The sequence below is a fragment of the Balaenoptera ricei genome, chromosome 8 (assembly GCF_028023285.1).
Source record: "Balaenoptera ricei isolate mBalRic1 chromosome 8, mBalRic1.hap2, whole genome shotgun sequence".
Taxonomy (NCBI): domain Eukaryota; kingdom Metazoa; phylum Chordata; class Mammalia; order Artiodactyla; family Balaenopteridae; genus Balaenoptera; species Balaenoptera ricei.
In genome coordinates this window covers 59,147,308-59,217,179 of record NC_082646.1, presented here as the reverse complement: position 1 = coordinate 59,217,179, position 69,872 = coordinate 59,147,308, and the positions used below count along the sequence as shown (strand labels likewise).

Here is a 69,872-nt window from a genome sequence, read left to right as displayed (position 1 = left end):
GGTACTGGCACACAAACAGAAATATAGATCAATGGAACAGGATAGAAAGCCCAGAGATAAACCCATGCACATATGGTCACCTTATCTTTGATAAAGGAGGCAAGAATATACAATGGAGAAAAGACAGCCTCTTCAATAAGTGGTGCTGGGAAAACTGGACAGCTACATGTAAAAGAATGAAATTAGAACACTCCCTAACACAAAAATAAACTCAAAATGGATTAAAGACCTAAATGTAAGGCCAGACACTATAAAACTTTTAAAGGAAAACATGGGTAGAACATTCTATGACATAAATCACAGCAAGATCCTTTTTGACCCACCTCCTAGAGAAATGGAAATAAAAACAAAATAAACAACTGGGACCTAATGAAACTGAAAAGTTTTTGCACAGCAAAGGAAACCATAAACAAGATGAAAAGACAACCCTCAGGATGGGAGAAAATATTTGCAAACGAAGCAACTGACAAAGGATTAATCTCCAAATATACAAGCAGCTCATGCAGCTCAATATCAAAAAAACAAACAACTCAATCCAAGAATGGGCAGAAGACCTAAATAGACATTTCTCCAAAGAAGACATACAGATTGCCAACAAACACATGAAAGATTGCTCAACATCACTAATCATTAGAGAAATGCAAATCAAAACTACAGTGAGGTATCACCTCACACCAGTCAGAATGGGCATCATCAAAAAATCTGCAAACAATAAATGCTGGAGAGGGTGTGGAGAAATGGGAAACCTCTTGCAGTGTTGGTGGGAATGTAAATTGATACAGCCACTATGGAGAACAGTATGGAGGTTCCTTAAAAAACTAAAAATAGAACTACCATATGACCCAGCAATCCCACTACTGGGCATATACCCTGAGAAAACCATAATTCAAACAGAGTCATGTACCACAATGTTCATTGCAGCACTATTTGCAATAGCCAGAACATGGAAGCAACGTAGGTGTCCATCGACAGATGAATGGATAAAGAAGATGTAGCACATATATACAATGGAATATTACTCAGCCATAAAAAGAAACGAAACTGAGTTATTTGTAGTGAGGTGGATGGACCTAGAGGTTGTCATACAGAGTGAAGTAAGTCAGAAAGATTAAAACAGATACCATATGCTAACACATATATACGGAATCTAAAAAAAAAAAAGGTTCTGAAGAACCTAGGGGCAGAACAGGAATAAAGACGCAGACATAGAGAATGGACTTGAGGACACGGGGAGGGGGAAGGGTAAGCTGGGACAAAGTGAGAGAGTAACACTGACATATATACACTACCGAATGTAAAATAGATAGCTAGTGGGAAGCAGCCACATAGCACAAGGAGATCAGCTTGGTGCTTTGTGACCACCTAGAGGGGTGGGATAGGGAGGGTGGGAGGGAGACACAAGAGGGAGGGGCTATGGGGATATATGTATATGTATAGCTGATTCACTTTATTATACAGCAGACACCAACACACCATTGTAAAGCAATTATACTCTAATAAAGATGTTAATATGTATATATATATGATTGACACAAAAGAAAGTTGGAAAGCAGGAACTAAGGAACAAAACCCAGATGAGACAAATAGAAGACAAGTAGCAACATGGCAAACTAAAATAAAACCACTTCAGTAATTACAGTAAATGCAAATGGAGCAAATATTCCAATCAAAAAGCAGAGATTGTCAGACTGGATTAAATAAAGCAAGAATAAAGTCTATGCTGCCTAAAGAGACATACTTTAAATATAAAGACACATACTAAAAATAAATGAATAAGATACACCATGCAAATGGTAAGCATGAGACAGCTGGAGTGGCTATATTAATACTAGATAAAGTAGACTTGAAAATGAGTATATCACCAGGCATTAAAAATAAAATCCAGAATGACGACAAAGAGCTCAATACTTTGAGAAATACAAGAATGCTAAGTCTATTTTAAATGGGAGCAGTTTGTTGTATGTAATTATACCTCAGTAAGGTGGGGTTTTTTTAAGCACAGTGGATGCAGAGGGGTGGAGGGATAGAAGGGTAACGGGCTAGAATAGAGGCAGAATGGGGCTGTAATGCACAGAGGAAAGGCAGGTTTATCGGGAGAAATACTGATTTCAGGCTTAGATGTGTTCAGTTTGAGACGCCTGTCAGACTCACGGGGTAGATATTGCTACCTGCTGGATGTGCAGATGAGAGGTCACTGGCGTTAGTCAGAAAGAGGCTGTAGAGCAGGAGGCGCGGGCTCAGAACTAAATTCTGGGCTTCATTTAGAAGCGGGAGAAGGAAGAGGTCAGGAGCCCTCGCGGGAGACTAAGAAGAAATGGCCAGAGAGCAGGGAGGGAACCCGGGATTTCAGAGAAAAGGGTGTTTTAAGGAAAAGGGCATGGCCAGCAGCAGAAAGTGCTGCTGAAAAGCCAGGTGTGAGCCTGGTGCGGTGGGGAAGCGGCGGGCAGGCGCCGGGTGTCTGTCCCAGGGCTGATGGACCGATCCTGGGAGGAGTGCAGGCCAGGGCTGTGGCCTCGCACTCTGCCCTTGGCCAGGCCTGCTGGCCAGGCAAGCAGTTAGCAAACCTTTGCTGAGCCCCACCTCAGTGACCTCCCTCTGCTGCTTGGTCCTTGGGGCACAGAGAAGACCCGACCCAATCCCTGCCCCCCACCCAGGAGTTCCCAGTCTGGGACACATAGACAGATAATTGCACTGCCTGGTATGGGAGCTCATAGATTTTGGAGGTGAGATGGGGAGCAGGGAAAACCTCTCAAAGAGGAGCAGTGTTTGACCAGGGCCAAGAAGGAGGAGTAGGAGTAAGGGTCTTCCAGATAGTGAAAGGGAGGTTGAGTTTGTTCTGCTTGAGCCAAAGGGTGGACGCAAGATCTACGGGTGGGTGGAGGTCCCAAGGAGGCAGACGTTCACCCCACACAGGTTTCTCACAGCTGCGTCCGGCCAGGGTGCAAGGGGCTTCCTGGGGAGGGGTGAGGACCTGTGCAGGTGTGGATAGGTGCGCCAGCAGAGGCTGAGCACCCATGAGGAGGAAGACGGCAGAGGGTCTGACCTACCCCCACCCCCCAAGAGATGGGTCACTGGAAACGCAGGCTTGCCAGATTCGATTCCCATACACGCTGCAGCCCTGACAGTTTTATCAGACATGTGCAGTCCAGCTGCAGAGGCCTGGCCGGGATGGGGCCCCAGCATCTGCCTCTTCAGAACCCCTGCTCTCCTGGCCCTGGCCCAGCCACCAAGGCACTCCCTGCTGAAACGAAATGTACCTCCAATGTGGAGAGGCCTGAGAAGAGGAGGTCTTCAGGCTGTAAGGTGTACGAGGTTGGGGAAACATGCAGACAGAAGTCCCAGGAGTACAGGTGGGGTCTGGGGGTGCCCGGGTCTGCAGGGGAGGCCCTGGTTCTGGTCACACAACTTACAGCCAGAGACAGCGTCTTAGAGAAGTTACAAGCGAGGCCTGTTGAGGAAAAGATTTTCTCTGGGACAGTCAGCCTTCATCGGGACGAGGTGCATCAGTATACCCACGTGGGGTTTTGTCAGTTGGGATGCACAAAGTGCGCAACTTAATATATACAGATACGTTTGCTGTTTGTAGAACCGCTACAGGTTTGCCAAAAACACAGGACTCCTGACAAATCTATTTTGTGTGATTGTCATAAGAGAAGAGAAAAAAATGAATGGTGCATTTATAGTTCAACCTGCTGCTTTATCGCTTATATCCCTGACAGGAGAAAACTTGCATCTTGAGAATACATTGATGAGAACCAAATCTTCCACTTACCATTTTACACAATGTGACGACTGGCAGAATTTTCCACAGATTATCGCCTGGCTCTGTCCATTTCAAATATTGCTTCTCCACCCCTGCCCACATGCTGCCAGTGCCAGGCTCTGTAGGACAAGTTGATGGCACAACATGACACACGGCCCTGCACTGCGGTGTCGTGATGCGGGGTACGCCTGTGCAGGGGGCAGTGGGAGTATCCTGCAAGCCATTCCACCCCAGGATGGTCGACACTAATGGAACTCGGCATGAAGGGATTGCCGTGGACACATGTACACCCCTGGATCCAAGTGAAACTCAAACTCAACTCAGCTTCCCCCCTCTCAGATTCCAAAAGTATCTACAGCCACTCCAGAGGAAGCAGTGTAGTGGAAGTCAAAGTGGGGAGACACACAGAGGTCTGAACCAACTGGAGTTAAAACATTATATTCTTGCAATTTTCACAAAAACATATAATCCTGTGAACACATTGCTAGACCCACCCTCTCACCCCTACCTGAGCCTTGAAAGGAGCTAGGGCCAACGCGGGATGGAAGTTCCAGCTGCATTAGCTCCTCAGGAAATCAGGATCCGGTTTCTTCAGGTTCCTTCTCCAGCTCAGTTGAACCCTGTCCCTCTCTGCTCCACACCCTTCCGTGGTTCCCCATTGCCCTCGGGGAAAAGCTGGACATTCAGGGTCACGGGGGCTTCATTAGCTTCCCTTGTACCTGAGGAGCTGTAGGGGGTGGGCTTTTGGGGAAGAGCAAAGATAGGGAGCTAGTGGGTGAACTCTGAGGACAGCAGGGATGACAGGCTTGGGGGGCAGTAACCCCCAGGGGCACCTGTGGGGAGGAGTCTTTGTAGATCCCAAGGAAACCCCTGGCACTCACCTGATGAGGGTGCGTGGTTCAGGGCAGTACCCACATCCTGATGCCTGCATCTCCCCCTGCTGAGGCCAGACCAGAGCCCCCATTTTCCTGTGAAATTTCTCTCTGGACTGTAGGGCAGGGGCTGGGGCTGGGGAGTATGGGTGAGGTGGTGGGAGGGCCATGGAAAGGACCCCGGACCTAAAATCCACAGACCTGAGTTCAAGTGCCTGCTCTACGCTTTATTGTCTGCATGACCTTGGCCAAGTGACAACATCTCTGAATTTCCGTGCCCTCATCTAGAAATCAGGGAATACTTGTTTCATCTCCAGGCTCTTGCGAGAGACATATGAAACAAGTATCATGAGGGTACACGCACACAGTAGGGCCTCACTGCTCCCAGCCCGGCAGAAGACACGGAGCTCCTTTCCCCGTCTGGGTCCTGAATGACTGCTGAACCTCCCCTGTAGGTTAAGCAATCATGTTGGCTTTATTTACTACCTTCACAAACTCCTCTGAAGAGGAGCTGTCACTTCGCCCCATCCCAAAGCCCCACACAATCCTCGATTTCCAGTGCTGGCTGCCTCCTCACCCTTCTGTGTGGGAGAGTGTGTTGGGCAGGGGCCAAGGAGCCAGATGAGCTCTGCGCTGGGCCAGGCCTCAACCTCCCGCCTGAACCTCGAAGGGTGAGCCGGCCGGATGAGCCCAAAGCGGCCCCTCCCGTGGGCCTCTGGTTCCCGTGATCATTCTTCTCATGTTCTCCGGACCAGCCTCCTCCAAACCCCTCTCAGCACCGCCTCTGGGTCTTCTCTGGAAACGCCCTGTCTGCCCGTCACACCTGCAGGCACCCGCCTGGCCACCTGCCTGGGCCTTGCTTACTCAAGGTTGGAGGCTGAGGAGTGGTCTGAGGGGGTGTGAGTGCTCACAGGGCCCCCAGAGAGCTGGGACTGACCCAGCTGGTGACACCTGGACCTGCTTTGCCCCTGGGGCCCCCTCCGTCCAGGTGGCCATGTGACTCAGGGTAGGTCCAGGTGGCCATGTGACTCAGGGTAGGTCTCTTCGCTTGCTCAGCATGTTTTCTGAGAGGCTGAATGGGGCTGTTGAGACGTTCACAGGAAAGGGCCTATCCCTGCTCAGGGAAGGAGCCCCTCAGTCCTCGCTGACAGGGTGCTTGTCAGCGTCCCCTGCAGAGGCTGCCCAGGCTCTTCAGAACCAGGCGCCCCGTGGTGGGCCCTCCCAGTGTGGGACGATCAGTCCCGGGACCCACAGTGCGGTTGTCCACCGCCTTTGCCTGGCAATGTCCTCCATCCCCACGCTGTGTGATCCTGGAAGTCACCTAGGCTCTTTCCTCCCATTTCATTTGTATTCTGAGCAGCATTTTACCTTTTACATTCATCACGCCTTTCCTTGGAGTCTTGCAGTACTGCACATCCTCTGAGCTATGAACCATCGTTCCATTTCACAGATGAAGAAACCAAGGCTCAGAGAAGGGGGGTGGGTGGGCCGAGCTTACTGAGTGGTAAGGGACGTAGTCTACCCAACTCAAAACCAAAGCCATCCTCTCTCCACCCCTCCTGGGGCCTGGCAGGGAACAACATTTGAGTTGGTGACTGCGGTTGCTGAGAGTGGAAGTGAATTAACAGAGCCATTCTTCAATGAGGCATTGTGGGCCCCAGAACAGATGAGTGTTGCAGGGAGGTGGGGACTGCAGCCTGGAATAGTCAGGCTACGGGCGTTGAAGGTCGCTCTCGATTCGTGGGAAAGGCCTCCCTCTCTGGCCTGGCGCGTGATCGGGGCTCCAGCACTGCAGCGGGCGGCAGGCAGGCACGGCACAGAGGTTGGCAGGGGCCAAGCACGAGGGTCTTCAAATGCTGGGGGAGGAGCTGGTTGCAGAGCCTGAGTAAGCAAGGGTTTCAAGCTGGGGCCCGGCCTCCAGGCAGGCATTCCGAGGGCACTGACTGTGCGGAGGCCCTGTGCTCAGCACAAGGGCTGTGCCCGTGTCTCCTACAGCGGGCACACGGCAGGCTCCAGCCAGGTGGGAGCCGGACAGCTGAGTTCTGGTCCTGGTTGAGCCTTTAGTCCCCTGTGTTGACCCTCCCTGCACCTGAGTGTCACATCTACTGAGGAGGGGGACATTCCCTGCCCTGTCAGCAGCTTTGGCCTCCGGGAGCTGGGGCAGACTGCCCAGAGCCCCAGCTGGGCTCTTCCTAGCTTCCTCCCCTGCCGCAGTGGGTATCAGACCCTCCCTGTCCTTCCTCCTGGGTCAAGGGGATGAATGCCGAGGCCCTCTGTAAACATGAAGTGCGGGACTCATGAGGCATCCTTACTGAGCAGGGAAATAGAAACATTTTTCTCTGGACCTGGTCTCCAGTCATGTTTGGATTATAAGATTTATGGATCTTAGCTGTTTCTTGTTCACTCACTCATCCATCCCTCTATCCATCCAACAGCCACCAACCAGCCCCAGGAGCTGCAGCTAAAACCCGGACACATGACCCAGAGCCAGCCTCGTGCCCTCCGCCCAGTCCAAGCCCTGTAAACACTTCGTTAGTCTTAGAGACGACCTGGGGTTCCCGCACTCCACTTTCCAAATGTGGAAACTGAGGTCCAGAGAGAGGCAGGAAAGAACCTGAGGCTGATCTCACCAGTTCCAGCCCTCAGCCTCAACCTCTCCCAACCCTCTCCGCAGGCTGATCTCTGACCCTGGCCTGGGCCGGCCTGGGGTTTCTCAGGCTTGGAGTGAGTCCAGTGGGACAGGGGCCGGGCCACCTCCCAGGCTGGAAGCAGCACAGCCCCTACCCACCCGCTGGAGCTCAGGCCCAGGCAGGGGTGTGGAGAGCGGGGTGGGGGTGGGGGGTGGAGGGAGGGGGCCGCTGAGGCCCAGCCCCCCCTGCTCTCCAGCACATGATATTATCTCTGGCCTTGGCTCAGCACTCAGAGCAGGATGCAGCTTTCAACACCTCTCTCCCCTCGGGCGGGCTCGGGGCTTTTTGAGTTTCTCACGGCGTGGATGGAGGGGCGCGGCCTGGGCAGAGGAGGGCCCCAACCAAGGCCACCCCCCACCCCCAGGCGGCCAGTCCTCAGACAGTCACAGCCCCTAATGTGGGAGGGGGAAGGGCCACGGTGCCTGAGAAGAAAGGGCTCCCCGGAGTGGTTCCCCTGACCATCTCCCCCATCCCCTCCCCCTTCTGTTGTCCATAATCCAGGGCGCCTGTTCAAGGAATTCTACCCCCCCGTGTGTTAGTGATTTATTTAGACTCGGCTCATCCCGCCCGCCCGGCATCCTGCCCGCATGGCGGCGGGTGACAGACCCCTCCCCACTCGCTGCCCCCTTACCCCATCCCTGGGGCCGTTTTCATCTCCAGCCCGGCAGGCTTGGCCCTGCTCCAGGCTGCGCCAGATGGTGGGGGCTCTGCTGGACGTGGCTTTCAGGGAACCCCAGAATCTCACTTCTGGTACCCAGCCAACCCCCTCATATTCTGTGGACCCTCCTCCTCAGTCCTGGTGGGGGCCCTTCCTTCCCAACAGGTGATCTTTAAGAGCAAGAGGAAGCCTTCTGGGTCCTTAATCCAATCTTCCCATTGAATAGATGGACTAGAGGCCAAGAGAAGCAAAGGCCGGGAGGCAGTGGGGAGGTCCCAGCTCCGTGTCTGACAAAAAGACCTTTAAGAATACTGAGAACCATCCCCCCCAACCCCTGTGCCCAGCCCACATCTAAACTCGCCCACCAAGAAAGGGTTAATGTCCCCACTTTACACATGAAGAAGTGAGGCTGAGCCTGGGAAAGTGGCCCACAGATCATCAAGGTGGGCCAGAGCACAAGCTTGAGCCTGTCTCTCTCCATCTCTCTCTCTGTCTCATTCAGGCTGGGCCTCCAGCTCCCAGGCCATTCACTGCTCTGTGTGACCAGGACTGTCCCAGCTGCAGGGGTTTGGGGCCCAGTGGGAGGCGGGTGGGAGCCTGTGTGTCATGTGCTCGCGTGCAGCTCTTAGGTAGGGGACTGGGGGCATGCCTGCCTGAGCCCCCTGGAAACACCAGTGCACCGTGCTCATGACCGCTGTGGGGTGGTGTCCAACCCTTGCCCCTTGGCCCCTCAGCACCTCCCCTAGTCCTGGTGAGCGTGAGGAGGGAGCCGGCCCATTCTCCCACACAGCCTGCAGCAAGAGAGCACTGGGGTAGGGGCACTTCATGCTGTGGCCTGAGAGATTCACTTACCACCGGCTCTGGATCCTGAGACCCATGATCCCAAAGGGGAAGCAGGAAGAAGCTTCTGTGTTTCCGGTTCTTCTCAGCGAGTACCCTTCCCCTCCTCAAGGTAGGCAGAGGAGATGAACCATTGTACAGATGAGAAAACTGAGGCCCAGGACTGGCTTGCTACATTACCCTAAGCAAGTCGCTGACTCTCTGTGGGTCAATTTCTCCATCTCAACCTGAGGGGAGGGGAGCGGTTAGATAAGATACCCTCTGGGACCCTCTCTTCCCCGGCAGCCACACCCCACCTGGCCTCCTTCTTCCACTGCCCAGCGTGAGGCCAGGTGCCTGGTGACAGAACCCCGCCTGCATCTGCATGCCCACTCGGGGTGCAGATGACATGGATGCACAGCTGAGCTCCTGCCATGTGCCAGGCACAGGCACAAGCCCTGTGCGCACCTCCTCTGACTCAAGCCTCAAAGCCACTTTTTTTTTGGCTGCGTTGGGTCTTTGTTGCTTCACGCGGGCTTTCTCTAGTTGCGGCGAGTGGGGGCTACTCTTTGTTGCGGTGCGCGGGCTTCTCATTGCGGTGGCTTCTCTTGTTGTGGAGCACGGGCGCCCTTTAGGTGCGTGGACTTCAGTAGTTGCAGCATGCGGGCTCAGTTTTTGCGGCACACAGGCCCTGGAGCGCGCGGGCCTCAGTAGTTGCAGTATGTGGGCTCAGTAGTTGTGGGTCGCGGACTCTAGAGCACAGGCTCAGTAGTTGTGGCACACGGGCTTAGCTGCTCTGTGGCACGTGGGATCTTCCCGGACCAGGGATCGAACCCATGTCCCCTGCATTGGCAGGCGATTCTTAACCACTGCGCCACCAGGGAAGTCCAAAGCCACTTTTAAGGTCTGTGTGAATAACCCCATGTGATAGAATGAGGCTCAGAGAGCTTAAATGACTTATCTAAGGCCACACAGCTTCTGGGGACACCAGTGTCACCCTCCCTGCCTGCTTGCTTGCCAGGGCTCCCTGGCCAGGGTGGAAGAAGAGCCTGGACCAAGGCAATAAGCAAGCTGCCTCGGTTCTCCAAGTGCAGAGACTGGGCAGGTGGAGGACCAGAAGGTGGAACTGAATTGGGTGATTGGGGTTTGGGTCTGTGGCTACCTGATGGTTTTGGGGGTTCTCCGATTGGGTCTATGAGCTTCTCCCTTCCTCCCACAGAAAATCCTTCCTGGTTCTGAGCAAACAGAACCCCCTCTGGGAATGGCTTCTTCCATTTGCCCAAAGATAACAAGACGCCTGGGCTCTCCATCCCTGGGCATGAGGTGGGGAGGCAGGTGGCTCAGGGAGAACCACTTGGCCACTGACCGCTCTATGCTCAGCCCTGGCCTCTGGGGAATTCTGGTGCAGCCCTGGGCCCCAGGCAGGCAGCACCCTCCCACCCTGGTCACCACTGTCTGTGGGGGAGCGCTTGGCTGGGAGAAGAAGCCCCAGGGACTGGTCCCTGCTGCGCTGATGCCCTCTCTGCAGCCTGGGAATCTCCTCCCCGATGTGGACCCGTAGAAACAGCTGGAGCAGACATACCTAGAGAGCTCTGGGGCAGGCATATTTGGGTTCAAGTCTTGCCAGGGACAGGTTAAAACAGATTAGGCTCCAGGTGTCAAACGATCTGACTCAAATCCCAGCATTAGAGTTTACAAGCTGTGTGGCTGTGGGCAAATCACTTCACCTCTCTGAGCCTTGGTTTCCTCATCTGTGGAAGAGGAGTAATAACAGGGACAGACTCATTGGGGTGTTTTGAGGATTAAATGAGTTAAGGCAAAGCACTTAGCCTGACTAATGGCACAAGGAAAGCAGACCACCGGTGTTGACTATTATCATTGCTGTGACTAGTCCTTGAGCCCTCTGGGCCATGGATCCTCTTCATGGGGCGGGATTCCTGATTTAGGTCTCATGGGGTTGTTTCGACCAGCCTCTGTACAAGGTCCCTGCAAGGAACACGGTCCATATGTGTCGGCTCTCCCTTCCCCTCCATTTCCTATCTGTGAAATGGAGAGAGTAAGACCCTTACTTATCCACTCTCTAAAGGGCCACAATATGGGATGTGAACGGGATAGGAATAAAAAATGAGATCATAATAGGCCCAGAATCTGGGCATCACTTTTCAGTTAAGGCCCAGAGAGGGAGAGTGACTTGCCCAATGTCACATAGCAGTTAGGGCTAGTTCGGGGTTACAAAGTCAGTTCTTCTGACTCCAGCTCTTCCTCTGAGTGATCCTCAAGGGCTGAGCAGACAGAAGTGCCTAGAAATATTTCTTGGATGAGGGTTGAATAGCCACAGGGTGGGATCATGGAGGTCTTGAAATCTGGATATGATCCAGCAGGCTGGAGGGTGCCCTGGGGGATTTGAGCATTTGGGGGGAGCCACCTATTGACCCTGTGAGCAGAGCCCAACCCTGGGAGATGGTGAAGGTGAGAAGGGCCCAAAGATCTGCCTGTCGAGGGAGTGGCTGTGCTGGCTGGAAGCTGCGGGGCAGCCTGGGAACCATGATGTCCAGGCTCATCCTGGTCCAGATCCCAAACACTGGCCCAAACCCCAGGCTTGGCAGGGTCCTTCCTGCTGCACCCATCAACACCCCCTTCCTGACTTCTCATTAGGGAATGAAGGACTGGCTGGGTGTGGCTGATGTCAGGGTCAGGGGCCCCCTGATATCAGACATCCAGAAGGCCAGGTCTAGGCCAGATGTCACGGCAGCAGGGCCGGGCCTGGGCTGTGGATGAAGTCATGTACCCAGCTCCTCTCCCCTTGGGTGGCCCAGAACGGCCTGCAGCAGGGACTCAGGGGCCAATTATTTGCCCAATGACAACTTCCTCTGGCTGGGCTTGGGAAGGGCAGGGAGGTGGTGGAGACACCAGGGGCCTGTCTGCCATCCATCTGCAGGACTGAGGTGAAGATGAGGCAGAACCAGGGCTGCTGAGGCCCCTTGGCCGAGGAGGTAGAGAGAGCCTGGGCAGTGCGTCTCCCTCCAACCATCCCTCGGGGCTTCTCTGAATATTAATCTGTCAAGCTACGGGGATAACAAGGGAGTAAAAGTCACAGACTGGAAACACAGGCACGCGCCTGTTATTTCAGGTGTGGGAGGGGAGTGGTCGGGGGGAAGGGGAGGGGACGGCTGGCCCCTTGGAAGCTAAGCTGTCCGCCAGCAGCCTTAGCCACCAGCCCTCTGTGGGATGTCTGTCTCCACTCCCCTCCAGCGTGGCTCTTGGGGAGCCAGTCTGAGGCCTTGGGGCAGCCAGAATTGCCAGTAGCCTGCGCAGGCAGTGTAGGCTTCCTGGAGGCATGAAGGGCTCCCTCAGGCAGGAGAGCACTCTGGGCAAAGTGTGCTTGGGTCCAGCAGGTCAGCTCTTGGGTGGCCCTGGCACCCACGTACACTGAGACTCTGTTCCCAGCGCATCCTCCGCAGCCCCCTCCCCGCTCAGAGGGAGTGCTCCCTGCTCCTCACACCTCACATGTCAGCCGAGGTGGAGGTGGGATGTGAAAGTGATAGGAATGAAAAATGAAATCATGAGAGACCCAGAATCTGGCCATCACTTTGCGGGGAGGCAGGGGGGCTTGCCTATATTTTCCAGAACCTTTTCAGACTCTCCCTGCCTGGGCTGGGCGCTGGGATCCAGAGGAGGAGCTGACCTAGCCCTCGCCTAAGAGGTGTCCCCAGTCTGGGGTCAGAGAGAGCCAGGGATGATCCCACGTGGGCCTGTACCTGGTGGGATTCCTCTCGGGTCCCCAGAGCTGGACAAAGGGCTTGTTAAGGGAACGAGTGACCAACTGAGGCAATGCCCGTGGAACCCCCCCTCAATGTTTTTAAGGACCCTTCAATTGCAAACTGATGTCCTGGGGTTTCATCCACCCGAGGTGGGAGGTAGGGGCGGGAGTCCCCTCCTTCCCCACTCGCCCTCCCCAGCTTTGCAGGGAGCAGGGAAGGAGATGAGGAGGGAAGGGCCAGAATGCTGTTTTCCCAGGCCAGGCTGACTGCTCACTGGAGAAGGGCCTGTGGGGGAAGGCGAGGGGGAGCCAAACGTGGTCCAGGAGGTTAGAGGATGCTCAAAAGACAGAGTCACCCAAATCCCTTCCCCAGGGTATCAGGAGAATGAGTGGCCCAGCCTCGGGGGATACCTGCCCAAAACCTGGGTTCTTAGACCCAAAGCGGGGACAGATAACCAGGGCCCTGGGGAAATGGAGCTGCTAGGCAGAGCAAAAGCCCAGGACGGTGAGGTGGTCAGAGCACACCCACCTTCCTCCCCCCCCACCCCCCATCTCCCCTCCACACCTTTCCCTCCCTCTTCATTCTTCTGCTCAGTTGGTTGGTGGATTTATCCATAGAATGTTGTTAGGAGCCCAGAGGTCCATCTAGGATCTATCAGACATTGGTTTGAACCAACTAGAACTTAGACTCAAACTGATAATTCAGAACCTGAGCTCAAATCTCCAGTGTGGAGCCCAGATGGAGGACTTGGAGGGTGGGTTAAGCTGGCGGCCACCAATCCTCACAATGTTTCTGAAACTTTTAAAATTCATGCTTCCTTTTGGTAGACATACAATCTCATGCCATCTTTTAATATTATTTGAAATTCAAATTGAATTCAATCCAGTGACTAAATGTGAATGAGAGCAGTGAGACTTAGCTGTGCCCCCCCCATTTGATAGGGCCCTTCTGCCCTCTCCACCTTCAGCAAATCACTGCCGCGAGGTTGGCAGGGAGGTGGAGACCTCTGGCTTGCCATGCACAAGGCTTCTGGTGGCCCTTCTCCTGGTGGGGGAGGGGACCTGCCAGAGGCAGCCCTCTAGGCCACACCATCCTTGGACAGGTCAGCCTGTTAGATGGCTTGGGATGGCCAGTGCCTCTTCAGATGCAGACTCTCCTCTATGGGGAAAAAACCCAGTCCCATCATCAGCCACATCTTGATATTTTCTGTGGCTTTTTTTTTTTTTTTGGAGCAAGAAGGGTAACTTGGAAGCCCAGAGAACTCCAAGGTTATAATCCTAAAGGTCCTCCCTAAGGGTGGCTATCTTCTCAAGGTCAGGTCTGTAGTCTGAGTCTATTGTCTAAGTACCCAAACATGGCAGGGAGGGGGAATCCCCGGGACCTTTGTTGAAATGCAGACTTCCAGACCCCACCCCACCCGTCTGAGTCAGACACCCTGTATTTTAACCAGGTCTTGACACCAAGTAGTGTGCGTGTGTGTTTGTGTGTGCGCGTGCACACGTGCACTCACTGTGCGAAAGTCTTCCAGCTCAGGCATCACCTCCCCTAAGCATGGCCCCTTGGGCTTTTATGGGCACCTCACACGAGGTTGTTGTACCCGTAGTCACAGCAACAACAGGCAGAACCAGAAGAAGATGCTCAGTGCACAACTTACACAACGTCATTATTTGAAACCCAGTCTTGGCATTTCTTCTATAAACCAGGAGGAACAACAAAGGAAGAGGTGGTACCTCTCAGGACTCCTGGGAGGCTGGGGGGAGTTCTGAGGAGGGGCCAGGCCACTGCCTCCCATCAAGTTCTTGGGAGCTCTGGGAAGGTTTGTTGACTGATTGAAGGAGGAAACGGGGCCACCTCCCCGGCATGCGGGCCCTGTGGGCTCCAGCTGGCAGCTCTGACTGCTCTGACCGCGTGAGGGCCTCCTGAGCTAGCGGGGCTCCTTACCAGCCAGCCTCCCCTGGTCAAGTTCACGGTGAAGAGAGGAGGTGAGATGTCCGGCCCGCCCTGGGAACCCCATGGGAGTCCAATTATTTACTGGATGCATTCTTGGCGGCTTCAGTTTGTGCAAATCAGGCTGAGCTCAAGTCTGGTTTTGATCAGTTCCAACCAAACAGACAGCTCGTTAAACCTGAGCTGAAGAGGCCTCCTCTCTGGAACCCCCCCATGCAGCCCTCCCTGTCCCACCTCAGGGCTGGAAGGCCTTTTGGAGAGCAGGGAGTCCAACCCACCCGTTTTACAGATGGGGAGATGGAGCCCTGGAGAAACTTCTCCAAGGCCGCGCAGTGCTTGCTGTGGATCTGGGAAGGCCAAGCCAGGCCAGGGAGTGCTGTGGTTCTGGAACTCTCTGAGCTGAATAGATTCGCTCCATAGACATTATCCTGGGCCTCAAGGGCCCCCTTCCCTGCTCTCGGCTTTCCAGTATCTCTCCCTGCTCAATCTGGATGCTTCCACTAGGTTTCCCTGGATACACTCTCTCCTTTGTGGTTGAAGATGGGGGACAGAAGAGACCTCTGGGCTTCAGTGCCCTCATCTGTAAAATGGGTTATCATGACGTGGGGACCCAATTCAATGATGGGGGCAAAGTCCTGCCCACTCTGGTGCCCAGTAGGTCCTGTCTGTTGAACAACTGGGATCTGCCTCCCTGCAACTTCATCCTCAGGCACCTCTCAGCCCCACTTTCCAAGGCCTGGGCCACCAGCCGGGGTCAGCAAGGTCAGTGGGCCTGGCCCAGCTGTCGGTCTCACCCTCAAGGCCCTTTGATCTGCCGCCAGCTCCAGTGGCCGGAGCCTGGGCTGGCAGGCCCCAGGCAGTGATGGATGTGCCCGCCTGGCGTCTCGCTGGGAAACACATGTCCAGTCACTCAGGTCCTGGGGCCTCGGCCCAGCATGCGAAGCCCCCCAGCCTCGGCCCCCATGCCGCCATTGCTCGCACCCAGCCCTTTATCTCCCCGACCACCTCCAACCTTCAATCCCACTGTCTACTCCTCCGGCAGAACCCTCCAGGCCAGAGTCAAATTCACAGCTCCTGGTCAGGTTCACAGTGGCTTTCATGTGTGGTCCCTCACTTTATTCCCACCACCACCAGGACGTGAGGCAGGTGCCTTTATGATGGTGCTGATCTAACAGGTGGAGTCACTAAGGCTTGGCACGGCAAAGTCATCAGCTGTCATTGATGAGCAGGGATTGGAGTCCCGGTCTGTCTGCTTATGTGCTCTGGCGCTTGGCGGAGAGGATTCTAGAGGCTCAGAAAGTCCTGAAGTCAGGGGCCCGGAGGGAGCCTGGGGAGGGGTGTGCCTTTAATCCAAACTTCAGAGGAATTCTCAACTCGGGGTCACTAACACTCAGAATCTTAGAACAGGAAAACGCCTTGCTTAGAAGGACTCTTGGTGGTCACTGAGCCTGCCCCACGAGCTCCCAGCAGCCTCCAACCCCTGCTTGAACACCCCCAGGGACGGGCAGCTCCCTCTGCAATTTGTGGCAGCCCCTGCCCTCGTGGGACAGCTGTCACTGAAAATGTCTTTTCTCCACAGAGCCAAGTGCCCTGCGCCTCCCTGTGGCCCTACAGTCTGGAGACAGCGGCCAAGGCCCCCTGGGTCCTCTTCCTTCCAGACAGGGAGCATGAGGCAGGCATGGGTGTGAGGCAGGCATCTGGGGCAGGGGTGGGGAGGAGAGAGGCCCAGGTCAGGCCATGAGGGCTGGGCAGGAAGTCCAGCCCCAGCTGCCACCTATATGTGGCCCCCACTAAGTCCCCGCTCCTCTCCGAGCCCCATTTCCTCATCTGGAAACGGGAGAGGGCAGCTGACGGGTTCACAGGCCCCTGGCTCCTTCCACTCGGCCACCGTGAGGGGCTGTGGGAACCTTGGGTGACCTCTGGCTGCCCTCATCTCCCTGGGGGTCACTGCGCCAGGGGCTCCTTCCAAGCACTGAGGAACAGCTGCGGTGCACCTGGAGGGCAGATGTCAGCTCCTCATCACCTCCGCTGCATCCTGCATGTGTGTGAATATGAGTGTGCATCTGCGGCCGTGTGTGTGGATGCATGTGCATTTGTGTGTGGGTGTGTGTGCGCGCCCATATGCGAGGGTGCACCGGGAGTGAGGGAAGCACAAATGGTGGGCGGGGGACCGGCTGCACCTAGCGCCCATGGCCCTGAGCAGTACATTCAGAGCAGGACCTCAGCAGGACTGAGGCGCTGTGGGCTTGGCCAGCAGAGAGCCGGTCCTCCACAGAGAGGCTGACTCGTGCGGAGGCGTGACTCAGTCTTGGGAGGATGCAGGAGCGAGGGCACTTGCTGAGAGCAAAGGAAGCCTGGTGTCAGTGTTGGGCAGAGGGGAGGGCGGAGGGGTCCAGCCTGGTACTGGCCCTCGGCCCACGCTCTGCCTCCCAGGGTCACCTTGGGGCTGAGCTTGACGTTTCCTAACAGGCTCAGGCTGGGAGGAGGTCAGACCACGGGAGGGGATCTGGGAAGGGGATCTGGGAACGATTTGGTAATTAGGCAAGAAGCCTTGACAAACAGCCTCTGTGGGGTCCATTAGGGGGCCCTGGGGAGGCCTGCGGTGAGGCTGGCCACCTGCCAACCCTCCAGTGGCCCCCCCACTGCCCTCTTGCCCACCCCCTGCCATGCCCCAATAGTCTTTCTGCAGGCCCCTGCCAGTACCCCTCAGGCCCCTGCTGGGCCCTCCCCCATTACCTGCCCCCAGCAGACTAACAGCTCTGACTGAACAAGGGGGCCCATAGCCCTCTTCAGCCTCAGTTACCTTGGATGGACTCCTCCTCGGTTCTGTGAAGCTGGCCCTCCCACGACCAGAGAGGGCAGCACTTTGTCCAAGGCCACACAGTTGAGGCCATGAAGAGCCAGAGCTTGGCTCGGGCAGCTCCCTCCGCGTCACCACTGCGATGTGGGTCAGGGTCCCACAAACTCAGAGCAGGCAGGGCTCCTAGAGACGGCAAGGCTCCCCTTCCCCGCCCGGCCCCATCTCACAGCCAGTCCTTGGGCCTCAGAACCAGGCCTCCAGAGAGGTGCGGGGTGCCGCGGGAGCAGCCTGCTCTGCCCCTTGCGGAGAGGCCAGGGTCCTGGAGAAACTCGGGCTACAGAGAAAACCCTGGGGACCCACAGCCAGGCTAGGAGAGGCCCTGAGGAACAAGCAAGTGTTGGGTATCAGCCTCTTATTGCCCTCAGCTCTGGAAGGGAAGAGGAATCAGGTGGGGGGCAGACATCATCTCCACCCTCCTGGAACTCTAGAATCCTGGAAGGACCCACACTGTGCCAGGGACCTACCTTGGCCTCATCTTCCTGAGGATGGAAAAGAGAAGCGTGGGCGACATGATCCTCCCCTCCCAGCATCCAGAGAGCACCCTCAGTTCATGGTGCCCCCAGCTGGTGACGGCTGGCAGGAACTTGAGCAAGGGGTGATCATCAGGGTTTACCTTGTGAGCTAGAGCTATTGAATTATTAATGATTGCTAATGGTAGGCCAAGTCCTTCGCTGAACCTTCAGTAGCTTATACTCATATAAACCCTGTATGTCCGAACAAGATTAGTAACAAGTGTCCCATCCATCAGCTGAGGCTCGACAGGTTTAGAGACTTGCCCCGTTTAGTAGGTGGCAGAGCCAGAGTCAATGTATACACTGAGTCATATATATATTGATATATATATTGACGCTGCTTCCCACATGTGGCCTGACCCACGCCGAGGGACCGCCCAAATGTAAATGAGGTATGGAGTGGGACAGGTGGCTTCTGAGCAGGTATGGTGGTTTCCAAGTCCAAGGCATGTGTGGAGAACAACGGGGTGACACATGGCAGGGATGGGAGGCGGGGTGCTGGGAAAAGTCAGCGGGCACACTGCCATGGCCTTGAATGCAGGCTGGGAAGTGGGTTTTACTTGATCACCAGCCGCTCCTTGAGGGCCTGGTGCCTTGTTGGTGACACTGCAGCTCAGAGCCCCGCACAGGACAGGTGGTCCTTGAATCCCCAAGGTGTGTCAAGCAAGGGCCACTTCTCCACAGGGCCCGTGGGAAGCCACGAGGCCTTCTCCAAAATGTCCCCCAGCCCACTTCTGAGTAAAAGAAACTTTTGATGGTTCTTGTGCTGGCGACTCACCAGTGGGGGTGAGTGGGCGCGGGGCAGTCAGGGTTGAGGAGGGGGTCTTCCCTCTGTCTGCCTGCCTTCGCTCCCATGCCAGCTCCAAAACAATTCCAGACCGGCACAACTGGGAGCTTTCAGCACGTTGGGCAGGGAGGGGGCAACGCAGGGAGAAGGCGGCCCCCAGCTGTGAGGCTGGCCCTCCCCACTCCCCTGCTTCTGGCCCTACTCGCCCTCCACACCCTCCAGTGGACCGGCCTGGGTCTCACCCAGATCTTCAGGCAGCAGGACTTGAGGGTTTCTAACCCTTCATCTGGTGGCCAGATCCTTCGGCCCTGTGGGGTCCTCCCCTTTCTCCTGAACCCCCTTTCTGGCCCAGGGCAAACACGACTCCCCTGGTGTTATGTGCCCGGCATTTGGAGCCCTGGGCTGGGCGGCCAGCATCCGGAGCCAAGAACTACAAGTGCAGGGGCCTGGGACGCGCTCGCCCACGGAGGTGCTGTTGAATCTGTCTGTGCCCCCCTCGTCGGGGTGTCAGAGTGATTTATGGGCAGATGCCGAGAGGACAGGCTGGAGAAAAATAAGCAGTCTCAGGGCATGTTCCGCCCCTCTCCTCATCAGCCGCCACCCTGCCACAGATTCAGGAGAAAGAGAAAGGGCTTCAGTGCTTTGTGACCTCGGGCAGGTCCCTTTCTTTTCTTGGCCTCTGCTGCCTTTGAAATGGGACTGAAGACCAGTCTCAAATCACAGAATTACCAGGAGGATCAAGTGAGAAGCTGGATGTCAGGCAAGCACCTCAGAGCCTGGCACAGGACGGGTCGTAGTGCGCCCTTGCTCACAAGCATGCCGTAGCTCCCGTGCTCCCTCAGCCTGACTTCCTCTCTGGCCACGTCCCCCTCGCCCCTTCCACTCCAGCCCCCCCGGCCCCAGGGCCCCGCTGCCTGGAACACTCATTCCCATGACCATGTGGCTTGCTCCCTCACCCCTACCCTCATTGTAAGGTCTTCCAGAACAACCTAAATAAAATAGAATCTTCCTCGCCACCAACACCAACTGTCCCCTCCTCATCAGGCTGTTTTATTAACTGTCTCCTTACTATTAGCCATCACTTAATTTTTTTCAAAAAGATTTATTTGTTTATTGTCATTCTCCCCAACTAGAATGTCAGTTCCACGAGGGCAGAGGTTTTGTCTCTTGCTTACTCAAGAATCCCTGGAACAGTGCCTGAACAAAGTAGATGCTCAGTAAACGTGGATGGGTCAGGAGGAGGGGAGGAGGGCGGTAGGACTCTGGAAGAGGCAAGGTGCAGGTTGGAGAAGCCAGGGAATCATCCTGGGGGACCTGGGCCTGGAATGAGCGTTTGGCATCTGCTAGATGGCAGGAGAAGGCACTCTGGTCTGGGCCACAACTGAACGCCTGACAGGCATGAACATGAACATGAACACAGGAAAGCCAGGAGGCCGGATGGCTGGAGAGGAGATTGGAGCAGGCCGGGAGGAGGTACAGGGCAGGTTGGGCCCGACAGTGGGGAGCTGCGTATGGCAGAATTGAAAAATAACAGTGTATTCTCCACATAATTTTTTAAAGATAAGGGGTAGTTTAAAAGAAAGGATGCAATAGAGGGCTTAACTAAAACCCCTTAGACAGAGTAGGAAGTAAACTTATCAACCACATAGTAACCTATATAATTACTGTGATTAAGATGAGGTTTAGCTCTGAACTTCCTGTTAACCACAGCAATAAAGGAAAGAATGATTAAATACTTCGCATTGTCTCAACAAAAATAGCACACGGGTTCAGGAGAGACTAAGTTCAAGAGTAATTTATCCCGTGGCTGAGCTGTCGGAGGGAAGCGGGGAAGGAGCTGAAGGAGCCGGAGAGAGTCAGGTGCCGTCACTTACCCACCACATTTCACACTCAGCCGCGGGTCCTGTGTTATCCCATTTCAGCAATATTCGGGAAGACCGGAACTCAGAGGCGAGATGTCACTGGCCGAGGTCATCTAGCTAGTAAGGGGAGCTGCTGGATTCAAACTGGGGACTATGGGACTTTGAAGGCTGAGGGGGGGGTAATGAGGGAGAGGCACTCAGGGCTGAGGGCGGGTTGGGGGAGTGGGGTTGATGGACAGCAGTGTGGAGACAGGAGAAGGGCATCTATGTAGGGGGCTTCTAGGGGGAGGCTGTCCTGCCCCAGGGCGGCGGCAACTGCTCCTAGGGTCCTCTGGAGCCACAGTACAGCTGGGGCTGGGGGACTCCCAGCTGCAGATGCTCTGAGGCCTCTAAACTGCGGGGAGGGGAGAAGGATGGGAAAGGGGGAGCGTGACAAACACTTTTCTGGACCTGGGGGCCTAACTTCTTCTGTGGAGGAGCTGAGTGGCTGCCCTACAGGTGCCTGTTCTCCGCTGGCAAGGAGAGTGTTTATAACAGCCTCCTACAGATTTGGAGCGCCCCCCTCCTCTGCTCCGAAGCCCCCAGGCCTCCCCGCTGCCCTCAGGATCCAGCCTGGTGTTCAGACGGTACAACGCAGCATGGCTTCTTTGAGTGCAAACCTTGGCTCTCCAGTTCCTCGCTGTGTCACCCTGAGCAACTGACTATAGCTCCCTGGGATGCTTCAGCTCATTCATTTGAAAAGCAGGGATGCCAATAGTATCTGCTTGGAGGTTTAAATAAAATGGTGTATGTAAAGGGTTTGGCACATGCCTGGCACAGGGCAAGTACACCGAAAGCATTAACGGGAGTTACTTTAACTACACTGCCTTCCTCCTCAACCCACCATTCCCATCCCCGGCAGGAGCAGCTTCATGGCTGGTGGCTGCTGACCTCTCAGGGCCTCCCTTCCTGCCCCTCTCCTGTCAGACTGGACCACTTATGTGTCGGAACCTGATCCATTCATTGTCCAGAACTGCCCTGAGGGCCTCTCTGAACAGGTCCTGGGTTGAGTTTCGGGGACACAGATGACCTAGACCCCTGCCCAGTCTGTGTCCAGCCCCCTGAGACAGAAAAGCCCAGGGGCTATTGGGGCCTGGTGGAGGCCCTGACCCAGTCAGAGGATCAAGAAAGGTTTCCTGGGCTTCCCTGGTGGCGCAGTGGTTGAGAATCTGCCTGCTAATGCAGGAGACACGGGTTCGAGCCCTGGTCTGGGAAGATCCCACATGCCGCGGAGCAACTGGGCCCATGAGCCACAGCTACTGAGCCTGCGCGTCTGGAGCCCGTGCTCCGCAACAAGAGAGGCCGCGATGGTGAGAGGCCCGCGCACCGCGATGAAGAGTGGCCCCCGCTTGCCGCAACTAGAGAAAGCCCTCGCACAGAAACGAAGACCCAACACAAGCAAAAAATAAAATAAATAAATAAAATAAAAATTAAAAAAAAAAAAAAGAAAGGCTTCCTGGGGGTGGTGAGACTTTGGCTGACTCTTAAAGGACATCCAACCAGATGCATCCATCTGTCCAACCATCGATCAAACCATCTATCCGTCCATCCATGGAAGCATTAATTTTTCCAGATATCAATTTGTTCAGCCGCTCACCTCCCCATCCATCTGTGTATCCACCCATTATTAATGGGTGATTTGGAGAAACTAAGCACAAACTCTCCAGCCCAGTAATTTATCTTTGAGGCCAGAGAAGATGACAGAAGTCATGTGGTCCAGGGCTCTGCCTCAAGAAGTGATCATTGAGAACCAAGAGGAGATGAGCCCCTCCCCAAATCTTCCCCCTCCCCCTAGCTTGGCCCCTTCCATCTGTGGGCTGTCTGGATGATCACAGGGCAGGTGAGAGGTTGGAAGAGAGTCGGACCCCATGGGGAGTAATCAGGGGGTCGGGCCTGGCTGTGTTCACCAGAGCAGCGTCAGCTGGAAAGGGTAGGGTGAATCTGGTTACAGGAGGAAAGGGTCACCTGCCCTGGAGAGTTGTTATTCTCCTGGGAAAGGCCTGACTTCAGGGGAAAGCAGCTGTGAGGGCAGAATCCCAGGCTTGATGCTTCCCTCTCAGATGCCTTGGATCACATCAGGGAGGCAGAACCTCTTTGCAGACAGGGCAGGAAGGACTAACTATAACTCCGGGAATACTGGGGAGAAGAAAGAGGCCCCATGGCCAGGAGGGCATCCTCTGTCCCCAAGCACAGAGCAGATAGAAGGAAAGGTGGGCTGGGGGAGAAGACTGACATTTGCTGGGCAACCGCAGTGGGCTGGGCCCGGTGAGGTGTGCCAGGTCACAGCGGTGTGAAAGGAGAGGAAAGAGAGGAACAGAAAGGTTGAGGAACTTGGCCGATGCTGGGGGATTGCTGCCAGGTTTGCCTGGCCCCAGTGAGCATGGAGAGGCTCGTGGGGCGCTTGCCCTGCAGCTGGGAGAGGGGAAAGCTTACCTCCTCCCAACCAGCCCAGTGAGGGTTGACTTGAGCCCTCAGCAGGTTCATCTGGCCGCCAGAGCCTGTTTCCCTAGCCTCACTTTCACATTCTGTAAAATGGGCCATAGGGAGGTAGAGGGAGAGTGGGAGGGATGTTTGGTGACACCCTGGCTCTGCAGGGACCCAGGCAGGTGCTGTGGTCGCCATTCCAGGGGGCACGGGGGGAGCAAGTGGTCAGCACTGGAGCCTTGGAGTGAGGGGCACTGCAACCTTGACCCAAGGGCCTCTGAACTCAGGGGCTGCCTCTGCCCCACTCCGCCACGCATGGGGAGACCAAGGCCAAGGAGCAGGGGCTGTTCAGGGCCCATGGTGAGGCAGGGGTGGTGTGGCAGCTTTCTTGCTGTTCTTTTCATCTCAGTGTTCACTGAGGGCTCCCCTGGGCCAGGCCTGGTATGAGTATTGAAACAGACCAGTAGAGGGAGGCGGATGTTGACACCAGCAGGACCACACAGGGTGACTAATGCTGTCCCAGAGGGAGCCCAGGGGCTATGGGTACTAACCTGGGGCTCTCTCTGCCTGGAGAGGCCAGGGGGCACTTCCCAGAGACAGAGATGTGGCAGGATCAAAGGAGTTTCCAGGCTGCCTGTGGACAGGCAGGAGGGATGACGTGGGCACAGGCCTGGAGAAGTGAAAGCAGGTGGCACGTGTGAGAAGTGTGGAGCTCGGGAAGTGGTGGGGAAGGAGAAGAGGGGGTGTGAGTGTCGAGAGGAGCAGGCTGGGGGAGGGGGCGGGAGAGGGGTGTCAGAGGCCAGATCAGAGGGGCCTCCATGCCGGGCTGAGGAGCTAGGACTTACCCTGCAGGCAATGGGGAGCCATGGAGGGTGTTATACAGGACAGTGAAGAGGTAGGATGTGCGTGCTAGAGCAGTAGTTCTTAGTCTCTAGCATCGGAACCACTGGAGGGTTTGCTAAAAACACGGTTTGCTGGGCCCCATGCCCAGAGTGCTGATTCTGTCGAGCTGGGGTGGGGGACTGAAAATCTGCATTTCTAACACAGGGGGTGAGGAATGATGGGGCTTCACGTTCATGGAGCTGGGAACCCAGAGGGACTCAGCACTGGGGGATGATGTGGGGAGGGTAAGTCTGAGGCTCCCAGTGGACCGGCAAGAAACCGGATCTGGGCTTCACACTGCAGTCAGCTTGAGGCCCATGGGGACAGGGGTGAGGGCAAGGGTCTGGCTGTAGAGGAAAAGGGGAGGAGTCTGGGGTAAGACTGGTCTCTGCCCAGCCCTGGGGGGAGGCCTCCCTCAACGGGCAGGCTGATCTGAGCCCTAGCTCTGCAGCAATGGCTCCCCAGGCACGGGACCAGGACTCTGAAGTCAGACCCGGACCTGAGTCCAGAGACCTACCGCCCTCCATGACCCTGGGCAGTCACACCCCTCTGAGCCCAGGTTTCCCACATAAAATGGCGATAATATTCCCTACCTTACAGAGCTATTATGAGGTGCTGGGGGATATGAAAGCCCTGTGTGAACTGTACCCCCTGTAGACGCGTGAGTTGCTGTCATTATTTTTAGTATTATTACTACTACCATTTCAGGGAACGTAGCGGGAAGAGATGATGCCTTAACCCAGAGGAATAATGAATGACGGCACTTCAGGCAAGGCTTTTGGAAAAAAATATTTGCAATGGGGGCCCTAGGATATGGTGGGGAGCTCATGCCCCTCTGTGATGTGGCTCCTGGCATGGGGCCTGGGAAAGGGCCACCGGGCCAGGATCTGAGCTCTGCTCCCTTCCACAAAGACTAAATATTTGAGTTTATCCTTTCCGGGCCTGGCGGGACCCAGGACCCCCTCTGGTGTGGCTGCTCTGGCTTCTGGGGCTGTGCAGAGAGAGGGAGGACTCTGCCTCGGGGGGGGCAAGGCGGGCAGGGTGGCTGAGATTGATCACAACAGGCCCTGCTCAGCCCAGGCCCTGTCAAAGGCCAGAGCGCGGCTAGGGAATCTGCCTCTGACACAGTGGGACCCGGCGCAGCCCTGCCCCCTGGGCCTCAGTCTCTCCATCTGTAGAGTGGGGGCAGGGGCAGGAGGGTTGGACAGGCTGACTTCCAAGGCCCCTCTGTCTCTCTAGTGACCACGGCCTATCTGAACCCCACCCCCAATAGGGCACGTGCCGCCGAGCATACCTCATTAAGCAGCTGCGAAGGGCACCAAGGCAATCTCTCTGAGCAGGGAGATGGGAAGACCCAGTGACAGCACAGATGGAGGTCCTTTACCAAGGACGGAAGGTCTTGGAGGGCCTCTACTTACCAGGGTGGCATTTTGGTGGGAGAGGGTCAGGCTTACATGAAACATCTCCAAATACCAGTCCTCCCCTCGGCCAAATCATAGAAACCGGCCATTTGTAAACACTTGCTCTGCCCAGAACTGTGGCCAGTGCTGAGCAGGAGGCAGGCTTACTGATCCCCAGGGAGTGGGGGACCCATTAAGGGACCAGCTTCCAGGATGGAGTCGGGTCTGAAGAGCCAGGCGTCAAATCCCAGCACCATGATCTTCACGGCGAACATTTACAAGGCCTCGTCTCTGCCACGGGCTGTCTAAGCCCTTGACCTCACCGACTCCTCTCAGCATGCCCTAGAGAAGGGGACTATGATTGTCCCCATTTTTATTGATGAAGAAACCGAGGCACACAAGGTGACACAGGTCCCCCAGGAATGAAATGATGGGGCTGAGACTTGGCCTGGCTCTAGTGTCGCCGCCAAGGAAGCTGTTTCTATGGTAACGATGGTGTGACGACTCCCAGGGCTCCGTGAGAGGTGAGGCTGTAGGGATACGTGGGTGCTGCAGCACCCAGTGTGTGGGAGGCCCACGGTGGGTGCTGGTTGTGTGCGCTTTCCCGCTGTAGGGCTCAGTCTAGGTTTCCATATTCTAAGGGGTGTGAGACTGTGGATCTGATTCTAAACCGCCATGCCTTCTGGTGGCGCCCCGTCCAGGACCCCCAGTAGCCAGGTCCTAGGCCCAGGGTGTGAGGCTCTGAGTTCCGCAACTTCCATCTCAAACTCTCCATGAGTCCGGGTCCTCAGAGAGCTCTGGGGGATGACCCCCAAGGCACACTCACTGGGTGCTGGGCAGTCCCAGCACCCAGTAGGTGCTCAGGAGACAGGAGCATGAGCGAGGTGGGGTGGGAGCACACTTAGTGCAGGCCAGGAGAGCCCCTGGGCGTCAAGAGCCCTTAAGGAACTATAGGGCTGCTCGTCTGTAGCATGCGGTTAACCCGGAGGAGGATGGAGTCTGGCCGCCTCTCTGGGTGCCCACCAGTCACCAGGTGGGCAGCATCCTCCAAAAGGCACACGTGTGCCAGGCAGGCGACACCCACCTACAGCCTGACCTGAGCCCCAGCCTCAGACCTTGGGGGACCTGCCTGACCATCTGATGTGGGTCCCCCACCCCATCAGACCTTGTGCTCCTGCTCTGTGTCTGGGTCAGGCCTGGTTTAGGTTCTGGGGAGACGGTGGGAACAAGATGGTGACCCCAGGGGGCTGCTATGTGGAGCTGGGGCTGGGGGACTAGATAGTGGGGAACGGCCCTCCCAGAGGCCCGCAGCTTCCTGGGCGAGGATGAGGGGTTCCAGGGTTTCATCAAGGAGCTGGGCAAACCCTCCCTCTCCCCAGACTGTCTCAGCTGTCAAAGGAACAGCGCGTGAGGGTGGAGCTGGGATTCACTCCTGTGTGGCCCTCCCCACAGACTCCTGGGGGGCTGCCCACCCCCGCAAAGAGTTGGGCTTTCCCGTAAACCCCAAAGCCCCTGAGAGTGTCTCTCCTGAAGGAAGAGACCCTGCCTGCCCCACCTCTGTGCGGTGCTGTCCCCTGACTGGGTGTCCTCCAGCCCACGTGGCCACTGCTCCTTGTCCTTGCAGATCCGGCTGCAGGGCCAAGGAGGAGGGCTGGGAGGGCCACCCTGATTCCCTCCTCACCCCCTGGTCCCGGGATCCTGGCCCGCTTTGCCCCCTCCCCCACCCCCCTGGTCATGTCTGAGGACTTGAAGGGCTGGAGCCATATTGGTCTCAGCTCTGGTTCCCCAGGGCCCAGCAGAGCCTGGCTCAATGCAGTGCTCCGTGGAGGTTTGTTGACTGACTAAGTGATTGAATTATAATTTAAGAACAATGGCTACCAATGAATAACTCTTTCTATCTGCCAAGTGCTTGATGTCCATTATCTAGTTTGAGCCTCACAACAGTCCAAAGAGGTGGGTGTTGTTATTCATGCTACTTTACAGATGAACAAACGGAGACTCAAAAAGCTTAAGTAGCTTATCCCAGGCCACACAGCCAGCGAGGGCAGAGACAGGAATCAGTCAGATCTGGCCGACAGCAAAGCGTGCTAACCACAGCAGTGCTCCCTGCCCCTCCAGTGGCAGAGTCTGCCTTCCGAGGGCTCCCTCATCCCTGGCAGGTGAGCCGGAACTGGTTTTCCTGTGTCCCCAGCACTCGCACAGCCCAGGGCACAGAGTGCAAGCCCAGGGAAGCTTCAGGGAGGAAAGATGGAGTGTGTAATAGGGACCACTGGCCAAGCTCTGGCTGGATGATCCAGCCCGGTGTGGTGCTCAGTGTTTTACCCTGAGAGGTCAGGAGTGGCCTGGGTTCACCTTTATTTTCAGCTGAGGAAATGGATTCTTGGGATCTGAAACTTGTCCAAGGTCACTCAGCTTGTAAGGGGCAGTGACAGGGATAAACCCCTGGCTCTGTGACTCTAACGGGCCACGCCCCTACCTGCTACACCATGCAGCCTCCCTGCAGCGTTTGCGCATTTCATGCGTGCTCTGGAGGGACAGAGAGAGAGGGTGGTGCGGTGTCTCGGTGTGTCAGGGTACATGTGTGTCAGGTGGGAGGTAAGTTCTGTGTGTGCAAGAGGTAGTGGGTGTCTGTTTTCTTTTGCTCCAGAAATGGATTTAGACCCAGCCTGGGCTTTGCTGGGACAAGGAGTGTAGAGGGCAGTCATCCATGCCCCATTCCTGAGGATCCAGGTCCCCATCCCTGGGGGGGGTGACAATGGGTCTCTGTTTGTGGGGACAGGAGCCATCGGGGGCAGCAGAAGGGAAGGACAGCAACTCCCAGGAGGGCAATGGCCCCCAAACTGACACCCAAGGAGCAGGGGGGCTGCTGGTGGATGTCACCTGGAGCACCGAGAATGAGCCCCTCACAGACCTGCGGGGAAACCACCCAGACAAGCGGCCTGTCCCAGGAGGTGGTCAGATGGTGACCAGGCTGCCCGTCCTTTCACCCAGAAACGTCCAGGGCAATGCGAGTAGAACCAGGGTCTGCAGCAAGCAGGATTCCTACCCCGCTGGGGTCAGAAGTGAGGACATTTCTTGGGGGAGGAGAAATGGGGTGGGGTGGGGGAGGAACGATGTAAAACTAGAAAACACCACAACGATGCTCCCACTTCAGGTGGAGGAAAGCAAATCCCATACAGTCTGGGATTCTTCAGATGCTAGACACGCTAGACACTTAGTGTCCTCCAGTCTTGGGTCCTGAACTCCCAGGACTGTGGAATGGCCTGGATGGAGTTTCAGAATCTAAGAAAAGTGAACGAGAATCTTGAGTCAGAAGGCGCCTTCAAACGCAGCCTAAGAGGCTGCTGTCAGAGCGCCTCTCGGCCAGCTTCCCGCTCCACAGTCCCCTCGGGACGGCATGCTTCTGTGGATGCAAAGATGCTGGAGACAGAAAATAAACACTTGGCTTTAACTGCAGCCATGTCCCTGTCCAGGAGCAAGGGGTCTGGGCCTCTCACAGGCCCCATCCCCACTGCCAGCCTGTCTGGGACGGTTGTGTGATCTGCCACCTCCTCCCGCTCCGCCCCTGCCCCAACCCTTCAGCGCCCCCATCCGGGCCCCCGAGGGAGCCCAGCAGGTGAGGCAATGGGGACCAAGGGTCCCATAAGGAGAGTCTTCGGCAGCCACAGGTCTGGGGAGCCGAGCGGATGTTGATTTGGTCTACGGGAGCAAAGGGATCTGTTAAACGTGCAGCTGTTAAATTGCTCTGCCTGAAGCCAGCCATCTCTGAGGGTGGGCGGGGGCCTGGTGGGCAGGTGGTGGACAGAGCAGCTGGCAGCTAGCGCCCTGGTGGGGTGGTCTTAGACACCTAGCTCTGACGTTCCCACCTGGGGCCAGGGGGAGCCTGGGTTGGACCTGTGCTGCCACGCCCCACTTCTTGGCCTCCTCCAAGCAAACCCTGCAGACCCTCCCCTTCGCCTCCTTCTCCATCTCCTGAAATCCTACTCACCTTCCAGACCCAGTGCACATGGTACCTCCTCTGAGTAGTCTTTCAGACTTTCCACTCCTTACCCCGACACCCTGAGAGAAGTGGGCTTTCCCTCCCCCCAGTCCCCAAAGACCCCAGGATTCTGCCTGTCATCTGACTTCAGCCATTTCTTCTACACTAACTGGGAGCCAGGGGCCCACTGAAGGGGGACATGTGTGCTTCAGCCCCTCACCCCAACACACAGGCGGCTCCTGGGAGTCCAGGCACCCAGCTGATGGTGAGCTCCTCAGCCGGGGAGGACAGGGCAGGACATGTTGGCTGAGCTATGGCCCGATGGCCATGGGGATGCGGCACCTGACATCTGTGCCTGGACCACAGCCCCCAGTCCCTGCGACAGATGTCAAGAACCGCTCAGTCTTGCCTTGTTCTCTTTCCCTCTGTGTGACGCCCTGTTCTGCCATTCCAATGGCTCAGAATCAACTATTCACTCAGCCGGAGGCCGCCTGCATCCCTGGGATGCCCATCATGGACTTGGAGCCAGGCGGCCTAGGGCTTGAATCCTTGCTCTGCCACTTATGGCTCTGTGACCTTGGGCCATTGCTTCTCTCTCTGCACCTCAGTTTCCTCATCAATAAAACACAGATACTGGACACTACCCCTCAGAATCGTTTGAGAATTAAACGAGACAACCACTGCAGAGGCCCAGAGAGGGCCAGTGGCTGCCTTGAGTCACACAGCAAGAGAGCAGAAAAGATGCTGGACTTCCTGTTTCCCAACCCCAAACTCCCCCTTGCCCCATCCAGCCCCTCTTGGGTCTGGGGTCCCATGCTGGGGCCTGCATCCTGCTGGAGGTCTGGTCTGTGTAACCTGGCAGCTGGTCTCCATGACCTAAGGAACAATAGACCGTCAGGCTGCTCAAGCTGGGCCCAGTCCCTGCTTCGTTGTTCCGCTGGCCTGACCTGGCCTCCCCGGGGGGCCTTATCTGCCCATTCTCTCCTTTCCCACCAAGCTAATCTCTCCCTCTTTTCAAGAGTTCCTGTTTCCTTTCTGCCGCCTTCTTGTCTCTCTCCCCAGGCCCTGTCTCTCCCGTGTCTCCAGCTGGCCTCCCACACGTGGTTCGGGAGCCTCCTCAAAGTGGCTGGTACTATCATCCCTGGGGAGTTCCCATCTCTAGGGCTTTCCCAGTCTGGGACTGCTGCCCCCGTAGGAAGGAGGGAGAAGGAGTGTGGCCCAGGTCAGGAATCCTGCTGGTGGGTGACAAGCGTTTTGACACCCACAGATCAATACCTGGGCCTTTTAAATTCTTTGGGTTTGCTACTGGCTCAGGGGGCCTCTACAGGGCTTCCAATGCAATGGTTTGAGGATATTTACTCCAAAAGTCCAAGGTACCAAGGTTTTATGGCTCTAAATCTCTGAACACAGTGAGATCCTGGGACACCAGAGCTCCGAGTTTCTGGGATTCACACTGGTGAGGGTCCACCCCGCCTCACCTGAGTAAGGGCTCGGTTTAGCTGAATGCTTAGAGCCCCGACCTTGCCAGGGAGGAACAGTCCAGGGAGCAGCTCTCCATGGCCCCTGGGTTGCCCACCCCCTGACCAGCCGGAAAGGTACAGAGCTTCCCTGCAGGCCTGGCACTGGCCAGCGGCAGGTGCAGCGGCAGGCCCACTGAGTCAGGGGCCCAGTTGGGTCTCCTGTCCTGAGCCAGAAACAGGCTTCGGTCTTCCACATGCTCTCCCCGTGCCTAGCCAGAGTGAGAACGTGTGAGAAAGGGTTTGGTGTCAGACACACCTGGGCTCCCAGCCCCGCACTGCTGTGAACTTACTGTGAGATCTGGGCCAAGTGGCCTCCCCTCTCAGAACCTCACTTTTCTGACCTGTTGGATGGAGATAACAACACCCACCTGGGCCTGCTGTGAAGCTGACTCCGGACAATGTGTTTGGAATAGCACATAGTAGGTGCACAATAACAGGTAGCAGTTACATTATTATGACCACCCTTTCTGAGAGTCATTCTTGGTCCTTGGTCTGGTTTCCCCATTTGCTTGTCCTGGTTAAGGTCCAAAGGACACCCCAAAATCCAACATTTCCAAGACATGTACTAGGATGACTTTGCTGGACCCTGGAGCCCCATGGGTGAATTGGGCTGGTCCCAGCCCATGAGGAGGCCCCGGACCGGGGCGGCAGTTGTGGGGGGGAGGGTGAGGCAGACACAGACACAACACAAACCTCTACAACGCCTTGGCTCAGTGCAAAGTGGGAGAGGAACACAGAGGCCGTGGGAACCCAGAAGAGGCCACTGGCACAGGCTGGGGGTGGTCAGGGAAGACTTCCTGGAGGAGGGGACCATTTACTTGGGCCTTGGAGGAAGAGTGGGCAGTGGCTGGCCACTGTAAGCATGAGTATGATGGCTGCTTTAAAGGTTCAAAGGGTTGTATAGAGCTTGAGGGCGTCGGGAAAGGCTTTGTAGAGATGGCTCTGAAGGCTGAGTGGAATTCCAGCAGGGAAAATGACATTCCAGGCCTGCTGTGGAAGAACAGCAGATGCTCAAAGGGAGGCTGAACAGAGAGGGTGCCTGGGAAGTTGCAGGAAATGTGGCTGGAAGAGTCACCTGGGGCCTGGGGGAGGGGACTTGTATGCTAGGCCAGGGAACTGGGGATTGGTTTTATGGGCCATGGGAGCCAATGTGGAGCAGGGGCGGCCCTGAACCTGGGAGAGCATACACTCCAGGCGCTTGTTCAACAGAGGCTGAGTTTTCTGCAGAGATGCTGGTGGGAGGCCCGCCCTGCAATGCCCCACCACCGGCCCTCGGCCTCTTATCAGTTCTGTGACCACAGGAAAGGCCCTTCCCATCTTGGAATTTCCTCATCTGCAAAACAGATTGAGAGACCAGAAGACTAACCTCGAGCGAGGTTCCTTCCAGCCTCTGATTCCGTGACTCTGGCCACACAGCCCTTCCTCTTCCCACCCTGTGATTGGTCCAGCCTCTATGGGCGTGTCCACGCCATCCCACCCTGGGTCTGCCCCCACCATCCCAGGTTGTGTCTCAGTTGGCTCTGGGGAGTGGAGAGCTCTCCCCTCAGCATTTGTGTCTCCTCCCTGTGCACCGAAGTCCAGTTTATAATGTTCTTTCCTATCCTTTGTCTGGTGTGGTCACCCCACGGCCAGAGCAGATACAGATGATTAATAATTACTTCCAGCTGGGGGACCTACTTTAGCCCAGGGTACTCTTTACTTGCTCATCAGTGCTGCCCATGTCCCAGGAAGAGAGGCTGAAGCTCAGAGAGCAACTGGGACCCCCACCCCTCCAAAAGCCTCTCTTCACCTGGCAACAGCTAAGACCCCCAGGATTCTCCATCTTCCTGGCTGTTACCTCTTGGTCTCTCCGCCTCTTTTCCTCTTCATCTCCCTGACCTCCAAAGTGCAAATGCTCCAGGCCCAAGCCTTGGTCCTCTTTGCTTTTCTATCCCGCCTTTCAGTGACAATGTCCAAATGTGCATCTCAGCCCCAGGCTCTCCTCAGAGCCAGGCTTGATTATCTGCCCGTCTACTCAGGATTTCCACTAGGGACCCAACCGACATCACAATCTCCACCAAGTCTGAACCTTAGTTCTCTCTCCACCTCCGTCCCAGCATGCTTCCAAGCACTCGGCCAAAACCCTCGTGGTCCTTCTCCATCCTCCTTGCCCTCAAGTTCCACAACCATGAAAAGAACAAATCTAATGGCTCCACCTTCAAAACAGAACACGAATCCAACCACACCCACTGCAGACAGCCTGGTCCAGACATGAAGCTGGGGGTCTTTTCCAACCACCCCTTTATTTCCACCACCAGCTTTACAAACGGAGAAACTGAGGCTAGGGAGGGAGAAGCCCTCCCCAGAGGTTTCACACAGAAACCCTGCTAGGGCTAGCTGGGGCGTGGTTCTGCCACCAGCCCCCTGAGGTCTGCATTCCCAGCTCCCGGGTAGGTTTTCTCTTGAAGCCACTTAGCAGGTCTGATGACACAGCCAGGCTATGTGCGCCTGCATGTGTGTCCCTGGGGAACAAAGAGTCTGCCAGCTGGGTTTGGGTTTCAAGACGTCTGTCCTCGCCCTTGACCGGGAGATCTTACAAGGAGGCTGGGGCCTGAGCTGGGTGGTGGAGCGTGTGGGAAACATCAATTGGACGCCGCCTCGCCTGGGAACCGGAGACTTCACCCAACCAGCCCCAGGATCCTCTGAGCTCACTTGAGGAGGCCAGAAACTGCAGGGGCGGCCTGGGGTTCTCAGCATTTATTTCATACAGCTGTTTAAAGAGCTTGTTTAAAATACAGATCATCATATATATATATATATATATATATTTATATATATAAAATATATAAAGAGGAATTGAGGCCAGCCACCCCAAAGAAAAAGCTATGTTTTATAAATATTTCTGTAGCTCCCACATCCCAGAGGAAGAAAAACAAAACAAAACAAAGAAACATTTACAACCCAAGCTAGTGGTTCCATGTGGTGGGCCCAGTAGGCTCAGACCCTGGGGTGGGCCGGGGGTCTCGAGGGCTAGGCCTGCAGAACATTCTGGTGAGGAGAGGCTGACCTCCCACTTCCCAGGAGGCTGGGGTCTCTGGCTAGGAAAGGTCGAGTCTGTACCAGTCTTGCCAAACCCATGCCCCTGGCTTCTTAGACCCGCCTGGAAGGCAGCAGGTGGGCACTCCAGGGCCTCGGGCTGCCAGGTTATTTTTAATCTTGTCGGTTTCCTTTGATGTCCTGGCCCTCTTTCCCGGGTGGCCCGGCCTTCTGTTCCTGGTCGTTTCCAAGTGGAGGCAAAGGACAAGCCTCCTTCCACGTCTAGCATCTGGAATTCACAAGCCAAAATCCATGGGGCGTCTCCAGGCCCCTTGGCCAGCCTCTGAGGGTCCCCGAGGAGCGGAGCAGCCTCACTTGCAGACGTAGCGCTCCACCGTGCGCTCACACCTGCGGCAGGTGACATAGCAGCACCAGTGGTACTTGCAGTGGCACCGCTCGACCACACGGTCTGTGTAGGGGTTGTAGCCGCGTCCACAGCACATGAGGTCACAGCTGTCACTGCCATGCGACGTCTTGTTGCACTGCCTGGTGGGGGAGGGGAGGTCAGTGAGCATCCTGTCACCCACCAGTCCCCCCACTCCCAGCCAGGCAGCCCCAGCCTCCTCTGACCACGGCTGCAGCCTCAGTCCCCCTTGGACAGTGTTTTAGTCTTTAGGGAATTTAAAATAACCCTCTTTCCCAGGGGTACTTCTCACTTTTCCCTATATTTCCAATAGGCATTCGTCAAAATGAGGGGGTGTTTTGTTTCCTTTGTCTCTTTTCCTATATCTTCTACTTCTAAATACTTGAAAGTGTCTCAAACCACTGTCTAATAATCCTATCTTCGTATTTAATCCTTAATTATATTGTAACAAGCGTAAAGATCGTTTTTACTTTTAGAATCCCAGGATGAATTCTGAAACAAACAAATGGCATCGGATGTGAGGCAAAGTGAGCGTTTGGCACTCTCTTGGTGGAGACAGAGGGTCCGTCAATAATTTGCCCCCTTTGAACCAGGCGCTTCCCTCCAGTATTTTATCTTATCCGAGGCAGGCAGGGTCTTTGGGTCAGTGGAATTACTATGCCCATTTTACAGATGGAAACAACAGGCTCAGCAAAGGGCAGAGGCCTGCTCAAGGTCTCATAGGAGTTTGCGGATAAGCAGGGCTCACGCTCAGGGGTCCTGAAACCAAGTCCAGTGCATATTCTCCCCACCCTAAAGGGCAGAGAACCCATGGGCTGCCAGGGGCTGCATTTCTTCCTGAATCACTCCTGTGGGCAAAGAAGACACTGAAGGTCGCTATAAAACCCAAATATCCTTGCCATCAGCTCTTCTGTCTAGTGAAGAAACATCTGTGCAGGTTGGCATTTCATCTAGCTGGGCTTAGGCTAGACAAGGATGCTGTCATGGGATGCAGCTGGATCCCCACAGCCATGTGGACCAAGGAATCCCAGAATGTCTGAGGTGGGCAAGCCCTAGAGATGACCAAATCCAACCCTCATATTTCCTGATGGGGAAAATGAGGCACAGAATGGGGAAGGGACTTGCCCAGCATCACACAGGGTGAGCATGGGGTCTGTGAGAGTTCAGGAAGGCTTCCTGGAGGAGGAGGGATCATCCAGGCCATTGCATGAAAGATGAACAGGAATCTAAGACGGAGGGGAGGAGAAAGGGTGTTGGGGGCAAGGAGGACAAACACCTTGACCTGACCTATCTAAGGGGAGTGAGAGATGGATGGAGGTGCAGGGCTGGAGGCAGGGAGGCCAGGGAGGCTGCTGCCAGCAGCAGCTGAGTAAGAGAAGCTAAGGCCTCAGCTGGGAAGGAGCCATGGGGAGGTAAGCAGGGGAGCACTTGGAGGGGGAGTCGGGAGGAGATGGCAACCTGCGTGTGGGGACTGTAAGCAGTTCCGGGCAGGAGGCAGGAGGGAACAGCAGAAAGAACACAGGCCCCAGAGCCAGACAGACCTGGGTTCAAACCCCAGCTCTGCTGCTTACTGGCTGCATGACTTAAGGCAAGTCACTTAACATTTCTGGGATTTGTTTAGTCACTCAGCACCATTAGTCTCCCTCAGCCTGAACCTGAAGGTCTCTGGATGACTCCTCTAGGAAAGGGCAGTGGAAGGGGGCAGAGTTTCATTTTTATTTCTGGGTCCCTGACATGCAATGTTTGAAACCTGGCCTCCAACCTCAGAGCCAGACAAGGCCCGCGATGGCGCCTGTGAGGGGGAGCTGGGGAGGCTGGGGCCTGGAGAAAGGGCAGGTTTCAGAGTTTGGAATAGGAACTGCTGAGGAGGCTTCAGTTCACCAGGCTGGATTTGAGGAGGGCATCTTGCCCAGCTAGGGGCCCAACCACGTGTACCACCTGTGTACCTGCCTTTTACAGTTAACAAAGTTCATTTGCATCCAACCCCCTGTACCCCGCAAATCCCTAATCTAGTAAAGCTCACGTTTCCCCTCCTCCAGGCAGCCTTCCTTGATGTCTAGGCTGAGACAGGGCCCCTCTGGGCTCCCCGTTTTCCCTGTCACAGTCTGAGCACTTGATGTCCCTCCCATCCCTGGTGCCCACCAGAGCCTCATGTAATGCTGTAAGAAGTGTCTGTGGTTGTGAACCACTGAGATGTAGGGGCTGTTTGTTACTGCAGAAAGAGCTGACCCATACAGCTGTCTGCAGAGGCCCAGGGCTGAGCATGGCAGGAAGGCTGGGGGCGGTGGGGGATAGCATTCTGAGAAAGCAAGGGTGGTAGCTGGTGCTGTGGAATAGGGCCTCCTCACCAATAGGTTGGGGGCAAGTCCTAGGTGCAGAGTCGGGACAGCTGGGAAGGAAGAGACCTGGCAGCCTCGGGGAGGGGAGACTGTCATTCACAAACCCTTCCTATGGCACTGACACCATCCAGCAAGGAGGGGCTGCTCCGTAAATGTGATTAGAATCACTTGCCAACCTTCCCAAGTGAGTGGTATCATCCTCTTGGCACAGAAGACGAGACTTGAGCCTCAGGTAGGTGAAGGGATTTGCTCAAGGTCCCACAGCTAGGAAACTGCAGTGTCAGGGTGGGAACTGTGCTTCCCTGATGCACACGCGCGCACACACACACACACACACAGCGCCCCCGTGGATCCAGGGAGACCCTCTCTTTGCTCTGGGGTCCTCAATGTGCTTCCCCCAGGTCCTCTGGGTTCTAGAATCCTCTCCCCAACCCCAGCCTCATCACACCCACCCTGACTGCCTCAGCCCAGACTCTCGCTTCTTCCCGTCTCCCCGGCCTGACCTGGTTCCATCTTCATTCTGCCTGAGCCTCTCAATCTGGCTTCCAGATGGGAGCCTGGGCCTCCTTGCAGAGCCTGCTGCCCTGGCCTGTGAGGATGGAGCCCCCCAAAGCAGTCCCCCTCTCCTGGAGGCAGGAACGTGGGCTGAGGAGGAAGCAAAATCTGGCCAGGCACCAACTATGTGCCAGACACGTTCTCAGACACCCTCACTCTGGTTCAATATTCTTTTAACCTGGAAGAACACTAGTTTTGTGGAATGCTATTAGGGGCTCCTTAATAAAAGAGTTCCACAGCCAAACACCTCTGGGAAACACTGGCTTAGACAGATCCTTTACTGCGGGATTCCTCAGAGCCTTTAATATGTTCTCATGCCTTGCAAATCGCCAGAGAGAATTTCCCAACGTATTTGATTGCAACTATTTCTTTATAGTATTTCAGGACTGGATTCCTCCTGAACCATCTCCGGGAAGAGCTGCTCCCCTGAATCCTCACCAGCCCTTCCTGGCACACAGTAGGTCTATAGTCACCACTGGCTCCCTCCTTCTCTCCTGTCCTGAATCGGCTTCAGCAGCTGTGATGGGACCTGCTGTAGGGACCCCAGCTCTGGCTCTGAAATGGGGGACCGGGGGGAGGGAGGTGGGTGAACGCAGGCGGGGGGCATGGGAGCGCCGTCTCTCCACAGAATGCAGGCCGACCTCGCTCTCCTGCTGCCCCTCTGAAAAGCGCTTGTCCTGGTTCCAGCTCCACCCTGTGCAGACTTCCTGTGCGGCCACGGGCTGGCCACTGCTCCCACCTTCCCTTGTGCCTCAGTTCATTGGTCCAGCTCACAGGTTGTATGACATTTATTCTTCGCTTATTCATTTGACAGACATTTACTGAGGATCTATTTTATGTCAGGCAGCCTCTTTCCTAGCCTCTGTCTCCCACACTAGGGGGCAGGTGGGATGGGGGCCTCCCATAAGCCTCCATTCCCCAGGAGCCCCTGCCTGGGCGAGGTGCATAACAGTCACTCCCAGGAGCTCTGCCAGGGGCCCTTGGGACCCCACACCTCCACCTGGCATTCAACTGGGTGGGGACTCCGTTCCCCAAATGCTGACTGAGGCCCGACTGTGTGCCTGACCCCGAGCTGGGATGGGGCACGTGCCACATGGCTGACCCTTCCTGCCAGGCTGGCGGCGGGCCCTTACCTGTCCTGCGTCCCATGGGAGCCCACCTTCTCATTCTTCATGCAGAAGTCGGGGGAGCTCTGCAGATAGACGAGCTCCGAGTCCTTCACAGGCCGGATGTCCAGGTCCTTGGGCACAAGGTGCTTGCGGGTGCCCATGGGTCGGTGCACCACCTTGGTGGCCGACAGGTAGCGGGTCTTGAGGTCGGCGGCCACATCCCGAAGCTCCTGCAGCCCCTTCCAGCAGGTGCGGATGGAGCAGGAGCCAGACACCCCGTGGCACTTACACTTCATTTCCAGAGAGGCACGCAGAGCCTGTGGACAGTGGAGGGCGTCGGGCTGGGCAGCCGGAGCCCCCTCCCTGGCCTGCCCCGGGGCCCGGCCCCACCCTTCTGCCTGCCAGTGCTCTCAGGGAGTCACCACCTGCTCCGGGCCTCAAGTGACAGGGCTTTTTGCTCTAAAGCTGGGGGGTGTTGTGGATCCTTAGCTCCTCCTCCACCCTGGGGGGCAGCTGGGAGGGGCAGCAAGAGAGTGGCTTTTGCAGGGGTAACGGATGCCATTTATACACCTAGTGTACCAAGTGCTCTCACACTTAAAATGGCTTAATCATCACAGAAGCCCTTCATGGGGGATATCATTCATTTCTCCATTTAAAAAAGAGGAAATGAAGGCTCAGAGAGGCTGAGTCTCTTGCCCAAGGCTACACAGCTAGAAGATCTTGGGCTGGGATTTGAACCCAGGTCTGAGGGCAATTCCAAAAGCCATGGCTTTTCATCATTCTATGCTTTTTCTCTCTCACAAAATGCTTGCTGAAAAAAAGGCGGGGAGAAGAAAAGGAAGGGAGGGAGGGAAGAAGAGGCAAGAGGTGGGTGCTTGGGGGTGGGCCCCCTGGCCTGGCTGGCCTTCCCCTCTGCTGCCTGGTGCCGCGTCACCACTCAGCGCCTGTCTTCACGTGTACTGAGCGGGTGTGTAATTGCTACCTTGCAGAGTCGTTGAAAGGATTCAACGAGATGACATATATGAAAGAGTTTTGTGAACTACAAAAGTTAAATCAATATTTGGTTTTGAAAAATCAGTCTAAGTAAGAATTATGGTGGAGAGGGGAGGCCTGGGCTTGGGGCCTGGGGAGACTCTAGTCCTGGCTTTGGAAGTGACTCTGTGCCACTATCTTCCGCGGGCCTCAGTTTCTCCCTGTGTACCTGAGGGGCATGAGTTGGACGCCTTCTGCAGGCCTTTCAGTTCTGCAGTCTAAGCCCCAACTCCTTGCACACAGGACTCAGATCCCTCTGCCCACCCCCCCCCCCCGCCTGCCCTGTGTACTCCACTGCAAGGGTTATGGGTCCCCTGGGCCTACCCCTGCATCAAAAAGATGGGGAAACTGAGGCACACGGAGGGCACGGACTTGCCCAAAATCACACAGGGAGTTAGTGAGGAAGCTGGTCAAGGTCCCAGGGCTCCCTACCCCTCACAGTGCCAGGAAGTGGGGAATGAGGGAGTCCACTTGGGTCTAGAGTCTGGAACTGTCTCAGCAAAGCCTGTGGAGAGCACATAATGAAGTGAACCCGACTGCAGGGCACATTCGGCCTCCCAAGGGCACAAGGTACTTCTGAGTCATCCAGGAAAGGTAAACCACATTCAGCTCCTCAGCTCAGATGGCGGGAAGGGGCCCAGGCTTCCTGAGGCCATGGTGCCGGCGCTGAACACGCTGTCATCTACCCTCCCGGGCCCTTGCAGGCGGCCCCAGGGAGGCCAGCTCCTTGGCATCCGGGCCCCTGGGAAAGGGCTGATGTGCCTCTGAGGCTGAGGACCCTGTTTGGACTGCACTGCGGGATGGGACGGCTGTGCCCCCGGCAGCATGAGGCTCAGGCCTGGCCATGGGCAGGAGTGAGGCTGGGTTCTTGGGCGGGAGGCTGGGTGAAGGGCTCCCAATGGGTTTCCAAGGGTGGGGGGGTGGGCCAGCAGGGTTGCGGGGCAGGAGTTCTGGGTCCCTAGCCAGGTTCTGCTACAGATCCACAGGGTGACTTGGCCTCAGTTTCCCCAACTGCCCAAAGATGGCCTGGACGTCCTAGAATCCTTACAAGAGGGAGACCAGAGAGAGAGGAAGGTGAGGACAAGGAAACCTCTAGACCTGGAGTCCCATAGACCTGGGCTCCATTGCACCCTGTGTCCTTGGCCAAGCCACCTAAGCTCCTTCTGCCTCACATGGTGCTTCTGCACAATGGGCCTAACGAGGCTGCAGGGAAGAGGTCATGAGATGCCATCCACACCTGACACTCTGCCCCTGCGGGACCAGCTCCCCATCTGTAAGGAGGGGTAACAGTACCTCTTCACAGTGTGGTTTTGTGGACTACGGGAGAGAAAACTAATCAAGCACCCACCACAGTGTCTGGCACACTGATTGGTATAAAGTTTTGTTTTTTTTTTTAATTTTCAAAAAATAAAAAGGTCCATTCATTCACTTATGCATTCACCCCAACCTCCTGTGGAATGAGGTGAGGAATTAATGCAACACTGATAATAACAGACATGGAGGGGAAACCGTGTTTAGGAGGTTGGGGTGGGTTTTGGAGCCGGAAGAGAGTCCCCATTAGATCCAAGGATTCGACCCTTTAGCAAGGCTCTGCTGCTCCGCAGCCCTCTCCATGCTTCCTCCCACACCGGCCTTGGCCCAGAGCCCCAGAGGAAGACACTGAGGAACGTGACCAATGGGGACCAGAGAGCACCAAGCCACCCCATTTTATAGATAGGAACAACTGAGGCCAGGGAGGAAGTGACTCGCCCAATGTCACACAGTGAGTTTAGAGCTCCTGACTCCCAGCTCAGTGCTCCTTCTGCCCCACCGACGTTCTCCAACCCAAATCCTGGTGGACCCCCTGGAGGAGGAGGAGCCAGGCAAGCCCCAAGCAGCTGGAGAGGGAAGAGCCAGGGGAGGCCAGGAGCACATCAGTGTGGGTGGATAAGGGCCCGTCCCCCCGCCACCCCTCCACTGGGGCACACTGGGCGGCCCTTTTCCGGCCAATTGGCACAAGCACAACCATCTGGGGTGGGTGGGGGGGTGGTTACCTGTCTCCCCACTTCACTGTTGTGTAGACGCATCAGTTTATTGGCTTGGGATCCTGTTTTTTTCACCTTCATAGGAGCATCGGAAAACTTGGCCCCCATGAGGAGCCCGTAGCTGAGGTTGTCCGCACATCCTCCCCAGCGGTTCCCGGGCCCGGGTGGCTCACCTGGGACGGGGCCGCAGGAGCAGCCCGGCAGGTCGCCGGAGGTGCAGGCCCGGGCGATGGCGTGGCTGATGGCGGCCGCCGACAGCGCATACACGAAGGCTGACTCCCGGGTCCCTGTGGGGAGGTGCGGGGTCAGCCAGGGCGGGCGACCCAGGGATAGGACCCTGCCCAGACCTGAGGGCCCCCACCTGCCTCTGCGGGGTCGCGCGGGGCCAGGGGCGGCGAGCAGTGGAGCAGGTGGAGGATGGCATGACGACCGTTCATCTGTCACTCCCCCACCCTCCCCCAAACGCACTAGCTGACCCGCACGCTCTCTCACAAGCACGCAAAGCCAGCCCCGCCAGGGCACACCCTCACTCACACGCTCACCACGCTGCACTTCCTCCCTGCTTGCCCTGCACCCAGTGTTAGGGGCTGCTTTCGGGAACAGAAGGCCCAGTCCCTGAGCTCCTCAAAGACCAGTGAGCAAAGAGCCTGCTGTGGGGTGGAATGTGTCCCCTGAAAAGATATGGTCAAGTTCTGACCCCTGGTCCCTGTGAATGTGACCTTATTTAGGAATAGGGTCTTTGCAGGTGTAACTGAGCTAAGATGAGGTCATTAGATGGAGCAGAGTGCGCCCTAATGCAATGACTGGTGTCCTTATAGGAAGACGGAATTTTAGATACAGAGACATAGAGGGCGGAGGCCACGTGACAGAGGCAGAGACTGAAGTGATGCAGCTACAAGCCAAGGAACACCGAAGACTGCGGCAGCCCCCAGAAGCTAAGAAGAGGCAGGGACGATTCCTCCCCCAGTGTCTTCAGAGGGAGCCCTGCTGACACCTTGACTCTGACCTCAGACTTCCAGCCTCCAGCACCGTGAGACAATTCTTCTGTTGTCAGAAGCCCCCCGGTGCGTGGGGCTTTGTTACAGCAGCCCTAGCAAATTAAGATGGAGCCCAACGTGCCTTGAAAGTGGGGTGTCCTGGCCTTGCATCCAAGCAAGTTACCCCCCTTCTCAAGCCTCAGTATCCTTAACTGTAGAGTGGGAATGATAATACCTACCTCACAGGCTTGCTCTGGAGCTCAGATAATTCAGGAAGGAAGGAGGCTTTGTAAAGTGCTGCACAAACGTTAGCTGTCACCGTGCGGGGTAAAGATGAGATCCACTGGGGCATTCCTACCCTTCAAAAGCCTCTCTATGATACACAGGACCCCCAAATCCACCCCCAGAAGCCACCTCCTCTGGGAAGTCTTCTCCACAGATGTTCTTTAGTCCCTACATCACTTTGTGCCTTTCCCAGCACCTTCAGTCGGACTGGTCTAGAATTAACTGCTCCACACCTGTCTGCCCCAAGGGCAGGCTCAGTCGCATTTTCTTTACAGATCCTCCACCCCCAGAGCCTTCCTGCATCATTCATTCCTTTGTTCAGGCGTGAGGGGTACATGTGCATTTGTACTGTCATTCAGGCTCCCCGCACTGGTATATTCACTCACTATAGGTTCATTCATTCATCAGTTCACGCCCCAATACCCATGTCCGTGATTAATTCATCCACCTATCCATCCATCATCCAGCTATTCACTCATCCCCCCATCACACTTCCAGCCATCCATCCATGAATTCACCCACCTATCTAAACACACATATATTTATGCCTGAATTCATCCACCCCACCCCACCCGCATGCATTCCGCAGGCCCTAGCAGCCCCCGCTGGCCCCCTACCTCTCTCCAGGTCAAGCAGGTAGTTGGGGGCGAGCTCGATGGAGGAGCAGTTCCAGCGCATGTCCGCGAAGGCCCGGCGGCAGGCCTTCATGACCTCGCGGGCGGCGTGCACGATGGTGTGCATGAGCTCCAGGTTGCTGCGGCACAGCTGCACCTGCGCGGACACCAGGCCCTCCAGCTGCTTGCAGTGTTGCGTCTGGTTCAGTGCCAGGGCCGCCGGGGTCTTGGAGAGCGCCCTGCACACAGGCCAAAAGGCAGCAACCAATGGAAGGGAAGTCAGGGCTGTGAGGGGCCGTGCTGCTTCCACCCGCTGTACCGGCCCCAGCCTCTCCTCCACAGTCTTGGAGCCTTTGCTGGAAGGAGCTGGGAAACCAGGAGGCCAAGCACTGTCCCCAGCAGAGTAACGGCTCCCCCTCCCGCCCCCGTGTGACCTTGAGCACATCACTGTCCTTTTCTGGGCCTCAGGCCCTCATTCATAACATAGGATCATGGCCCCCATCCTACCTAAGCTTTATTATAATTATACTAACAATAAACAGTTTTATAGTTCACAAAGCACTCACATCCACTGCCTTATTTAGTCCCACACAGCTGTGAATGGTTACTCTTTATTCAACATTCATTCAATACTGAACGTGCTAGACACTGTGCTAAGTGCTGGATTATTATAATCATCACCATCATAGTAATACATACTATTAATTGACCATTTACTAGATGCACAGTGTGAGTTAGGAGCTTCCCATTATGGCTTCGTTTAATTATTAAACCCATTTATTAGGCTGTAAAATCCCACATACATGCAAGAGATTCATTAAAAGATTAAAGAGCCACTCAATTTGGTGATGAATTGGACTTAGCCATTAACTTGCTATGTGACTTTAGATAAATCACTGTCCCTCTCTGGGTCTCAGTGTCTATATCTCTAAACTGTACTTCCCAGAATGGGTTCCAGGGAGACACTCTGAAAAAAGGGATCCATGGTCAATCAAGCACAGTTGGGGAATGTGATATACTACATCCCCCCTTGAAGAGCAGTAATGCACATTTACATTTTAAAGGCCCTGAGAAGTCCTGCAGCAAAGCAACAGGCTTGGTTTTGTTTAACTTCCAAGTCTGCTGAGCACAAAACCCTTTATTTGAGGAGTGCTGACCTCCTCCATGCTTTGGGAAATGCTGGCCTAGAGGGTCCCTATGACCTCTAGTGATGTTACAGGACCTAAGAGCTTCCAGATCCTGGTTCTGGGCACTGGGATTCCAAGACTCTAGGACCAGGGGTCGATCCTGCATTCAGCTTCCTCCCAGGCCTTCTCTGAGGAGTAGACTGCATCAGGCAGCCCCTCCTCTTAAGTGGAGGCTAGAGGGACCCCACAGCCTTAAAGGGTTCCATATAGACCCACCCCCTACCCTAGGGCCAGCTGGTCCTCAGAGACCCAGCAGAGACCCCGGAGGGACAGGCGGCAAGAAGGGGCCAATCTTCAGGCCCAAGTGCTATGTGCCCCACTTGCTGGGACCACAGCAGACCTCACCCAGCATCATGACCGAGACCTGGTGAGGCCCAGCTCCTCGAGGCCCTGGCCTGAGATCCCAAGAGAGGCAGCCTGGTGCCAAAGAACAGCACGGGCCTGGGCAGACTCCTGGCCCTGTCACCCCCACTCCCCTTGTGACCTTGAGCAAGTCAAGTAACCTCTTCTCTCCCATCAATCTCCCAGCATTGTCTGAGGGATTGACCTCAAGGCCCCTCAAAACCTGGCCCTCCAGCCCTCTCTGGCCTCCCGTCCTTGTCCCCCATGTGTCCTAATATCTGCCACACCAGACTCCTGGCTTCTCTGACAGGGACTGCCCTACCACCACGCGTATGCCCAGGCTTTTCCTGGTGCCAGGAATGCCTTTGCCCTTGCTCCTGTACCTAAATGAATAAATGAACTTGATCTACTTGTGGAAGAAATATTTACTAAGCACCAACTCTTCCCAGACATAGATCCTTTCCTCAAGGAGCCCCTCGTCTAATGGCTGCACAGACCTATCATCAGTTATAAGGCAATGACCCAGATGTTCCAGTTCATGGGCTGGCCCAGGGAAGAGCTCAGGCTTTGGGCACCAGCTGTGTGAGCTGGGTAAGTTACCCAACCTCTCTGGGCCTCATGGTCCTCATCTGTTATAAGAAAATGATAAATTCTACTTCAAAAGGTGATGGCAAGACTTAAATACGATGATGGATGTAAAGCACTCGGGGCAATCATAAATGGGATCCCTTGCTTGTTGCCACGTGAATCTTGGACCAGAGGGAGTCAGAAGACCTAGGTTGTGGCTCAAGCTCTGGCCTCTATGTGCTGGGCAATCCTGGGTGAACTGCTGCCACTCTCTGAGCATCAACTAAAAAATGGGGACTCCTGGAGGTCTTGTAGGGGCTGAATGAGTTAATACGTGCTACACTGAGTACTAATAGGTTAGTTTGCTTCCTGCTGCCTCTCTCTGCCATGCCCCACCCATCCTACACCTCCAAAATACAGAAATCATCCCCGAGGCCTGGAAAGCAGACCCAAGGCAAGTGGGCATGGCCTGGTGTCTGTGGTTGGAGTGGCACAACCCAGCCTGTCTGAGATTGACTGTGGGTATCTTGGGCCATCTTCCCTCACTGTGACCCCTGGCCCATCCCTACCCCACCAAGGCATGAGCCAAGAAACCTTTGGTGTATCTGGATGCAGACCTCAGGCATGGTTGCCTGACCCTGCCTATGACTGGGGAACCTGCTGCCTGAATTCCGGCAACACATACTGGATGAGGGGTGACCACACAGGGACAGATATCACCCCCTCAGCCTGTTTCTTGGTTGTTACAGCCCCTCTGCCACCACCTAGCAAACAGTGTCCACGCGCATGGACCCACTGTCCCAGGTGGGCACAGCACTCCCCAGTTTACAGAGCCTCTCATTTCATCCCATTCTTCCAATGCCCGAGGGGCCTGGCAGATTATCTATCACCCCCTTTGTACAGAGGAGGGAGCTGAGGCGCTCCAGTGCCCAGGTGCTCGGCCTCCTCTGGATACCATCCTCCCTCAAACCTGGCCTCACTTTCCCAGGTCCCCTCTCTACTGGGCTTGGGGCCGTCCACGCTCAGCCTGTCCTGAGCCTGCTCTGCCCATCACCCTTGCCCGGCTTCCATCCTTCCCCTCTGAGCCACTTTGCTGTTTCACAACAGGAAGGATTACAGGAGATACACGAGAAAACACCCAGCACGGTACCCGGCACACAGCAGGCACCCGTGCAGGGTGGCTGCCTTCCAGGTCCTTCCCCTGGGCTCCTGCTCAGAAAGCGGATAATGTAAGCTGAGACTTTTCCTGGGGAGCTCAGGTTGCGGCTTCCGAGGAGGGGTCCTCTGGGCTCCTGGGGTCTGGGGACCCTGGGCCACTCTGGGTCAGTCTGTCCATCTCTGAAGTCATCAAGCATCCACCTCCCCAGCTGGTGGTGAGAGAGGTTCGATGAGGGAAAGCCGGTGAGGATGCTCCCAGATGAGGCACAGACTGCCCAGGTGGGCAGAGGACACACGGGAAGCATTCTGGAGGTCCTGGGCGGGCGCGGGGCTGCGGAGAGAGCGGCCGGGACAGAGCGGCCAGCTGCGGCATGCTGGGGGAGGCCTGCTCGCGGGAGCGTGCAGACTGGGAGATCAGGAGGCGGGAGGCAGCGGATTCCACTCCCGAGGAGGGCGATGTGGTCATCTGGTAATTAGTGGTAATGACCGTTTCTAACTAAGGCCCCCTTGGGGAGGTAATCAAGGATTAGGGTGGGAGGCGGGGGAGTTACCCGTCTGGACATCTCGTCCGGCTTGCCTCACTGCAGCGCACCCCTAATTGAAAACATTTTGGTTTATCTGGGGGTGGGTGCATGGGGGAGAGGGTGGAAGAGAGGACAGGAGGGAACAGAGAGTTCACAGGCGAGGCCTATGCCCAGGGTGCTGCTGGGGTGGCCGAGGTCTCTCTCATTCAGGAGTTGGGGTTCTCCTGGGATGGCGGGGGTGGGGGAGGCGCAGAGACCTGGGTTTCAGCTCCAGCTCAGCACATCTAACGTTCCACCTTGGGCAAGTCACTGCCCCTCGCCGGGCCTCAGTGTCCCCACCCCATTGTGGAACTGGGGACACTGAGGCCCAGAGAAAGGCAGGGCTAGCCCCGACCTGTACACAGCCAGCCAATCAGAGGCAGAGCCAAGCTAGAACCCAGGACTCCTAACCACAGGCTAGGGCTCTTTCACTCCCACTGTAGAGATGAGGAAACTGAGGCTCAGAGAGGCTAACATGATTGATTTGCCTGAAGCCTGGCTCATGGCTAGTGAACTGGCAGAGCTCGGGCTGGGACCCAGGCCTTCCAACTCAGGTCTGGTGCTCCTCCCAGCCTCTCTGCGGCAGCTGTGTCCCTTCTGAGTCTCTTAGGACTCTTCCTCAAGAGGCCCAGTCCCGGAGTAAGCAGCAGGCTTGGGGCTGCCCGGGGTGGGTGGAGTGGCCTTTATGGGTCCTCCCAGCCACCCTGGGCCTTCCCCTCACTGGGTAACCCCAGTGGTTCACAGAAGGCTGGAACCATCCTCCCTGCCCACCACAGGGCAGCCAGAAAAGGATGTCCCCACACTTCTGGTCTGAGTCTCCCAGCACCTGGCTTGGGTGGGAGGTGAGGTAGGGAGGGGTCCCCCAGGTTATTTCTGATCAGGTGCTTCCACCCCTTCTCCCTTACCCCCTACCCCACAGAAAGCCCAAGCTGAGTCCCAGGTCCCCAGTGGGTGGGCAATCTGGGTCACTCAGCCACATTTACTTTCATTTCCCATGTCAAATGCCCCTTTCCTCTTCAGCTCACTTTCCAAAGCCCAGGGCAGCAGGGTCCTCTGGGACATCCCCAGGGCAGCTGAGTCTCCTGGATGAGTCCTCAGCTTCCCATCCCCACCGTACCCTTCCCTGTTCCCAACTGGCCTGTGGCTCCCTGTGACCAAGAGGCCCCAGAGCCACGCAACTTAACTCCAAGTCCTGCCTCTGCTGCCTACTAGCTGTGACAGCCAGTTCGTTAAAGACCCACTGAGCCTCCACTTCCTCTTCTGATTAATGAGGGTGATGGCAGAACCCACCTCACATGGTGGTTGGGAGATTTAAATGAAACAACATACATCAAGCACTTAGAACAGTGCCTGACATGTACCAAGGCCACATATATATACAGACACACACACACATACACACACACACACACACACACACACACACACACAGAGTTGTTATTCTTAAACTCCACTCCTTCTCCTGCTTCCCCCTCTGTCTTCAGCTCCAGCAAGAGTTTAACCACTATCAAAGAGGTTTGGCTTCATGGAGCCTGTCTGCCTGGCTTCTGATCCCACATCCACCATTAATTAACTAGCTGTGTGACCTTGGGCCAGTTACTTAACCTCTCTGTACCTTAGTTTCCTCATTTGTAAAATAGTAGCGATAAGAATGTCACCTACTTCATAGGAGTGTTATCAAAGTTAAATGTCTAAAGCTCTGGGGATTTACTAGTAAGCTCCTGTAATTCCTGGCTTCTCTGTTTCCCCACACACATCGCCCTACCCCTGCTGTTCCCTCTGCCTAGGATGCCTGCTTTGCATTCCATCCATGGCCATCGAAATCCTATCTATCCTTTGAAGCCAGACTCAGAGTCACCTCCCTTATGTGGGGCTAACCACACCTCCTCTGGGCTCCCATGCTCCCTCTCCTAGGACACAGCCCAAAGTTCACTTTGTACGTTTTATATGTCTGTCTCCCCCAACAGGCTGGCAGCTCTTTTAAGGCAGACACTGAGTTGTACTCATTATTTGTGGCAGCCTGGGCTATGCAGTGGGGACAGCATGGATGTTGGGCTGAACTAGCCATCTATTTCAGACCCTACCCAGCCACGTGCCAGCTTGGGGGCCTGTAAAAGTCACACATTTCTCAGAGCCTCGGCGTTCCCACTGTGGCGTGGGAATTCTAGCAGTGTCCCCCAGAACACTCTAGGGGTGAGCCCAGTTCTTGGCCTCTGATGCTCCTTGGGTCCTTTAACAAAGCCCTTCCCTCTCTGGACCTCAGTTTCCTTATCTGTAAAAGGTTGGTGGTGAGTGAGGAGGGCTTGGGCTCCCTGATCAGAGGTTCTCACCAGCTGCGACAGTGCCAGGTACCAACAGTAGAAGGAAAGTGGCTGATTTCTCATAAAATTAGTCAGGAGGGGCTGAGAAGAGCCGGTGCCCCCAGGCTGGGAAGCTGCTGAGCTCAGGCTTCTCCTTGCAAACAAGAAATGCAAGAAGATGGGGTTCCCCTCTCAAGAGAATTAATGGATAACTAAGTCCCAGCAGGGGTAGGGCTGGTGACCTCGAGACTGTTTGCCGGTGGCCCAGCCACTATTGCCCATTTTCCAGCTAATCCACGAACCGTCCTCGCAGCCCCTCCCCAGCCCATAGTCTGTCCCATGCCTGTCTTATCTGCATGGCTCCCCGCCCCCGACCTGGAACTCTAGACTATGTCCTGTCCTGGACTTTTCCACCATTCAGGGAGTTCCTCCACCCAAAGTGCCCTCCTCTCACTGCCCCCACCCACCAAACTCCCAGAGACTCCTCAGGCCCGTCCTAGGAGCACCACCCACGAAAAATCTACCTAGGGTCCCAAGGATGTGCCCCCCACCAGGTGATCTCCTCTCCTCTGGGCTCCCACAACACCGCCCTGGGCTCTCCTGGGGCACTTGGAGTTATTTACAGCCTGGGCTTATCTCTTCCAGACCAGAGGGCAGCTCCTCCAGGAAGGGGCTGGCTTTTACTCCTTTCTCCCTGCCCTCCCTGCCCACAGCCCAGCACAGAGCAGGCAGTCCCTTCTGCTGGATGGAAAAGAGTCTCTCTCCCACTTACCCCTCCATTAATAATTTCTATCTAAAGGACTACCCTTCAGCATCCGACAGTTTATGGGGTTCTTTCATGAGCCGCTTCTCATCTTACCCTCCTTTGACAGAGGAGGACGCTGAGGCTCCCAAGAGGCTGAGTGACACTTCCCCAAGGTCACCCAGGTGGAGGGGTCTGGACTGTTTGAGAACCTCCAGCTAGGGTCAGGAGACTGTCAAGGAACATAATATTGAGCAGGCCTTGTGTGCAGGGCGCAGACCCTCTAGATTGGGCCCCCTGACCACGCTCTTTTTCCATCTGTCCCTGTGGAGGTCTTGCGCAACCCTTGGCGCACGGAACAGGGCAATTCTGTCGTCCTCCACGCCCTGTCTTGCTCCTCCCGCAGGTAAGGACAATATTTAACAGAGGAGGAAAAGGAGGCTTAAAAAGGGTGACTTGCCCACGACCCCCAGGCAACTTCTGCTCCCTGGTCTTGGGCACGCTGGCCCGATCCAGGGGGCCCCTTAAGGCTCTCCGCCTCCCCCAGCCGCGAATCCCGGGGCCCATGTGCGTGGACGCGGGTCCCTACTTACAGCCACTTGATGCCATAGCACACACTGGTCTGGAGCGCCAGGGCGAAGAGCAGCGCCTGGCAGACCTGCGGCCGCGCCCTCATCCTCGCGCGGCTGGCGCGCCGGGGGGTCGCACCCTGGGGAAGCCGCGCCGAAGTCCCGCCGCGCGCCCGGCCGCCGTCGCTCCTCCTGCGTGCACGCCGCCTGCAGTCGGGGAGAGCGGAGGCAGCGGATTAAGGCTGCGCGCGGGGCGGGGGCCACGCCGGGGGGGGGGCGTTTTATTCAAATTACAAAGGAGGGGTCGGGGCCCGGGGAGGCCGGGCGCGCGGCGGGCGTCGCCTCCCGCCCCGCACAGCCCGGGACGCGGCCGGCGTCTGGCTCAAATTAAATGCCTCTGGAGCGCGGCCGAGGGCTTGTCCACCTAGTGCGGCCCGGCGGGAAGGGAAGAGGGCGACAGGACCAGAAACTCCGGAGAGACCAGGCAGAGAGACAGCGAGAGGGAGAGAGACCCTCAGAGAGCGAGGCTGAAAGACATTTGGCAGAGGGAGAAGCCCGGATAGGCACACAGTTCTCGAGAGGGACAGAAAGAAGACGAAGGGGGTCGAGGGCGGAGACCGCGGGCGGGCGAGGGGAGGAGCAGATTCGGGGCCCAGGATCTGGGTACTCATCTCCGCAATATTAATTGTTAGTTATTATGAGCCTGGCCATTCTCCTTCCCTGCTGGGCCTCTGTTTACCCCCTCTGTAAACTGGGGACACAATTGTGATTCAAATTGTGATTAGGACATAATTCACCTTTTAAAAAGAACATTCATCTAACGCGATCGCATTTTTTCCTCCCAGCAACCCTGGGAGATAGATACTATCACTGCCCCCATCTCACAGATGAGAAAACTGAGGCGCAGAGATGTGAAATAGGGTTGTTCAGCCAGCGAGCGGCAGGTCCATGCCCCGTGTTTTACTCTCATGTCTACCCGGTGTCCGGTGAGATCATGGACCGTGAGAAGACAGGGAAATGGGAGCTGGCTCTGGGCATCAGTTTCTCAGCCTGTGAAGGGGAGGATGAGAAATGGGATGGCAAAGGTCTTTGTACAGTGAAGGCTGTTCAGGGTCCTGAGTCTCTGAGTCCCTCTAGCGGTGCCCTTCTACAGGGTCGGATGGTGCCCAGGCCGGAGCGGAGGCTGGGCAGCCTGGCCTTGGCTAAGCTGGGAAGCTCACGGGGCCGGTGCGATGCCGCCTCCGGCCGCCAGGCGGCGTCCTGGGGCCGCGGAGTAGTCCTTACCCCGCCCGCAGGTCGCAGAGTCGCTTTCTCCGGCTTTTTTCTTTTTCTCCTTTTTTTCCCCCTCTTCATTTCACATCATTAACTCCCTTCCCAGCTTCTTCCAAATTTACCAACAACTGGCGTTCTCCCGGAGGTAAACACAGCCTCAGCCCCTCTCCCCTGGGGAGGAGCAGACAAAGGGATTCCTTTCTCAAGGGTTTGTGGAGTTGGAAAAAGGAGGCGCCTTAGTGCGGGCGCTTGAGCGAGAAGGGGGGGTTGACCTTGGACAAGCCTTCCACCACCCCAGCCTCAGTTTCTCAGTTTCCCCTTCTATGAAAACAAGGGACTGGACTTCACGCATCTCCTGAGGTCTTTCCAGCCTCCAGTAGCCTGCGGGTCTTCTGAGCTCCCCTCTGCCTAAGTTCCCACTATTACGTCTACCTGCGTAGTGTGTGCATGTACGAGTGCGCCTTAAGCAAGCAAGCGCGCGCGCACACACACACACACACACACACATTTTAAATCCCACTGTTTTCTGGAGCCTTCGGCATGACCCAGAGCAAGGCAGAGAGAAAACTCTGAATTACATTTTCTTTCTCTTCCGCAGAGTCCCCCAGCTGGGCGCCTAACACCGTGGCGCTCGCTACAAACTTTGCCGAATTATGGCACGGGGGCGGGGAGGCGGGGGTTGGTGTTTCAGCTGGGGTCGCAGTCTAACTGTGCCCCCTCTTCCCTCCCAGCCTGTATCCAAACCTTTTGTCTTACTGGCCCTGAAAGTTTACCATGCTCCTGAGAACGAGAAAAATATCGGCTGGATGTGTGGGGGGGGGGGGCGGGGGGAGAGGGGAGAGGATCAAAAACTCCAGCCACTGTCTCTCCTCGCCCCTACCCCCTCCCCAAGTGTGGGCTCCCCCCTAAGGCGCCCAGCATTCCAGGGTAGGGAGGAAGGGCTGCACTCGGAGAGAGGAGAGCTCGGACTCACAGCAGGGGATCCGTGTCCAGCCCAACTCGCCCAGAGAGAGGAGGGGCCGCCCGGGTCACGGCGCACGGGGACCCAGGCGTCCAAGCTACTCCCGGCTCTTTCGGAGCGGCCCCGGTAGTCCTGGGCTTCTCCTTTCGCTGTCCCACCACGTCGCTGGGGGAGGCGGCTCCTGGCCCGGGCCTCTGGGTTCTGACAGGTTATTCCTGTCCAGTGTCAGAGTGTCTAGGACAGCCGCGCGGGCCGCTGGGTCACCCTCAGCCTGCGCCTCGCGGGTCAGGGAGCACTCGCCTCCCTGAGCCCCCGGCCCGCCAGGGGGCGCTAAACCGGGGTTCGAGGTGGGATACGCCGCAGCCTCCCGCGCCCTGGGACCTTGGGCAAATCCCCTCCTCTTCCTGGACCCCCACGTCCCCCTCTGGGGACTGTATGAGGTGTAAAGTAAGTGCCCTCTCAATTCTGGTCTCTCTATAAGACATCCACTTGCCGTGGTCAGTCCCGAACTGCCCGACCCCTTGCTTCAGGCCCGGCTCGGAACCTCCCTTGGGGTCAGGCGCGTAGTGGGCCCGCGTCAAACCACAGTGTCTTTGGAGAGAAAAGCGGTCCCTTCCTCCCCCCGCTGGGGATAAAGTTCAAGCTACCTCGCTTGCAGCGGGCGAGAGAGGAAACCTCTGGTGCACACTCTGGGCACCGCGAGCGCAGTAGCCACGGCCTGGCTCTAACAGGTGGTTGTAAGACTTGGGCTCTGGAAGGCCCTGGAAACCCCGCTGCCAGGGCGGCTGCCCTTCTGAGGCAAAGCCGGCGGAGACACGCCGAGCTTCCCCTTCCCGGATGAGCCTGCGCTGGGCCGGGAGCCGGCACCGCGCGACGGCGCTGAGTGTCCCCGCCGCGCGTCGGCCCTGAAGCCTCCGGGTGCGCGGCTCGCAGAGCCGACCCGGAGAACCGGTGACGCCGAGCAACTGCTTCAAGATTACCTGCGACGCCAAGCGATGCGGGGCCGCAACCCGGCTTTGACCCTGGCCGCGAGTCTTTTGAGATGTGTCTGCTGGGCTGCGGACGATGCGCCGGTGGCCCGCGAGACGGGTTATTTTGGAAGTGGGAAGGGTGGGGTGGGGTAACTCGGGGCACCTCCCACTATCCCCTCTGGGCCCGACCCCGAGCCCCTAAGGACCATGAGGGTCATGGAGGCATCTCAGCTCCGAGAGTTGGGAGGTGTGAGACTCGTGCGCGAGCTCAGCCAGATGTTCGGGGCTGCTCCAGATGTGCCTCGGGGCCGGGACAGAACTTTCCTCCTCCCCAACCCCCAGCCTGGAGCTCAGGTCTGTAAACAAACTCTCGGTTCTCCCCCTTATCCCGTCGCTTCTGGGAGCAGGTCTCAAAGCGAGGCGTCCGCCCTGGTCCCCCAATTTAGTAGGAGCTGCCGTAGTTCTCTGCCTTTTGCCGCCCTCTCCTGCCCCGCCACACACACCCTCTGCCACAGGATCCAAGTCCCCCACCCCCGGGATGGCTCGGGCATGACCTCATCCGTGGGCTGACTGGGAGGGAGAGGGTCGAATCGGGGGGAACAGGGCCGGGAAGGCTCGAGGAGGGCCGCGGGAACTGCACAGCCCACCTCCACCGCTCATCCGCTTAAAGCCCGCGCCCCCAGCCCCCGGCGCCTGCGCTCGGTGAGGGGAATGCCTGCGAGAGCCGCGGAGGAGAGGTATGGAGAAGGTCTTGCTTTGCTTACCGGGAGCGGTTGCCCAACGGGGTCACGCCTTCCCCCTCGGACTCGCGAGCCCCGCGCCCTGGCAGGTCCCCGCTGAGAGCCCGCCCGCTGCCCGCGGCCACTGCTCACCTCCTGGGGCGCTCGCCTGGCCGGGCGGGCGGGGGAGCGGCGAGCGCAGCCCCCAGCGGACCCGGGAGCTCTCCGGGCTGGGCAGGCGGCGAGGGCGTCCTCTTCGCGAGCTGCCAGAGAAGGACGCCCGGGATCCCGGCGGACAGAGGCCTGCTGGGGTCCCGCGGGGACTGGGGCGCACACTCAGGCTGCTCTGGAGGGCGCTCGGCTCCCGGGGCCTGCGCTCGCCCGCTCGCCGGGGCTCTCCGCCTCACCCGGCACGGTCTCTGGTGCTGGCCGCCCGAACTGCTTTATAAGGCACGGGCAGCTGCTTTGATCCGCCCACGTCAGCGCGCCGAAACCCCACCGGGTGGCTCCGGCCTCGCGCGGGGGCCGGGGGCGGGGTCCCCGCGGATGCCACGCACCCACGGCGCCAGCGGCACGAGAGGACGTCGCACCCTGTTGAGCTACAAAGAGGAGACTTACTAACTATAACTATAGCTGGTGTGTACTGAGCGTGCGGGCTGTGAGCCTACTGCGCGCCTGGGGCGCTCGGGGGCCCAGGTGGGGAAGGTTTCTAAACCTCGCAGCAAGCCCCGCGAGGATCCTCAACCCCGTCTAGTTCGACAGAGGAGGAAGCCACAGCTCAGAGGGAAGTCGGCCTTAGGTCTCATTCTGGAGCCCGGGCATCACTAGGTGTTGGTCTTGCAGCTCGGTTACTATAAGCATTGTGCGTCCCGAGAGCTGCCTTGGCGTCCCAGTCCGACCTTCGCCGGGTCACCTCTCCAGACCTCTGGTTCCAATTCTGGGAACTCTCAGCAAAGAAAGGAGGTGCGAGGGCTCTGTGCTGTGAGGCGGCTCTAAACCTTAGGCACCAAGGAGGCAGGTGTCCCATCTATGGGATGACCGTTGGGGAGTCTTCTGGGCACCTTGTCCGGGTCCCTAGGGGACCACCAGCTGAGGACTGGGTTTCAGAAGCTAAAGCACATTAAGGTGCTTCTTGTGCGGTGTAGACCTAGCCTGGGGCTGGGGCTGGGACTGTGTTTCTGGGGCAACTTGCCTGGGACCGGATGAGTGCCCACACCTCCCACGCCCACCTTGGCCCTTCCTGGCTGACAATACTCCCCTCCCGTTTCTAACTGCTGGGTCAGGTGCTGTGGTTTCCTTGACTTCTGTCTTCCCCACACCCCACCCCAGGGGCCTCAATCCCAAGAATAATCTAGTTCATTAGCAGAAGGGAAAACAGATTTAATGAAAAGAGGCTTCTTTCAAGTCCCCCCAAAACACGCTAACTCTTTTCCCTGTCCTTTGCAGCCGCCTGTGAAGTGGCACCCGTAGGCTGTCCTAACCTGGCTACAGATGCCTTCACATACATCACACACATCTGAGCCCACAGAACCCACTGCAGGCTCTCAGCCATGCCAGTGCCAAGCAGCCAGTCCCCCCTGCACACAGGACTGGGACTTACCACCCCGCAAATGGTCACGAACACATTCAGGAGGTACTTGGACATACCACATGCCCACATGCACATACAAGTTAAATGGCCATACACATCTTCTAGATGAGGCTGAACATGCAGACTTTCCCCATCCAGTTCATGCACAAACACACCTGTTTCCATGCACACAGTGAGGACACACACAGCTTCCAAGCAACACCAGTGCACGTATACTCCTGCTTATAGTCGCAGAAATGTCCTTGAGAACACATGCTGGGACACCCTCATCTCTTCTTCCAGAGCACTGGAGTCAATCCCATTATAAATGCCATGGGAAGGTAGTGGGGCTTTGGGTGGGGTGTGGGAAACACTGCTGCTCGACCTAAGAGGCTACCGACGAGGGTCAAAAGAGTGTCCTTAGCTCTCCCATTCCAAGGCACTCTGGCCACCACAGTCAGAGCCGTTCCAGGTGACTTCTGTCCAGTTGGGATGCATTGTCCTCTGGGTCTAGCCCTTTGCTCATTTCAGAGCTAAATTGGTTGCTTCCAAATATTTGCATAAGCAGTCTTTCAGCCAGAAATCTTCTGGCTCCCAGCTAGAGTAGGTACGGAAAGCAATTTGGAGTCACGTAGACTTGGGTTCCACTGTTGATTGTGTCCAATTTTATTTTTAGCTGTGTGATCTTGAGCAAGTTGCTTAAACTCCCTGAACCTTAGTTTCCTCATCTCTAAAATGGGAAGACTACAGTCCCATCAAATCCGCTATATTCTCCAAGATGGGGATTAGTACCCCATTTCATAGATGTAGAAGTTGAGGCTCAAAACGGAGGTGCTGGGCTTCCCTGGTGGCACAGTGGTTGAGAATCTGCCTGCTAATGCAGGGGAAGCGGGTTCGAGCCCTGGTCTGGGAAGATCCCACATGCCGCGGAGCAACTGGGCCCGTGAGCCACAACTACTGAGCCTGTGCGTCTGGAGCCTGTGCTCCGCAACAAGAGAGGCCACGATAGTGAGAGGCCCACGCACCGTGGTGAAGAGTGGCCCCCGCTTGCCAGAACTAGAGAAAGCCCTCGCACAGAAATGAAGACCCAATACAGCCAAAAATAAATAAATAAATAAATAAAATGTAAAAAAAAAAAACAAAAAACGGAGGTGCTGGCAAGGGTTGGAGCTAATATTTGAACCCAGATCTCTAGGGCTCAGAGTGCACTATAGCTGGTGGCCCCCATTGAAACAGATGGCAGGAGGATAGTGACTGCATTTTCTGGAAAGGAGTTGAGGCAGGCCAGGAGAAGATCCCGGGTCTCCTGAAGCCCAGCCCTGAGCCCTCTGGGACCCTCCCAGCTACTCAGCTCTGTCTTGTGACTCAAGATCCAGGCATCAGCTAGGACTGGGACCCCTGCCCTGGATGGGGAGGTGGGGGAGAGGGGTGGGCCTGAGGAAGTGGTGGCAAAACCTTGAATTGAGAGTCGAGGGAGACCTGGGCAAGGGTCTGCTCCTCCCTGCACCCCAGTCTCCCCACTTGCACAAGGGGGAGTACTTTACCACCTCAGACATTCTGGGATTCTCTGAGACACTTGGGAGAAGGATCTTTAGAACCAACTGATCTTCCCCCCTTCTTCTTCCTCCTGCCTCCTCCTGTCAGGAGCCTCCTCAAGGGCCACTGTGTGTCAGGCCCGTGCTGGCCGCCTGGGCATGAGCTCCCCTTCAGAGGGTAGGAAGCTCTGAGGTGGGCAGGGTGGGCCAGCTCTTGGCTGCAGCTGCTGTAGATGTTAATACAGTTTTCTTCTCCTCAGTTACCCCGGTGAGTCTGGTCATCTGATCGCCCAGATGTGCTGGGGGCTTCCTGTCAGCAGGCTTCTCAGCCCCTGTCTGACTGCCATTGGTACACACCTTTCCACCCCCCACCCCTGTGCACACCCCACCCAGGGGGGCACCCAGGAAGGGACATGGCAGTAGGGGAAGCCACACTCCCATTTCCCATGCTGACCTCTATTGACCCCTCCACCCACCTCAGCTTCCCTCCCTTGGGGCCAAGGCCCTGGTGGAGATGGGTGGGAGCAAATTTCCAGGAGCCCTGGATGGGGGAATGGGTGACCTGGTTACAGTCCTTAGCCCCATCAGGGGTTGGCTGTGTGACAGCAGGTAATTATTTTGCCCTCTCTGAGCCTGTCACCCCAACTGTAAGTGAGGGGGTTGAACTAGATAGCCTCCAAGGGCTTTTTCAGCTCCAGAACCCACGTCTTGGTTCCCCTGACTCTTACCTGTGTTTTAGGATGAACTGTGAACATGGTAGAAACAAGAGACCAAAGGGTGCTGTTTCCAGCAACAGGGTACATTTTAGAAAGGCCTTCCTGGGAAAGCAGGTGAACGGTGGGACTGGGCAGAGTAGCCCAGCCCAGGGGTCCCCTGCTCCAGGGGTCGGCAAGCCCTGTGAGGCCATAGCCTCCAGGCAAGCAGGGGAGAGGGATCAAATAGTAACAGGCGTGTCATCAGACACCTGGCCTGGCTCTCGATTTTCCTCCTGCACTTACTGTGGTGTGACCCTGGACAAGTCACTCAGCCTCCGTGATCCTTGGTTTCCTCATCTGCAAAATGGGAAAACCATTAAACCACTCCTTCCCAAGGTTCCTGGGAGATAACATCGCACACCTACCGTGTGACGGGCAGTTCTGCACCTGTAGGCGAGGCAGGCATTGCTCGGCTGAGCAGTCTGAGCCCAGGCCTGTCCAGTCATTTATGCCAGGTCTGCAAACACAGGCCTGTGGGCCCCTGAGCCTGTGCCCACTGCTCGGGAGAGGATATCCTCCTCCTCCTCAGTCACCTCGAGGGAGGGGTTGTTCTTTTACAAGGCCCAGGGAGCAGGCTTGGGGGTGGCCAGGGTCAGGCGGCAGGTTTCTATCCTGGGTGCAGGTAACAGCACACCACCCGTCACATCTACTGACCGTGTTACTTCTGAAAGGCCGCTTCCAACTCTCCATTGTTTATTCGCGGTGGTGGCTGCTCAGGAGACAGTGTTTGTGTTTCTCAGGCCTCTTTCAACTCCAAGAGAGAAACCAACCGCAACCAGCTTCAACCTAAGAGAAACCGATTGGTTCGTGCCCCTGGAGGAGAAATTGGGGTGCTGGGGATCTGAAGGGGGAGCTGTACTCCCCGGGAACAGTGGGCCACCCCCATGCCCACAACGTGCTCTCTGCAACTCATTTCTAACTCTCGCTGCTCTCTTTGAGGTGATGTGGGCCTCATACCTTCCCCCTGCTATGTAGCTGCCAACAGTCCTAGTTCCTTATTCCAGGCAAATGAGAGCTTCTGTCTCCCTGGGCCTCTGTATCAGTCCCAGGGAAGGTGGCTGATTGGCTGGCTTGAATCACGTGCCTCCCCTTGATCAACAGCTGCTGTCGCCATGGGAGGGGCCCTGGGAATGGCGGGGACAGTGCTGCCCCCAGAATGAGAGGAATGGGAAGCAGTGGGCACCAGGGCACCTGTGTCTAGGTTGGCAGTGTCTTCTCCAGTTGGGCATCCCCGTCTTTGGTATGAGTATAAGTCAGTGTTTCTGCACTTGGGTCTCACCCTGCACACCCATAGGGCCAGAGACCCACCACACTCAGTGCCCCCGTGGCACATAGAAGCTGAGGCTGAGAGAGGACAGCCATTTGTCTCACATCACTCTGTCGCTGGTGCAGGAGACAAGAAAGATTGGGTCTCCTGACACCCAGCCCATAAGCCATGCATTGTCACTGGTCCGAACTCTTCCTGGACATGCCAGTGAGGTAGGTTTTGAACGACACCAATTCCTCTCATCCCAGGACACACACACCCCCTTTGAAATGTGACTCCATGCAGAGGTGAAGGCTATTTCTCCACCCCTTGATCTGGGCTGGTCTCATAACTTGCTGATCTCCTTGAGTCGATGTGGCATGTGACAGAAGTGACGCTATGCATGTTCTGGAGCCCAGGTTTCAGGGGCCCTGCAGCTTCTGCTCTCACCCCCATGGAGCCCAGCTCAGCCACCCCCAGAAGCCCAGGCTGGGCTATAAATGCAGAGAGAGGCCCTGACGCCACGTGGAGAGGGCCCAGCCGGCCCGGCAGAACCCAGGCCTGGCTGACCCACCAGCCAAGTGCAGCCTCACAAGGGAGCCCACAGTGAGATGGGCAGATCTGCCCTGTCAGCCCATAGAATCAGGAGAATCAATCAATTGTTCTTTTTGGCCACTAAATTTTGACATGGTTTGTTATGTAGCAAGAGATAACTTAAGCAGCCGGGCTCATATAGTGAAAAGATGGAAAATATGCATTTGTCTAAGGTGACTTCACAATCTCAGAGTTGGGCCACTCACCCTCTTAGATCCCTGAATTCTGGCCACCGCAGCCTCTGTAAGTGTCTCCACTGCTCTGGGAGCAGCATCAGTCAGCCACCAGCTCTGTCTCGCCCATGCTGCATCCCTGGTACTCCATCACGGCCAGTGAACACTGGTTCTTCCAAAATCGCCAAAGGAATGAGTGGAGTGAATCCCTCACTCAGCCTCTGCTTGCATACCCCCAGGGAAGGGAGCTCCCTCCCTCCAGGGCAGCCTCTTCCATTATGAGATGACTCTGCCTGGGAGAAGGTCCTCCTTCATCTAGGGGAGAGATCTATGACTCCTCCCACGGCCCTGGCTCTCTCCCTGGGTCCCCTCTTCTACATGACAGGCTTGGGTACTTCACAATGGTCCCTGGAATTTGCAAAGCAGCACAACCTCCCTTAATAGCAAGTATTTTCATGTACATGGGACCCTGGCCACAACTGTAACCTTGAGGGAAGTGTTTCCACCAGGGCCTAAAACAAGCATGGGTTCTGGGAGCCTACAGTTTGGGGTTTTGACCCCTACCCCACCTCTGTATGGCCTTGGAAAAGAGGATTCCTGTCTCTGAGCCTCAGTTTTCTCATCTGGAAAATCGGAGTAGTGAAATTTACCACCTAGGGTTGCTGTGGAGCTTAAGGAGATGATATATGTAAAATGCTCTGTATGTAATCAGTCCTTGATAAAGGTTAGTTCCTTTTCTGCCAGGTACATAAACAGTTCCAGATGGGAGCTGATCTGTACTTAACATTCATGTCTATATAAATAATGTGCAGGTGGGGGAGGAATTGTCAGGTGGCCGGGGATGGGGGAGGGCCTTCTCAGCAGCAGGAACAGCTTGAGCAAAGACATGAGGGAGAAGTTTGGTTTCAGGGAAGGGTAAATGGGGGGGAGGGGGAGCTCTGTGCTGCTGGCATCAAGGGCGACAGGAGGGAAAAATGCCTGGGGAGGAGACAGGCGCATGCCCGGGAGGGCCCCGAATGCTGGGCTAAAGGGCATGGGCTTTGCCAAGGGGGCCTGGAGGAGGTCTGGAGCTGGGAGGGTGAGGTCAGGTGTGGGATTCAATCTGGGCTGCTCTGGGGGAGGATCGGGAGGGGAGGGGAGGGGAGAGAGAGCTCCTGGGAGCTGAGAGGGGAAAGTTGGGGTGAGGGTGGGAGTGGCTTAGGCCCATCGTGGGGAGGGAGAGCCTGGCCACTCAGTGTGGGCACACCCGTCACAGGACACAAGGCCCTTGACCCTCTGGCCTGGCACCTCTACTCTTGCATCTTTGGGGTTAGGCTCTATTGGGAAGAGCGCCTTTTCTGCCTTTTCAGTCTAGGAACAGGCTGTGAGGGAGGCCAGAGGAGGAGACCCAAGCCAGATCTGCAACCAGAGGGATGCAGGGCAGACCAGATAGGGGACTAATCTTACCCATTTATCTGCTGGGGACTCAGAGAAGTCCCTTTCAAGGTCTGCTTGCTCATTGTATGAACCATCCTTAGCCTCCCAGCTGGGCTTTACAGTTTTCTAAGCCCTGCCACAATTATGGGCTGCTTTGAGACTTGCAACTGCCTTGGGAGGGGAGGGAAGAAAGCTGGGCAGAGATGATTAGCCCTATTTTAAGGTGGGGAAACCTAGGCCCAGAGAGGGGAAGTGACTTGCCCAAGAGCACACAGCAAATGTATGGCAGAGCTGGGCTGGAACCCAGACCTTCTGCTTCCCACTGCATCCTAGCCTCTTTCCACAGCACGGAGGGACTGGCTGGGCAAGACATTCTCACTTACCTGCTCTGGGGGAAGAGTGAGGGGAGCCAGAGAGAGGTTGACAGCTGTCAGCAGACAACACTTAACCCAAACTGACAATTTAATTGTGAAAATGTGGACGAGGTACAGTTATGCGTAAGGAAATCCAGACGGTCTGGGCCCCGGGGGAGCCTCGGCCAGCACCCCAGTTGCCGGGGAAACGGAGAGGGTTGGGGATGATGTCACTAGATTTGAGGCTAAGGTATGGGGGATGGGCTACCCAGCCACCTCTTTGGGACCAGATCGGGGGGCCTGGCCACAGGCTGTCGTCCTCACGGTTAACTCCTTCTCTTACAGATGGGGCAAAAGGGAGCTCCGGAGCGGGGTCGTGACTTGCCCAAGGTGACACAGGGAGTCAGTGACCATGTCCATTCGCCCAGCAGGCTGCAGGCGTCTTGAGCACAAGGCCCGGTTAGAGTCATCTGTGAGTCCCTGTGCCCTGCACTGGGCCTTGCACGCAGCAGACCCCAACTCTGCAGCAAAGGCTGCTTGATCCCTTTACAAAATGGGGATGTAGGCCACTTCAGGAGGTGACACTTGTTGAGTTCATAGTAGGCTTAGGTGGGGAAGAACCCTGAGCAGTCACCCATAGCAGCGCTGTCTGATTCAGGGGACACTAAGCTGAGAAAGGGCAGGTCAACAGGCCAAGGTCACCAGCAGATTGGCGCAGCACTGGCATGACCCTGAGTCATGCCCCACAGGGCAATCCTTACCCAAGGAGGAGTGGTCCGTCTCATGCCACACCCTCAGCTCTGGGCCAGGGATCTGGACCTTGGGAAGCCCCTATTATCTGAAGCATTTTCTCAGAATCCCCAGCTTCTGACCAGAGGCTAAATATCAACCCACCCAAAGCATCAATAACGATGGTAGTAACAGGCCTTAGTGCAGCCCCTACAGTGTGCCAGGCTCTGGGCGATCACTCTATGCTTCTTACCTCAAATATTTATATCAATAATTCTCTGGACTGGGAATTACTGTTCTCCCTTTGTAGTTCAGAAAACAGAGGCTGGGGGCTGGGGGTGGGAGGACTGTCACTTGCCTACCTGGACACAGCCAGAAAGTGAAAAGCTGGGACTTGCACCTCACGATACTCTGCATCTAAAAACTGTGATTGCCTTCTTCCCTGGCTCTTAGATTATCCCACAGTGGCCCCTAGGGGAGAGGGTGGCTGAGTTTTTGCCTGCCCAGCCCCCATCCCACTTCTCATGGTAAAAGCACCCCTTCCCTTCTAGCCCCAACTTTCTGAGGTTTTGGTGGGGCTACGGGTCACAGAGCCCAGGCCTCTGCTAGAAGGCCTGACCTTTTGGAGAATTCCATCTTCTGATCCACATAATATGACCCAACTGGACCAAACAGAGCTGTCTCCCTCAGCTTGCGTCCATGGGTTCTGGGGGACCGCAATTTGATCCCCTTTGGAATGCAAGCTCTAAAGGTGTGATCCTCAGAGCCTCCAGCAGCCAGCAGCCCTATTCCCTGCCCTGTGAAGGAGATGAGAAGGAGGGAGGAAGAGAAGAAGCAGGCAGGGGCGTGGGGAGGTCAGTTGAGTCCCTGGCACTCCCTTGTCCCTCCCAGTTATGTGGGCCAGTGAATCCATGTTCCTTAGGCTCATTGGATTCGGGTCTCTATTTAGACTCTTGCATCTGGAGCCGTCCTGACTATCAGCCCTGCAATGTGCCGCAGAGTCCTGTGCTGCTGCTACAGGAGGTACAGGATGAATAAAGTTTCTTGTCCTCCAGGAACTAACAGTCTGGCCAGGGAGCTGGGTGGGTATAGTTCTGGGTTCTATCCCTGCTCTGTCTCAAATTTGCTCTGTGATCCTTTCCCTCTCTGGGCCATAATTTTCCCATCTTTAACACAGGGTCGGGGGTAGATGTTGGGTACAATGTTCTGCAAGATCCCCTACAGATCTACTCAACTACTTTTTCTTTAAGAAAAAAATTTGAGGTATAATTCACATACCATACATTCACTCTTTTAAAGTGTACAGTTCAGTGGTTTTTACTATATTCACAGATTTGTCCAACCATCGCCACTTTCTAATTTCAGAACATTTCCATCACCCTCAAAAGAAATCCTATACCTATCAGTCCCCATTCCATCTACCACCTCAGCCCCTAGCAACTGCTAATTTCCTATGGATTTTTGGACATTTCAAGTTCAAGTTCATCCATGTTGTAGCATGTATCAGTGCTTCGCTTCTTCTTAAAATGGATAGTATTCCATTGTATGGATATACCCCATTCTGTTTATCCATTCATCAGTTAATGGAGATTTGGGTTGTTTCTACTTTTTGGCTATTATAAATAATGCTGCTGTGCATATTCATGTACAAGCTTTGTATGAAATATATGCTTTCAATTTGTGTGTGTGTGTGTGTGTGCGTGTGTATAAGAGTTCAATTGCTGGATCATATGTAACTCTATATGACTTTTGGGGAATTGCCAAACTGTTTTCCACAGTGGCTGCACCATTTTACATTTCTACCAGCAATGTGTGAAGGTTCCAATTTCTCCACATCCTTGCCAGCACTTGCTGTTTTCTATTTTTTTTATTTTTGTCCATCCTAGTGGGTGTGAAGTGGTATCTCATTGTGGCTGTGATTTGAATTTCCCTAATGACTAATGATATTGAGCATCTTTTAATGTGCTTATTGGCCACTTGTATATCTGCTTTGGAGAAATGTTTATTCAAATCTTTTGCCCATTTAAAAAATTGGGTTATCTGTTTTTTTATTGTTGAGTTGTAGGAGTTTTAATACATACTGGATACTACATCCTTACCAGATACAGTACTTGCAAATATTTGCTCTCATTATGTGGGTTGTCTTTTCCCTTTCTTGATAGTGTCCTTTGAAGTACAAAGTTTGTCATTTTTATGAAATACAATTTCTCTATTTTTTTTCCCTTTGGTTGCTTGTGCTTTTGGTGTCATATCTAAGAAATCACTGTCTTATCCAAGGCCACGGAGATTTACACCTGTGTATTCTTCTAAGAGTTTTCTAGCTTTAGCTCTCACATTTAGATCTTTGATCCATTTTGAGTTAATCTTTGTAAATGGTATGAGGTAGGGGTGCAACTTCATGCATTTGCATGTGGATATCTAGTTGTCCCAGCATTACTTATTAAAAAGACTATTCTTTCTCCATTGAATTGTCTTGGCTCCCTTGTCAAAACTCAATTGACCGTAAATGTATGGGTTTATTTACACAATTACCTTTTAAGTGACATCTAGGAAATAAGTTACAGTAGGGTCCACATAGTCACAACTATGTGACAGGTAGTGTGGCAGAGGGAGAAGAACAAGTGGGAAATTTGGACTGCTGCAGACCTGGGTTTCAATTCCAGATCCACTGGAACCCCAGGCAAGCTATTTTATGTGTCTTTTAATAAACAGTATTACACTGTATTATTCTTGTTGTAAAAAATACCAACATCTGGATGTTCCTCAGCCTTGGTTTCCCCCTGTGTCATGTTTCAGCCCCAGAGCTGGTGTAAGTCCCCACATGAGAGGGAGGGGGCAGAAGGGTGTTGCAGGCGGGGTCAGGGGCATAAGCAATGGCTTGGAGGCTGGAAAGTGCAGGGTGTGATGTGGAGAACCGTGAGAAGTCTGTAGGCCTTGGGGGCTTGGTGGGGGTGAGTGTTGAAAGGATGCCTGTCTTTCAGTTGGTGAAAAAACGAGAGTCTGGTGCCTGCATCACAGCATAGCTCAGAAGACGCCTCCCGTGTCCCCCCTCGAGAGCACTATGGCCGAGAGGCCCAGCCGTGACACCCAGCCACACTTCCCAGCCACAGGGCTAGAGGTGAGCAGGCTGCACGTGTCGTGAGGCTCTTGGCTCCATTCCAGTCTGGGTTTGGTGGGGTTGTGCTAGGAGAGCAAGGTGATTGGGGTCCAGCGGGAGGGCTTTGGTTTCTTGCTTTGTGGTTAAGTGAGCAAAATATGCAGAAGGTCAGGGAGGAGAAAGTGCAAAAGGAAAGTAAGAGGAAACTACCATTTGCTGAGCACCTACTGCTTCCAGGAGGGACTCTGATGAACTTCATCTCAGCTCACAACCACCCAGAGAAGCAGGAGTTAGGAGGAGCATGTCCATTTCATAGAACCTGAAACTGGCTCAGAGAAGGATGCATTTGCCCAGGACCACACAGCCAGCAGGTGACAGAGCTAGGACTTGCACCTCATTCCATCCGTCCTGAAGCACAGGCTTTTCTGGCAATGCCAGGCTACCCTGGAGAAGGGAGAGAAAAAGAGAAGGAGAGGCCCAGCAGAAGGAGAGAGTCACACTGAGAGGAAAATAAAGAGAGGCAAAAATAAAAATCAAGAGTGGAAAGAGCGTGAGGCCGCAGCCGAGGCCTGAAGCGGGTCCTCGAGGAGTAGCCGAGGGTGGGGACGGCTGGAAAGCGGCTCACGGAACCTGGAGCCAAGAACCCTGCTTGGCCTGAGAACTGGCAAAGCTCTCACCTCAAGATACTGCAGAGGGGGAGGCTGGCATGGGGGCAGCATGGGGTCTGCCCGGGAGGAGGGCAGCGGGGCCGGATGGCCAGGGGCTGCCAAGCAGGGCCCTTCACACACCATCCAGCTCAAATAACCGCTGCAGCCGCATGGGCTGGCAGGCCCTTGCTCCTGATGCGCAAAGCAGCAGGCCTGGAGGTGGGAGCAATGACCAGGGCTTCCTGAACACTGGTTGATCTTGGGACAAACTCCGTAATGTGACCGATAAATAAGGTGGCTTCGTAGATTATTGTTCGAGCAGGGACACTCCGAAGTGAATGGGGACAATGGGCACAAATAGATACTGGTGGCCTCCGGCCTCTAAGGCCCTGCGTGGGCGGGCCTGGCCTGCTCCTGCTGCAGCCGCCCCCAGCTCTCTGCGCCTCCTCCCCGGCCTTCCTCTGCGGACAATTAGGGCCTCGGCATTGTCGGGAACAGCCCGCCCCACACCACGCCCGTCTCCACGCCTCTTCATTGTTCCTACTTGCCCCCAGAACCCAGCTCAAGCCACACCAGTGCCCTTGGTGAGCAGTCCAATACATTATGTGCTTTTCCTCCACGGCTCCAATCACAAGTACAATAATCCAAGAAATTCATAATTGCGTGTTTGATCATTTTAAAGTCTGTCTCCCTTCCTAAGGACTTGCACTAGGAAGGCGAAACTGAGGGATTGGGTCTGACTTGCCCACTGTTGTATCCTGAACACCCAGCCAAAGGCCCCAGTGTGTAAATTAATAAAGCAACTCCCAGGGCCCCCTGTATGGCCACATGGTTGTGTGTCCCCCTTGTATTTGGGAGTTCTTTCCTATCCAAGGAAAGGAAAGGAAGGAGCTAGTCCTAAAGAAAAGAACTTCTTGGGCACAGTGGGCACTTCTGATTTCTTCCACAGGCTCTGAGCTCCTTCAGGGAGAGATTCATTCCTTTCTTGTCTCTTCCCCAGTTTCTGCCGTAGTTTTGGACCTGGACGAGGGGCTCAAGTTGGACTTTCTGATGAGTGATGGCAATGTGAATATCACTGTGGTGGATCACAGAAAGTCTGAACTGGGAGGAACCTTAGAGATCATGAGATAATATGCAAATGCTGAGTCCAGGCCTCAGGGTACCATAGGCACAAAAAATGTTAGTGTCTCTTCTTTTAGAGGTCATCTTGTCCAACCAACCACCTGTTTTTTTTAGTTTTTAGTTTTTTTTTTAGTGTACCATTCAGTGGTTTTAGTATGTTCACAAAGTTGTGCAATCATCACTACTATCTAATTCAACAATATTTTCACCACCCCAAAAAGAAACCCCATACCCAATAGCATTCATGCCTCCCTTTCTCCTCCCCTCAGCCCCTGGCTACCACCAGGAATCTTTTCTTTTTTTAAAATATTTATTTGTTTATTTTGGCTGTGCCGGTCTTAGTTGTGGCACGCAGGATCTTCATTGCGGCACGCAGCATCTTTAGTTGCAGCATGCGAACTCTTAGTTATGGCATGTGGGATCTAGTTCCCGACCAGGGATCGAACCCGGGCCCCCTGCACTGGGAGCATGGAGTCTTAGCCACTGGGCCACCAAGGAAGTCCCCAGCCATCTTATTTTAAAGACAGGGAAACTGAGGTCCAGAGGGGGCAGTGCCTTATCTAATGTCACATCGTCAGCCAGCGGCAGAGCCAGGCCTCCTGACACCCAGTCTACTGCATGTCTGAGCTCTCTCTGGGGGCCTCCAGTGTTCTCTGGTGACTGACATGAAAGAGCTGTTTAGCCCATTAAGTTGAGGCTAACAGTTAAGATGAGACTAGACCATCTGTAGTTATGCCCTTGACCCTTGAGAGCCTGCCTGTGCCCAGGATAGAGCTGAGGGCTTTTGAGGGGCAGAAGACACACCTAGAAATCATTTCCAACTGGTACCTTGCTTCCTACAATAGCCAGTGTCCTTTCATAGCTGGGGATGCCTTCTCCCAAGCGACCACACTGTCTCCTTTAACTTCCTTCAGCCCTCCCCAAAGGCCCCCTTCTCACGGAGGCCCACCCTGACCACCCTACTGAAAAGTGCAAACAGGCTCGCCCCTCCCTGCTGGAAGTCTAGCCTCCTTCCAGGTGGACATTCCCTCCATAGCACTTATCTCCATCTATCCGACAAACTGTATCCTTCATTTCGTTATCTGGTTACTGTCTGTCTTCCCTACTAGAATGTCAGCTCTGTGAGGGCAGGGATTTTGTCTGCTCACTGCTCTACCCCAGCTTGCAGAATAGTGCCTGTTACCTAGAAGCTGTTTCACAAATATTGGTTGAGCGACTGCATGACACAATGAATGGTTAGCTCTTATTGCATTTAATTCTTAGCAGCAATAGTCAGGGGAGGGGTTATTATGCTTGTTTCATAGATGTGTCTTCATCCACCTCAGGTTGCTCTAACAAAATACCATAGATCGGGTGGCTTAAACAACAGGCATTTATTTCTCACAGTTCTGGAGGCTGGGAAGTCCAAGATCAAGGTGCTGGCTGATCCGTTCTTGGTGCAAGCCCTCTTCCCAGCTTGCAGATGGCTGCCATCTCACTGTGTGTTCACATGACCTCGCTGTGAACTCGGCGGGAGAAAGAGAGAGAGAGAGAGAGAGAGAGAGAGAGGGATGGAACTGGTCTCTCTTTCTCTTCTTATAAAGACACTAATCCCGTTGTGAGGGCTCTGCTCTCATGTCCTCATCTAACCCTAATTAACTCCCAAAGTCCCCACCCCCAGATACCATCACACTTGGGGGTAGGTTTTCAACATAGGAATTTGGCGGGGGGTGGACACAAACCTCCAGTCTATAACAAATGGCAAGCTGAGGTCCAGAGAGGTCCTCTGAGGTCCAGAGAGGTCATCTGGGAGGGTCACTATTGTCCTTCTCACCCCTTCCTGTCAGGGGAGCCTGGATTAGGGTCAAGGTGGGCATGAGGAAGCAGGGGCTAGACTTACCAGGTTTCCCATTGTTTTTAGGACCCCAGAAAGCTGAGTCAGCCTATGAACCCAGCCTCTACATCTTCCTGCAGTAATTTAGCAGCTTTCACATTCCATGCCTTAGCCAAAATGGAAAAAGAAAGAAAAGAAAAAGGCAGTGCTATATTTTAAAATGGATTTAGCTCTGTGAGTTTCAACATAGGAGACTGCTGTCCATGACGTCATGGGCCCTGAGGCCCTGTGGGCATCGTTACTGACACTTCACCTGGTAGGC

At 55.5% G+C, this 69,872-nt stretch overlaps 1 protein-coding gene across 6 annotated transcripts; it reads right to left on the bottom strand.

Annotated features, from left to right (window-relative positions):
• Positions 1–33,026: 33,026 nt before the first annotated feature.
• On the bottom strand, positions 33,027–54,944 carry WNT11 (Wnt family member 11). 6 transcript variants are annotated; one of them, XM_059930775.1, is made up of 6 exons: positions 54,654–54,944; positions 50,602–50,784; positions 43,153–43,388; positions 41,283–41,560; positions 38,242–38,534; positions 33,027–34,336 (listed from the first exon to the last, which is right to left on the bottom strand). In XM_059930775.1, the coding sequence occupies exons 2-6, from the start codon at positions 50,682–50,684 to the stop codon at positions 34,162–34,164; spliced, it is 1,065 nt and encodes a 354-aa protein (XP_059786758.1). In that variant the 5' UTR covers positions 50,685–50,784; positions 54,654–54,944; the 3' UTR covers positions 33,027–34,161. The 6 variants fall into 6 exon arrangements, with proteins under 6 accessions (XP_059786758.1, XP_059786760.1, XP_059786762.1 ...); XM_059930777.1 differs by lacking the exon at positions 54,654–54,944 and adding an exon at positions 54,546–54,632; XM_059930779.1 differs by lacking the exon at positions 54,654–54,944 and adding an exon at positions 53,791–53,868.
• Between the last annotated feature and the right edge of the window lie 14,928 nt (positions 54,945–69,872).

What these genes read in the sequence shown, in the direction of transcription:
- WNT11 (XM_059930775.1), bottom strand. Translation starts at nt 50,684, where the DNA reads ATGAGGGCGCGGCCGCAGGTCTGCCAGGCGCTGCTCTTCGCCCTGGCG. An exon ending in TGCTATGGCATCAAGTGGCT is followed by an intron (nt 43,389 to 50,601) that starts GTAAGTAGGGAC and finishes GCCTGTGTGCAG; the next exon opens with GGCGCTCTCCAAGACCCCGG. An exon ending in TCCCATGGGACGCAGGACAG is followed by an intron (nt 34,337 to 38,241) that starts GTAAGGGCCCGC and finishes CTCCCCCACCAG; the next exon opens with GCAGTGCAACAAGACGTCGC.